The following is a 53,229-nucleotide window of genomic DNA, read 5'->3' as shown; positions in this document are numbered from 1 at the left end:
TATATGTTGTACTAAATGAAGGGAGAGTGAATTGACTTTACTCCCCAAGTGTCTTTCACATTCTGTAAAACTATTTCAAGTTACAGAATCAATACGGGTGTATAGACATGGCAGCAACACCTGGCTTTGTGTTGTAGTTTATTGCACTTTCCTCTCTCCAGTCCAACTGGACCAGGAGAGATGCGGGTGGGGCAGCCTGAACACAGCCAATGATCTATAATACCTGCTTGTTGATATGTTTTTGTACAACTAGGATCCCTCAAAAGTACCGGAATGAGAAGTGTGCTGGTGAGGGAGGCGCTCTGTACTGTAGACTGCCACAGAGGACAGCAGCCCAGTACATGGATGAATTTACAGCAACAATTGCCCACATCTTTGAAATGGAAAGATCGCTGGACCAACTGGTAACGTCGGACTGGGAAAATTCAATAAACCAAGAAGTCCTCTCAAGGAGCTGCTTAATCCTATGTGCTATGACACGGGATTAAAAAAAAACAAGATGATAAATTCCCACAACAGGTTCCTGTTACACTGGACACTTGTGCATGTGTCCAATTATTTATCCCGTGAAGGGATGAAGGCTTTAAAAAAAGACCCGACTGATTGGAGACACCTCACTGAATACTTCAACACAATAAATTGATCTAAAAAGAAACGCATGGCTGAAACACAGACAGTGTGGAGTAATGTCAGTAATAAAAAGTCCAAAGGGAAAATATTCAAATTGAAAGGCACATTCTGACTCAAAAATCGGATACATGGCAACTGTGTGGAGTTCACTTGTGGCAACAAAAACAAATTACAAAAATACAAAAATAAATGGAGAGAGTACAATAAATAAGACATTTCTACCCTGCTATGTACAATACTTACACCGGATTAATTTACATTATTATACACACTTCAGCTTGACCTGTAGCATCAAAGAGGATGGACGTCTTGTCACAGTAAGTATGAGGAGGAATGCCAAGGATGAATGGAACTAGATGCTGAGAAAAAAAAACACATGCAAACTACATTAACACTCAGTTAGTAACTCATTCCAGACTACAGTTCTGTAGTATGAAATACTTAATATTCAGTTATCATTTTTAAGCATATAAGTTACAGATGAATTCATGTACAGAACTTATAAGTGGGTTATTTTTGTAGACTGAAACTATATTCCTGGTTTATTCCTTTGTTTTACAAGCATTACTGGTGTAGATCACCCCTTATGAGCATTTAAAACAGTAATAACACATATGTATATACTGTAGTTGAACAGTTGTGTAAATCTGGCCTTATCTGTTTAGTAGACACAGCAGGCTACTCTCATGTGTTTTAAATTTTGGCGGTCTTGTCTTTATTTGAATTACAGATTGTGTCTCTTATAGTTGTATAAGTATTGTTGTCATATTCAAAAATGCACACCTGTTTGATGGATTTAGAACTACTCCAATGTGACAGGCAGACTGGAGCCAGAGGACGGTGTGCATTTACCGCAGTAGCCTCCGCACATTCCTGACACTCTGCTGCCATCCTGTGAACACAAGAGGAATGACATCAGCGCTGTGCGATTCTGCTGTGATAAAGAATATGAGAAACAGTTTTTTGTTGCAGAAGGACTGTTTTGGTGGCTTCAAATTTAGCTTTCCCTTTTCAAAAAGCATACAAGGACTGAGGCCCACCAGGCAGGTTGTCATTAGGATTGCATTGGGGTAATCACATGCAGCATAATGGACGGTTTCGTGCAATAATTTAGGAACAAAGAAGGAAATTGCATGAGATGAGTATGTCTAAAGCACGATCACGCGCCAAAGAGAGCCCCAGCGTGCACTGAGTGGTTTGACTGATCTCCTCTGGATTGCTCTCCACGTCCCGCTCTCACAACCTAGCTTTATTTAAGCTGCCTCTAGTGCACACAGCGGGCCGGCTGAGGATGGATCGATCAGAGTGTGAACACGTTTTTGCATCACGACTGCCTCCTGTTTTCACCTTAGCAAAATGCACTCTCCTTCTTGAGCTCCATTTCAAAAGAGAAATGTGGAGGGGTGGGGGGGGGCACTTGAAAGAGGAGCTGCCCAATAAGGGTCCTTTTTCAGCAAGTTCATGGGGAGAAGTGGAGCTGTGAATACAGAATTATCTTGGGACTATGCCCACTAAGAGTTCTGAAGCCAAGAGGACATACAGAGAGGACAAATAGTGGAGGGAGGCGCAGAGTACAAGAGGTAACTCAACAGGCTGAGGCAGACGAATACAGTTACAGAACAATGTATGTTACTATGAAACCTTTTCAACAAGTCAGGTGACTCTCGGATATATATTGGTATGTCATCATGACTGAATATCATAAGAGTTATTCTTCTTTTCACATTTTTAAAGAGTGTCCACAAATTCATTTGGACATTTGGTTGAACTTTTGCTGTAAATTCAGGAGTCACAGAATGTAGACGTGTACATATATATGTGATGTAATGCCAATACCTGAGATTTTCGTACATCAGCCTCTGCATAGTTGCCCTGAGAGATCCACGCAGAGTCCTCAGCCACCTTAAAACCGGTTCCTGAGAGGTTGATCCTGAACCGCCCCTGAAAGAAGAGACAGATAAAGAGGAGAAAATGTAAATGAGTTATTCCATAGAAATATATCACAACATTGTCAAATAATACACAAGAACGGAAAGGAAAACATGTATTGTTTATCAATTAATGACAATTTGGGACGTTTTCATGGAACATATTCCAAAATGAGATAACAATAATAATATGAAACAAAAACACCAATAACGACTGCAAAGCATTCTGTTCCAAGGGTGTGGTTTACTAGGATACTTAAAAAGACCGGAGCTATCACAAACGTTATTAGTCTTACTACCTCCTATGCCTAACTCTATAGTCTGCGGTGACAAAAGTTTAATTCCCACTCCCGTCATTTACTGGCCAGTTGCTGTTGTTCTCACCTGTGGACAGCGTGCGGCGCTGTAGCAGTCTCCCGCTGTAGCGAATGGAACACTGTTGCCCTCAAGTGTGACAGCAAACTTCCAATCTGTAGCTGAGGAACAAGATAAACAAGCTAATTTAGTAAGATGAGACAAATATTGCATCAGGCCTTTATGTGAACTTTTATAATGAGAGCTTACATCTGTCATAATGACTTGTGTCATTTAACTGGTCTAAATCTAGCCATAGTTTTGGGCTCAGCCTAATGGCAATATCAGTATAATTTCATCTACTTAGAGCAGTCTCATTTAATTCCCCCGAGCCTTGTAATTGTGACATCTTGAGCCCATTAACCCGTGTGAGCATAGACATAATTAAATGGCAAAGGAAGTTCTTATTTGAGAGTAATGTGGAGTTAACGCTGACACAGGATGCTGTTGTATGTGTGTGTGTGCGTGTGTGTATGTGTGTGTGAGAGCACCACTCACTGATGATGTCCATCTTATTGAGGTCCAGGCGGACTTTGGAGAAGGTGGTGATGCCAGCGGCGATGTAGTCTCTCCGACAGTCACAGTCCTCTCTTTTGGAGTCGTTGGCTGGACACTGGGTGGGGTCATTGAGTCTGGGAAACCCACACAAACCCACACAAACGCACACAAACACACACACAAAATACCTTAGCTCAACTTAACACTACCATGGTATTTCTTCATTTACAGACAAAAAAAGACATTGCCAGGAGTCAGCTGGATGTTGCAATGAAACAGGCTATTCCCATTGTTATTCTGTTAATTGTTTACCTGAAGCCAAAGATCTCCGAAAAATTCTCCCCTTCTCCCGTCGTCAGGGTGATGTACTCCTGGGGAGTCTCCGTCTGCATTCCTGCACAGTAGACCTGAGGAGGAAAAGGGCGGAGGAGGAAAAGGAGAGGTGGCATCCAGAGGGAGAAGTAGTAAACCGAGGGTGAAGGAAAGGGGTGGCGGTGGCAGGATGGTAAATAAACAATAGAAAAGAGGAGAAGAAGTGGAGATTAGTCGTGGAAAAACAATGTTGGAGAGGAAAAAGAGCAGAAGTAAAGATGTTAGGGTACTAAAAATCCCTACGAATTACATAATCCGTCAAATTATTTTTGAAAGCGGTCAGAGAATTCCCTCTTAACAGTGTGCTGTGAAATATGCTGCATCTCAACCTTGTACACCAAACACAAGCAAGTAGAGATTAATTTGAAGTACTTTGTACTCTAACGCAGGCACATAGCCTGCTATTTCTTCTTTGTGCCTGTGTCGATCATTAAGATCGTATAATCTTACCTTGAGGGCCTTTCCTTGAATATTGACTAAGTGTTCGCTGTCTGTCAGCGAGCTGGTCATTCTTTGGACGTCTTGACAGCTCGAAGGCAAATGGCCTTGGAGACACAAAAGAAGTAGAAATAAACAGATGTAACAGTGCATTGTGTCAGCAAATAATTAAAACAGAACAGGAATTCAGACTTTATGCACACATCCGTGTGTAAGCATGAACATGCACACTTCAGAAGTCAAATGAGGCAAATCAGAGCATCGAATCAATGAAAACTCCAAGGAACTCACTCTGCGGTGCCTCATCTCACCGAAGTCAATTAAATACAGTGAATCTCTTTAATGATTGCCTCGGACAATGAATATTTCACTGAATGCCAAATCTCTGAAATGGCTGGATGAAAGCAAGCTATATACCTTCAGGTCGCCTGCTAGCCTCACAGTACTCACAGCTCGGGTTTCTGCAGACTTCTCTGGCCTCCGGCATGGCGCCTCGAGAACAGCTGTTGCTTTGGCTACCATCTGTTGACACACACTGCACCGTCCTCTCCGTCACACCGTCACCACAGCTCGCTGAACACTGGCGAGGAGGAGGAGAACCAAGGCGAGGAAATAAAACTTACGGATGACAGTCATGTCAGCAATTATTATCTTTAAAGGGGACCCGTTAAAAGACAAGCAAACGTATGATCATGTATAACTTTGTCTTCTCAATAAAGATAGTGAACTTTTTGGTTATGATACAGGTTAAAGCGAAATGTCGGGCAAAAGTAATGAAATGTGAAAGAAATCTATGAAACCTCATGTATGGAAAAATTGAAATGCATAAATGGTCGTTTTAAGAAATGAAAGATTGTAATCAAGATTTAGTAACAATTTTGAGCAATATTATAATTTTAAATTTTAAATTTAAATATAACAAATAGTTACAATTAGTCAAAAATACTGAGTGAAGACATGTTTGATTATTGTGGCAATAAGTCTTTGATAAATCACAAATCACTTCATTCATTTCTTTAACGGTTATATTTTAGGAAATTAAGATTCATCAGCGTGTTTAACAACACATTGATGACTGGACAACATTAAGACTCATGGACTCGCTCACCGGTCCCCAGATTCCAACCCTCCACTCCTGTGGCGGCGGGCACGGGTCCAAATTACAAGGCATGTAGCTCTCAGGGGGGGTCCCAGGGCAGTTAGACAAAGACTGATGGCCATACTCATAGTTGTCATTCTCCACATGCACCTCGCTGCAGGAGATCAGACGCCGGCGGTAGCTCTGTCCACAGCTGGCTGAGCACTGGAGGAGAGAATAAATCACCGGCATGAAATAATCACAGTACTCCACACAGAAAACATGGCTGATTTCTGTCATTTCCGCATCACTGGATTTGAAGATGATGATTTTCCTGAATGGTCTTCTTGAAGAGTAAAGTATTTCCTAATCAGAGACAACTGACTTTGTATAATTAAGGTCTCAAAGCCTTTTTTGGGATGACATCATTACTCACCTCTGTCCATTCCCCTGTGATCCAGATCAATTCACAGGCATGGGTGTTACAGCTCTCCACGTCTGGAGGTCTGATCTGGTTCACACAGTACATCTCATGGACCTCCTGCTGGTTGTGGTCCACGCACTGCAAGGCCCGGCGCCGTTGGCCCGCTCCACACGACTCACTGCACTGTGTTGGACACAAGAAGACACTGGCCTTTTACGGAAATGACAAATCATGCTGAGTGGTATTAGGAGAAGCATCCATACATTTTATAAATAATGTAAATATAAATGTCATATTTCATTAAAGTGGACCTAATTACTGTATCTACGCAGCGGCAAACCAGAAGCTGCAAGGTATTAAAGTAGGGACTCTCAAAAACCATCAACGTATCGCTGCGAAGGAAGAGCAAGAAGGAACAGTTTGAGATCTGTGTCTTCTTGTGAGACAGGGCCTTCAGCACATGGGACGACTGAGTGAAGATGTCAAAACAGTATATAATAGCTGGGAGGCAAACGCAGGACTGATGAGCAGAAGAACCTGAGCTGAGGACACAACCAAATGCCAAGAAGATATAACTACTAACTCCTGAAACAGTTCACAGTCTAAGCTAACAATGTGCCGGATGAAAGGTTAGAGCCCCAATAGAAAAGAATATCACAATATGGTCAATGCTTCTGACAAATGAATGAGCTATTTTCTAAGAGTCAGACAAAAAAAGTTGTGCTGTACACCTGATTTTGACTGATTCATATCAGTCTCTCACATTACAGCTGAACCACAAATTAGACCAGGCCTTAATTAAACACTGCACATTTTCTAGCTGCTTATGGAAAGATATGCAAACCATCGTCCTGAGGCTAATTTGTCTATGACTAACAAGAGCAGAACACATGGCTGAAAGGAGTTGGAAACAGAAAAGATCTAATGTGAGGTTGCAATCATTTTTAAAAGCCAGGACGAGAGGAGCAGCAACGGGAACAACAAGCAGCCCGACGCAGCGCCGCGGCCGTCTTCCTGATGAGTTTTCCCTGGTGGTTGCCACTGCACATGTTTAATTGAGAATTACATTATACGAGCAAAGAGTCACACCCTGAGAGCGCTGATCTATCGACATCAACAAGAAGGCGATGACGCGTCTATTTTTATTTAACACTGTTGCTGTGACAGAGGTGTTCTAAAATGAAGTGTACTTGACTGCAAGTATAAAGCCACATAGAACCACCTGGAGACTGCGTGTCTTACTTCATCCAAGTCCATGGAGACACTCAACCAGTACAACATTCAATCTGCAACAGACGTAAGTTAAGAATTAAACATTTTAGAGAGGCTTCCACGTGCGTCAGAAACACTTTGATGCTGCCGACTTCAGCTGGTCCTCATCACTCTTAATATCTTCAACACTGTCAAACAACTGAAATACCTGGAACTGCTATAGTGAGCTGTGCTGCTGTACTATCCACGGATGAAACCTGCATGGCGGCTGCCTGAGTTTCAATATATTTTGGTAGACAAAGCGATAAGCAAAAATATTTTATTCTGAAAAGGGAAGCAAATGCTGAAATGCCTTAAACATGCTTTATTTCTAATGGCCACCAGGGGGCGACTCCCCTGGTTGTATAAAAGTCTATGATAAAATGACTTTACTCCTCACTCCTCACATCTTATTCAACGTTCAGTTGTACTAGGTCAAGGACCAAAATGCTTAACTCAGGGCTATAAAACAGCAGTCACTGAAAGTATGAATACATACAGTTCTTATAAAAAAGTCTAATGATTGACTCCACAGCGTATAAAGTGTATAAAACATATAAGCATGTTAACCTGTGCGAGGTGAACTGTTGTAATTACATCCAGGTGTTAATTGGAACACACAGGCAGAGAGCTCCACATTAATTAGACTCTGTTGACCCAGATTCAACATCACTTGAACACAAGAAGAAACTTCCGCTGCAGCGGCCTGTTTTTATAGTCCCAAGTCTCAAGAAAGATCTGTTGTCTCAAGTCTATAAATAACTGAGTGTTGATCAGCATGTATGTACTAGCACCCAATAATTATTGCTTAGACTGCAGTTTATATCAAGCAACAATAGTCTTTAGCTTTTAGTTGACAGCAGATAACAGATCCCTGTAAATCTCAATTTCTTAATGACATTAAATTGTCTTGACAAAATAATCGTGTATTCAAAAGTTGTCAGGAATGTTGTCAATAAGAGTTCAAAATGATGAGCAAATCCAGCTATTAGATTTCACCAGGACTGTTTGGGTGGGGTTTGAGTGGATTCAATTGAAAGTGGTCAAGAAACATAAGCAAACAACCCCAAAACTGTCAACACATCGCTAAATCCTGAGTCCTGCACAGATGTATGCCACATCACTTATTTTCAACTGAGAACCACCCACTTCAAACCAGTGTAAAGCTGGAATTTTATAAAAAGAATAAATGATAATACATTGAATTAGATATGTATATATTGTAAATTATAAAATAATCTGTTGCAACTGTGGCATAAAGTAGTGTGTGCATATGTATTTCCACATTACACACAATTAGATGCTGATTAAGCAGGTTCTCTTGAGGGGCCTCTGATCTAATCTTTAGGTGTCAGCATGCAGAAGCCTCGTTCATGTCTATAGGACTTCAATTCACTTTTCAGAATTTTGAACTTAATGTAAAAAAAAAAAAAAGCGAACTAGCCCATCAGCATTAAGTCAGGAATAAACAATTTTATGCCGAGCCTTCGGCGGTCTCGACCCCCCCTCCCTCCTGATCGTCTGATTTTCATAAGGCCTCTTCGCCTCCTCCCCTCCTCCCTTCTGGCCTCCTGACTGCAGCAGCGACTCGCTCCTGAGGCGTGACTGAGCAGATTAGCGTCGTGGCCCGGGAGGGGGACTCGCAGTGCTGAAGCCCGACTTTCTCCGGCGCACAGGTCGCCATGCTCTCAGGCGCGCGCAGCTCTTCTTACCGTCTTCCAGTCGCCTTCCCTCCACCGGTACCGGGAGGGGCAGCCAGCGGCCCGGCAGCTCCGGCTGGACGGCGGTCGCGAGCGCCGGGAGCAGGCGGTCTCCAGCGGGCAGAGCACCTCCCGTTGCTGGATGCCGTCGCCACACGATGCTGAGCACTGGAAGCAGGACATATGAGTACTTTGAACACGTTAATATCAACATTTACTACTCGGTGTGAGTTTGTGGTTTTATATCAAGTAATCGACGTATAGTCCTCTGATAGTTTGACTATCGCGATATCCATTGAGCCTCGCGAGCTGCCTTCATTCATGAAAGATTATTTCGAATTTGTTTGCTATGTGTGGTATATTTGTTTCGTGTTGCATAAAGATTGGTCATAGCATTTATGTATGAGGATATATTTGAATGTAATATGGCTATCGATTTGTGTTCATTGTCACTTTGTGTTCCTTGACCTTTGTTTTTGTTTTTTAGGACTCCTCAAGTCATTATGCACTTTCTGTTCTTGTTTGAAGATGTTAATGCTTCTGCGACTTATTTTCTTACCAAACAATGAGACCTTGCCATTCCAACTCTTATTTGAAAGACACAATGCATCACACACAGAGGAATAGTATGTCATCATTAAATAGCTGCAACATCACCTCCATGTTCATGTTTAAGTTCATGTTTATTTATTTTTATTTTTTTAACAGAAATGTAAAGAAATACAAGCTGGAACCTGGAGAGTTGATGTTTTTGTGAAAGAGCGAGTATGTATAGCTATTGTACATTTCTACAGAAAAAACACAAAGAATGGCAATCTTGTTTGTGTCCGCAAATCCCATTAACCTAGAAAACCATATGGCAAAAGCAATGCATGCATGTTACTTTTTCAGCTTAAAACTTTGTTTCCATCTGTTTGGAGTTAACATTAAACCGTAACTATCTTGTCTCTCTTTTCAACAGATGATTCTAAGTGACTTGCGCTGCACTGATGTTACTATGAAGCTGAAGAATGGCTTCATATATACTTACATAATAATTGATAACTTGTGTAGCTTTAATGAGAAGGTTCTTTTGGAGGGGCTACGACATCACAAAGAGTGCGACTGACACAATGTTTGAGTTTCTGTGCAGTTGAACAAGAGTTAGATGGAGAGCAGCATGAAAAGTAGTCATATTTTAGGAGGTTAAGGGAGCAGAAAGTAATTAACATTTGCTCGATGATTAAGCTGAGGTTCCGATCCAAATCTATACAAATACAGACATATTCACATGTCCATTCATATGTGCCACAACTATACATATTTCCCTGTGTGTTATTTGCCATGCCGTTGCAGCAGTTGAACCACTATACAGCCTGCTGCATCCTGGGTAACCATGCTTTACTTGGTGTCTGTGTAAAGTATTAATCTCTCCTTGCATGTGTCCGGCTCCACAGCTGTTTACAGCCGACACACATCCTCTCTGATGTGTGGAGCTCAGATGTGGCTCTGTGCTTGGACTCTTAGCCAGTGGCGTGCGTTCAGGAAAAGAGGACATGAGGAAAAAAGCACAAAAAAAACAAGAAAATAGCAGCAAGAAAATAGAGAGTGAAGGGAGGGAAAGCGAACAGGCATCAGACAGTCTCTCCAGCAGCCAAGGTGCACGATGTGAGCGTGTCTGGCATGTTTAGTAGGCCATTCAAAGGAAAGACTAACATGTGGTTCCCATTGGGGAGGAAGAAAATCAAGGAAAAAAGTGAAAGAGAGAAAGAGGCAATCTGAAAAGCGATTCGCCGGGGAAAGAGCAACAGTTAGAGTGACGATATGAAGGTTCGTAAGAAGATAAAATATAGAGATGAGAAGGGTAGATTGAATTGGCTTGACTTGACATCAGTTAAGCTTAGATCAAGGAGAGGAAATCACTGCTGCTGTCACACTTACGATACTGTGAAGTTGCAGCCCCAGCATACGCTACCGCAAAACCCCTGTTAGCAGCCTCCCCCCAGTAATGTGCTGCAACCCACCGTGTGATGTGTAAAAGCACCCTGCATTAGTTAGTAACCTGGCATGCTGCGTAAACAAGGTCAGGCTTGCTGCAGATGTTTTCACACATCCGCAGCAAGCTGGTGAGCATTAAAGTGGAAAGAGAGATTACATGTGTGGCGGCGTGAGAACAGAAGTGGTGGAGGAGTGTTTTATAGCGGGGTCGAGGAGTCCTAACCTCTCCCCAGTTGCCTGTCTTCCACTTTGGACATCGGCCACCTCTGCAGCGCCTCTGCTTGCTGGGTTTGGGAGACAGATGCTGGCAGTCTTCCTCTGGGACCAGTTGGCCTGACCCGGTCGCACAGCCCACCTTACGGGACTTGAATCCTTTTCCACAGGAGGCGGAGCACTGCAAGATGCCAAAGGAAAGAACAAGTGAAAATTGTAATCAAAAGGTTTTGTGTTAAAAGTTCAACTACAATAAAAAAAAAGGTGGGTGCGGGGTGTGTGTGGGGGGGGGGGACACCCAACAAAACGATGAAATTGAGATATTTTTTTGGGACGGTATTATCAAAGTAAAATAGAATTATTGGGATTCATAATGCACATAATTGTTTGGATGTCTGATAAATAGTAGATAACTGCACAGCTATAAAAACAAGCCAAGTATTTATTAATTGGAAAAATCCTTTTTTAGATGTTTTTGGACAAGTGATATGAGACCCAGTTCCACGTGGTTAACTAGTCCAATGGCAAAGCGTGCCCAATCACCCCGGCAGAAGTTTGTTTCACCTCCGGGTTCACGGAGTTACTGGGAGTTTAACTCGGTGTGACAGGCAGCCGCAGACACACACACACACACACACACACACACACACACTATTTACAAGAGCGAGAGGAGAAGGGCTGGACTGTGCTCGGATAATCACAGGGGGCGTTGCATGCGAGGATGGATGGGAAGCGACAGGCTCAGAGTTGAACGAGTATGCGGCACAGCGTGTGGTGCTGTCCTGACCAGTGAGGGACTGTCGGAGACAGAAACATGCTGCGACCTTTCACCTCATTCAGGGGGAGGAAGGCTCATGAAAGGAGGGGCTAATACAGTGCTTAGTTTTAAAACATGGGCAACCCTCGCATGCCAATTTTAGTTGGAATTTGCTCGATTATTGGAATGACTCATGTGATGTCAATCAAAATCATGATTCAGTTTGTTTTTTTATGCCGAGAAATAAAGAAAACGAGTCAAATAAATTGTGAGACTTTTATGTGGATATTGTTGTGACTCAATTTGACATAAAATTGCATGGATTGTGTTGGTTGTACATCTTTGGAATAGCACTTCCCATGATAAATCATAGCAAACGAGTAGAAGACTTCATGATTGCTCTAACAAGTTGCTGACTGGTTATCAGTACCGCCACAAAAGGGATCGTAGTTTTAATGTTTTCGCCTGACATGAACACAATATCAGGTCACGCATTTACGAGAGATAAACCATGGAGAGTAAGTGGGTCATCAGAGGAGAAACCAGGCTTCCCAGTAAAGTCATTCAAAGAAAACATTTACAATCTAAGCATGTAAGCAGTCTTTCAGACTGTTATGTTCTAACATCAAGTCCTTCCTACAAAGGTTTATATATATACACATTTACGAGGGCTTTTTTGATGTTGAAATGTGCTAAAAAGCCCTCAGAATTCCTTCAGAATCTGAACACAGGGGTCAAATTAAAACATCATGTGTATTAGTACATGATCTCCGCGCCCCCTCCCCATGCAGCGTCTATTAACTTTGCCCACAAACGCGCCGGATTCCTATAACTATCCAGAGCCGATTCCTCTCTGCTCACACATACATGAACATTTCCTGCTTCATCATACAATAAATACACTATATAAACAATTTTATTTGCATCAGTTTTATTTGCAGGTGGTAGAGCAGGTGGTCCATTAATCACAGGGCCGGTAGTCTGATCCCTGACTCCTCCTCTCCTCATGCCAAAGTGATGAATCAACTGAACCGAGCGCTTTGTCCGTGATATATAAGTGCATTCCCCATCATGCTACGACTATCACCTGTCAGATTAGTTTGACCTGCCTTCCAAACAGAGTTCAAAGGGTGATGATTACAATACACATACACAATGCATACTTTAAATCATGCCTATTTAGGTATAAGCATCCAGACTAGCAAAGCATCGGTAAGCGCAATGTGAAATGAAACGACCTCTCAATAAGCCACTTATTGATGTCAGCATAGTGTTTGGGAATCCTATTCAACTCTGTTTTGTTGGTTCCCTCCCCTGCCCCCCTGGGATCAAAGCGGTTTCCAAGAAGTCTGTGCTGATGGGATGAACCGGGAAGGGGCCCCTCCCCAGATCAAACATGACCCATGACCCACCAATTCACCACTGCATTGTCTTGCTGACGGACCCTCATTTGAGCCACTGTCCCTGGCCCCCATATTGGTACACTGTCATCAACTTGCATTAGGCCAGAGTAGAGGGGCCTGACAGAGGGGCGACTTCACAGCGAAGCACGCGTCACCAGGCGTCCCGGAAAAGGCCGGAGTCGGCATTAAGAGTACGAACACAGTGGATCAAATGGGAGGTAAACTAAGGCACTGTCACAAGATGGACGGAGATTTACCTTGATGGAAAGGGCTTTGAACTCCTGACACAGACGGTAAAAGAGGTCAGCACAGGCCCTGACCGCTTAGAATAACAAGGATATTGCTCAGTGATTTGTGCGTTTTCATTCAGGAAAAACATCACATCGAATAGACTGGCAGGGAGGGCTGCTTGATAGGCTGTTTGTCAGGCCTGTCTTTTTTTTTTATCTTCATGCTGAAGTCAAAGGTAAAACACTAAATGATATAGAACTCCTTATCCACAAACACACTGTAATTACCGTCGAACAGGAGTCGTTCATCTGGAGTTATATTCTCTACTCGGCTCGGCAGCAGGACTATGATGTTACGAGCATCTATCATTAGCATTGACGTAATGAACATTGTTAGTGGTTGGTATCTGATTCAGTTTTGTATTATCTGGACAACCAGTTTGTGTAAGTTGCCAGTGAGTCGCAAGCAGCATGGGAAACAAATGTTGATATCGCTTTAGATTACGGTTCACAACATGCAGCATAATTGTTCCAAATTTACAACGTAACTTACAAGTTAACAAGATGTAAAATTTAGGGAAATAAGAAGCTATTAAACTGGGAATAGCAAATGTGGTATTAGTCAGTTTAAAGTTAGTTTACTGTTAGAAATGTTTAAAAGACAGGTCTTAATCCTTTAATAATGTCATATCTCGTTCCCTTAAACCTACTGTAATGGTAACAAGTGCACTGTAAATTGTGAATAATCCCGCTGTATGTTGCGGTTGCCGTAATCTAAAGTGTTACCAAAATATATTGTTCAAATAAGAAAGAAAAAAGCCTTTGATAGTACCTCTATTTCACTTTAATCGTAACCTTTTCTGGAAATGAACAGAAATCCAACAAATCCATAAAAAAAATTAAATATTGACATAACATTATATGAAGTAACAATAAATACAAGTAATTACATAAATATACAGAAATATTCTTGAAACACAAACTAATACTGCCATTTGTGAATAAGAGACATACAATATGCTTATTTCAAGAGCCTGTTGATATGGTGTTTGGTCTGTACTGCGATTTGCACCAAGAGGTCGACCACGAGGAGAAACAAACTGCTGTGGCAGAAAAATAAAAGTGAAGAGCAATGACAGGATGTGTTTATACTGTGTTCTACTTTCACTGATTCAACCTCGATTTTGATGTTATGCCGCCTGACAATCACACACATGGGAGTCATTACAAGCGATAGTTCTCATTAGTAGATTATGTGTAGTAAAGGAAACAAAAAAAAGGTATTCACTGCTGTGTTAACAGGCCCTTAAAATAAGGTGTGATGTCAGTACAGACATTTCAGGCTGCAGGCAAAAGTTGCCCCTAACCACAGATTCTTGATCAGTTTTCACTGTCCTCAACAGGATGGTTAAGTGTTACAAGGTAGGAGATGACACACACCCTGGATCTGTGTTTAGGACCATCAACTGCACTGGATAGTCGCAACAACTCATGCTTAATCTTAGCCAGCCAAAAATCCCTCCAGTGCAAGGGAGAGAAAGATACGGCGGGGGGGCAATCATAACAGAGACTGAGGTAGACACATTAGGTTGGCTCCGAGTGGGAGCGCTGGATACAAAACACTATAAACTTCCCCTGTGGTCACAGGTATCACATGTTCAAAGTACAACATGTTAACAGCTCGCGTCCTTCAAAAGAGTTGAGCAGGTTGAGGTTTGAACCATTCAACATTATTTCATCAGATTTGTGACACACTTTAATCAATCCACTGACTGCTCATGGAAAGAAATAAAAAGTACAGAAAAAAAGGCAGCAGCATCAAAAAGCAATGTGCCACGATGAACACCTAACCGACCCCAAAAATATGATGATCGTTTTTTGATATTTATGTTTGATATCTCCCTTGTTTGGCCAAAGCACCACTGTAGTGTAGGTTAGTTTGATGGCTAGTTGTGTCGTGTTCTGTTCCAAATGAGGTATTGTTGAGCATAGCATATTTAGCAACTCCAAGTACTTACTGTACAAAGAAAACATGAACTAACACAATATAAATACACTCATATCAAGCACCTTTGGAGCAGAGAGCTTTAAACCTATTGTTTTGGCCACACTAAGGAAATCTGGGTCAAACCCTCTGCCAAACTGGAATACAATGGCTATTAGTACTAATTACCACAAACTCAGTGAGACATTTTATTTTACAGTGCTAGTACAGCTGCTGTTTGCTGGTGTTTACTACTGATTCTGGACGTTTCAGGAACTTTTGAGTCACCATATTCATGCGTTATAATGTTATTTTAGGGCAACACCACTGTTGGTTTCATAGCGTAGGGTAGATACATAAACTGTAAAATAAAGTGTCTAAATAAAATTAGTAAGTTCTCTAAAAAACACATGTGCCTTAAGACAAATTGAATTCTTGATACAATAGCCATTTCAAAGATGTATATAGTACAAAGATGTATATATAGTACACAGCCCAAATACAGTCCTATGTAAGGTGGTGCTTTTACAGTTCATAACAGAACACAGACTACATTGTGTAGCACCACATATTTGGATATTATGGGCCATTCTTTGGATAATAAAAGAACAAGGCATTGTACTGTATATTCCTGATATACAAAAACATTCATCAGTATTTGCATATGAACAAAGATTGGCTAAATGTGCGAATACAAAGAGCTAAGACACAAAATAAATCATCTTTAAAAGTTAATGCTATATACAAAAGATAAAAAGGAAAAAAAGATCTTAATAAATTATCTTTAAAAACAATATTTTACAAAACTATCTTTGATTGTGATACAAAGTGATCCTGAATTTTTCAAATACTAATACAAGGCTCAACAACAGTTTATGGTAACTAGGACTGACAAAAATGTTCTTGTGGTCACAGCTGTCACTGAAGTATTTTGACAGTCATTTTTTGGCATACTGCAAGTGAGCGAATCTTTGCCATTTAAGCGCAACCAAAATTAGCTTTCCGAATGTCTTGAGAAAACGTTGACCAATCGCAGGCACCAGAGAGGGAGCAGGAAGTGGAGGAGGTTAAAAGTAAAAAGTAAAGAAGCAGGAGGGTCATTTCTTCAGGGCAGTAGCACCAAAGTCAAAGCCCCTGTAAGACTACAGGTATTTGAAAAAAACACAAGAGGTTGAAAAACAAGGTATAGAGTATTTTTTATGAGCGTACCGAGCTCCATGGGTCTGTGCTCCAGTTGGGGCTAGACGGGCACGGCTGAGTATTGCACTGCTCGCGATCTGGTGGCTTGTCATGGATCTCGCAGCTCAGATCATTGAAGCGCTCGCCGTTTGGACGCTGACACACCACCAGCCTCGTCTTTATCCCGCCTCCACATGGCTTGGTGCACTGAAGACAGCAGCAGGAGAAGTTGTGTTCAAGGCCATTTTTTTTATGCGATAATAGATCTGTCTTGTGTGCGGCATGGGAAATGTGAGTTCTAATGCATTTTATAAAACCTAAGCAACTTCTGCATCAGTCAAAGTATTTATTCAAGCACAGATGAACATCCCTCAGTTTACAGTATTCTCTCTAAACTAGAGCAGTATCTGTCAAGGAGACTCAGTAAACTGTAAGCTGATGTACATATCAGTAAAGTGCTGTCTGGCTTACCTCTCCCCAGTTGCCATAGATCCATTGTGGACACGGCCCTGACTCACAAGACCGTTGCTCATTGGGCTGGCTGCGATCCTCACAGCTGTTGGCAGGGTAGCCGTTCTCATCCTGGCACACTACCACACGCCGCTGGAAACCTCCTGCACATGTGCTGGAGCACTGTTGTACAGAGTGTGGAGAAATAGGTGTGATTAAGTCCTATGGGTAAAATAACGCTTTTTTTTTTTTTTTTACATTTCTTTAAGACACGATGACATACAAACACACGCTAAAGTAAAATACCAAGCTGCAAAGTTTTACATCAATGTGTCTTTGACGACTACTACACGTCACAAATCATCGTGCACTTTAAAGGCATATACTGTGGGCAACCAAAGCCCTCACCCATTATCACTAAAATGAAGAAAAGGCCTTCGCAACATCTCATGTCAGATGACTGAACGTGTCTGCTGCTTTACACTCAGGACAGAGGCAGGAAGAAATAGCTCAGCAACAAGGTTTTGAAAAAAATGTACAAAGAATGAGATCCATTGGGGGGCTCTTTAGTGTGACGTCACTATGACGAAGGCCTTTGGTCAAAGTCTGCCTGAAATTGGCAATTGTAAACAAATGTATGCAGGTTTCTGTTACATGTAGGGAGTAAGGGAATCGAACCACCACTGTTGTGATTACAGGTTGACAGCCATAACCACTAGGTTACTTTGTATGATGATGAGTTCTGGATTTATTGATGAGCATTTTGGGATTTAGCCATCTCAACACAAGAAACACACAAGATATATGTCATTATGAGGACAAACGTAGTTATGATACCTTCGATCAACTACACGTAACCTTCTTTCTGTGAGGATTTTAAGTGAAGATCTATACAACTCTCATGTCGGTATAGAAGCAGGCTAGCTTAGCTTAGCAGAAAAACAGGAAACAAGCTTGGCTATGTCCATAGGTAAAACAATTATCTGACAAGGACCTCTAAAGCTCACTAATTAATGTTATTGTCAATGTTATCTCTTATTTGTTTGATCAGTTGTCTGCAGCATCACATCTACCGTACAGACTTCGGCTTAATTGTCCCTCTTGCTCAATTCTTCTCTGAACTTTCACTGTTTTAGCTGAGAGTTTGGTGGAACAAGATCAAGCACAACATGTTATACGTCAGCCTCCAGAGAATTGGTCTCTTGACCGCTTCGATGCAATGCTGCTGTGTATAAGGTTCCTCACCGCGCCCCAGGGTCCAGTCCGCCATTGGTGGGATTGGCTGCGGGGCAGGTTGTTCCTGGTGCTGCCATTCGGTGAGGACGGGAAAGGTCGAGATTCACTGGAGCGGGACGGGCATTGAGACATAGCACAGTCCTGCTCTGTGGAAGGACGATCGTCTAGGTCACATTCACTAGTAGTCACTTCTTGGTCACTGTAGTTGACGCACAGTATCTGCCGTGTTGTCTTTCCCTGGCCACAGGAAACTGAGCACTAAAAATACACACACACAGAGGGAATGAAGAGATCAGTCCATAGTTTGAATGCATTTGTATCTAGTTGCAAACAAATACAGACATACAAACACATTTGAAGCAACGGTCATTAAAACATGGAAACCTTCCTAAAAGCACTACAGATCTAATTAAAAAAGCACTACAGATCTAATTAAAAAATTTCCCCTTGGGGATTAATAAAGTACATATCTATCTATCTATCTATCTATCTATCTATCTATCTATCTATCTATCTATCTATCTATCTATCTATCTATCTATCTATCTATCTATCTATCTATCTATCTAACTGATAGTGAGAAAAGCAAGGCTCGTGACTGAGCAGCTCGAGGGGACATGAAATAGCACAAACCTAGAACTAAATTGAAGGTCAAAACCAGAAGCAGCAGAACTGCATTGTTAGCTCCTTATAGATGCCACCAAAGTTAAGTGGAAATGCTGCTTTCTTCAGCTGGGCCTTCAATAAAAAAAGGCTTATTCCTGAGATCCCACACTAACTGAAAGTTTGACTTGGGGTCTCACTCCAGTGATGATATGGCATGTAGTGAATGGACACGGCTCTGGCCCTGTCTGACAGTGCACTGTCTCCTTAAAAAACCCAAGTACACACACATGTTTCTTTTAAGGAAAATAAGCCGAAGCAGATCTTCAGTCAAGCACTAATGGCGTCTCACTCCGCTCCTCCCTTACACAGTCCACTTTTTGTCTTGCATAAAGTGATCTATTATACTTATGCAACAGCTGTCTACTTTAAAACCTCGCCTGGGATTACACTGTCCAGAGGTTTATACTGCTCTGACACAATGTTATGGATTTCACATGATTTTAGATACTGTAAGAAGGCTTTACATAGAGTAAGTCAATGCATATGATGTGATACTAAATAAAGATAATGAATAATATACTGTGAGCCCTAAGAACAATAACAAAAGTGGCATATTGGAGTGTTCCATCACTGCAGGACAAATAAGGCAATTTTGCTTCAGTGAGTAAATCTAGTGTGAATGTGTCTGGGAAAGGACTCTGAAATATGTTTTTGGCCAGGAGATGAACTAGGAGGAGGGGGGGGGGCAATGAGTGTCTTTGGCTTGGTGGTACATTTGTGGGTGTGGGTGTATGGTGACCAGACCTGCAGTCTGGCTCTACTGCATCACTCTCTGATGAGAAACATCTGTAAACAAGACAGGATCCCCTCATTGCAGCCCCTTGGATCTTGCAGCTCCAGAAACTTTTGCCTCAATCAAATCCTTTCACTCTCTCTCACCCACACTTCTTCTCAAGACTTATCATCCAGGCCTCGATGCACACTTGCCTTCCAGCTGCCGCCCTTTCTACAGACCTTTGTTCACACAAACACTATAAAGCGTGTTTGCAGACCCTGATTGTCAGTGTGGGTGATAAACAATGTAGATTGAAATTGAAAGACAAATGTGGATGGCAATGTTGACGGATTGAGGCTAATCAACAGTGCTGTCTGTCAGTGTAACAATATAAAGATCTGAAAGGAAATGCTTTCTCATTGAACAGAAAAAACACTTTCCACATATTTGTCTCCGTATTTGAGATATCCTCTACAACATTGGGTGAGCTTGTGTGAATTTAAGTGCAGATACTGTATAACTAGGGGGCAGGAGGTGGTACACGGTGGTGTAGTGCCTAGCACTGACGCCCTACAGCAAGAGGGTCTCAGGTCTCGGATCCTGGCCCTTCTGTGTGGAGTTTGTATGTTCTCCCCATGTCAGCGTGGGTTTCGTCCGTGTTCTCCGTCTTCCTCTGACGGTCCAAAGACATGGTAATTCATTGTAGAATTTAAAATTGCCCGTAGGTGTGGTTGTGAGCGTGAATGGTTGTCTATCTCTACATGTGCCCTGCAATAAACTGGCGACCAATGTCAGCTGGACTCCTAAATATGAATAGCGGTTTGGATAATGGATGGATGGATGTATAAGTGGGTCAGCTACAACTGAATAAATGATAGTGGTTTTCTTACCGCTGTCCATTCCAGCACTTTCCACTGTCCACAGGCCACAACTGAGCACACTTCTCTGGCAGGGGGTTTTGGTAGGTGGGCGCACGCAGACTCCTCCGCCACACCACCCTGGTTTTCCCGGCAACTCACATAGCGCATACGCGTCCCTTTGCCACAGCTGGCACTACACTGTGGAGAGGAAAACGGTTTAAGAAGCTGGAAACCAAGAAAAATAAAGTAATTGAAGATATGGTAGAACCACCAACCTGGGTCCAAGAGCCAAACCTCCACTGGGTTTTGTGGCCCTGGTGGGAAGGGACTTTAGTCCCTGGGGGAACAGGGTGGCTGCTGGGACACTGGGCCAGTTCACAGTCCTGTGGAAGGGAGGACACATACACCCATTCATGCAGTGATTAACAAAATGAATATACTGTAACAACATCTGTCCCCGACCACAAAATACCATGAATATCAGAGATAGCTCTTCTGACATGGGATGGAACAGTCACCAATAAATTAACAGTCTTCCTTCAGCTCTACGTTTGAGAGTAGTTGTGTTTCCCATCAACCCTTTCCTCTCACCTTACCAAAACAACATTAACAGGGTCCGCCCCGTCAGTTAAAACTATGGATTGTGGCAGTAAGCCACTCAGCATAAAGCCCTGATCCCTGTCATAACAGGTCATAGTGGAGTGGTATTCAGGGCTCCAATGCCCATGCTGGCGTGGTTGTAAACCCCACCCCTAATCCACCCCCTTGTCCCTCACCTTCCGCCCTTTACTCTGCCCCCTCCCCCCCGTGCCCTTTGGTGCCCTCTGACCCCAAGTCTCTAGGAATGAGGGCCTTAGTCAGGTTGCGTCGGCTCTGAGCAGACTCCACATTCCACACAGGGCCTCCTGACATAGACAAACAGTCCTCATGGCAGAGCTTTTAGTAGCTATACGCACACTTCCTGTCAGATTTACATTTATAAATTGATCAAATATGATTTTGAGTGATTAAGTGAGTTTGGGTGCATGTGTGAATATTACAGGGCTTTTATGAATGACATACTGGTATATACCAGCCTTTATCCAATACATGTGGAAGCATCGAGTAAAGCGTCACTTGCCTCCACCTCTCTCCTCCTTGTACTGAGACCTTCCTCCTTCTATCTGCACTTAGTTTATTAAGTCCTGCTTGGGGACTGGCAGCTGGTGGCTGACTTCATGGCTGGCTAGTTAGAATCACAACGAGTTTGGGCGACTGCTTCAGGGTCACTGGCTCTGTCGGCCCAGGGACCGGAATTTAGAGCCACTGCGACTACAGGGGGGGCCTCATACTGAGTCTGCATGCTCAGCCCTCTGAACTGGGTTTACGCCCCACGCTGACCAAACAAAACTCTAAATCAGCTCAAAATCAGTTTATTTGGTGTTTCTGTGTCTTTTTTTTGCATGTGAAGCACTTTAACAGATGCACAAGCAAGTGTCCACATGTAAACCTGAGCACGTTCTCTGTACAGACAAAGGAGCAAAACATTTAAAATGGTGGCAGCCTGCTTTAAATATTAGTCATATGAAAAACATTCATTAAATTACACATCCAATGTGTCTGTAAATTCTGACTTAATTAAGTCTGTTTTTAGATAAATGTTTAAACTTATTTTATTCAAATGTTTTACACAAGTATCTAAAATAGACAAAAAAAGGTCCTTTGCCAGACTTTAATGTCACTTAAATAATGAAGATAAGAGTATTCTGAACAATAACACTATCCAAAAACATTTGGGCTTTCTCTTGAGGATTTTGTCTGAGAGTTGTGTGTCTCTTTTTGGGGATTGTGAGGCCTGTATAACCTCCCCCTCTGACTTTGCCTCTAGACTAGATCAGACAACATAGCTTTATTGAGACCAGGTGGAAATGAAATGTGTGTGTTTGTCTGTGTGTGTTTTGAGTGTGCATGACTTTTCCTTTTCTCCTCTCCTCACAGCATGAATCAGTTTGACACTAGGCTGTGGAACAACTGTTGCTCGCACAACGTCTAGCGATAAAGAGATTTGTGTACAGTTGAGAGAAGTAAAAGAAAGACGTAAGAGAGGGAGAAATGATGCAAGGAAGGTAGGAAGATAATGGTCCCCTTACCTGTGTGTGAGTGGGTCGGGTGGCAGCATTACATTCAGTGTCATCCATGACAGCACCATAAGAGCCAACGACACACTTCACCGCTCGCATCTGGTAGCCTGGCCCACATGAGGTAGTGCACTGGGTTCAAAGAGGGAGGGGGGGGGGGGGCAAAGAGAAAATGGAGAAATAGACGAGGAAGGAAAGCAAAGATCTGACAGTTCAATTGAGGTAAAACACACCCACACACAAACAAATAAAAAAAGGACCGTAAACCAGGCTAAGCAAATAAAAATACTTCTTCACCCATCCACTTCCCTGATAGACATCCTGAGATCCAAGTTTCAACCAGATAAGAGTTTCAAAGCACAAGCAACCTTTGCTAACATACATTGTCCTTTTTCCACTGTATCTGAGTCCGATAGGGTACTGCCCCGCTCTCTCTTCTGCCTCACTGCCTCCAATGAAACAGGGTCAAACTTGTGTGGCGGCACCTTCAACTACAATTTGACAACGCTCCATTAAACAGCTTCAAATATACCTTAACGTGCGCACATCCTCTGATGGGGGCACAAAAATATCTCAAATATTTGGGTGTTCAGTTCCCTGTGCACACACACAAATGAGACTGAGCCTGCAAACACAGACATTATATACTGTATGCATAACCCTATACAATGCTTTTGTAGAAGTACGCGCCAACCCACATCAAGCGTAGCTTTTGTATATTTATATTGGCAGGATGTGCTCTGTGTCTAAACAGGCGAGAGAAAGGGCACAGAGCTATTTGATGGATTAGTTTATCCATGTCTTCCCATTGGTTTTCATCTGGGAAGAACTCACCAAAGAAGCAACAGTAAAAGTAAAAGTCTGCCTCTGTGTTGTTTTTCATCAACTATATATTACCTATATGTGAACTGTGAATCAGGATTTCTGGAATAGATACCTTGGAAAACACATATCGAGCACAGATGTACTACATTCAGATTATTTTGTTTCATGAGGTCAATGGGCCAATTTTTTAAAATAACACCTCAAATGTACGGTCCAAATTCCAATCATAAATCTATGGTATATAGGTAGGTATGCCCCTGTATTAGCAAATACCATCTTTCCTCACCAATATTCTTTTGGCTCACAAAATATACATTCTTTTGACAACCTCGAACAAACTACAGTAACACCACTGTTAACACTCACCTGTCCCCAAGGGCCAACCTGCCAAGAGGCACACTCCTGCTGCTGGCATGTCTGCACCGACTCAGGCTTAGACGAGCCACAGAAGCGGTCGTCTAAACGGTCCTCACCAAACTGACACCACGTCTGACGGTGCTTATAGCCTTTCCCGCATGTCACAAGACACTGAAAGAGAATTATTTTAAATTTAGGCACTTTATATAAGATGGACATTAGTTGTTTCAATTTTGCTGAGCCCGCTGGAACTCAGTTGCTGACAGAAGAAGATGAGTTGGTTGTGTGGAAAGCAGGATATGCAGACTACGAAACATTTGGTTGGAAGGGGACCAAAAGGCCAGAGAGTCTTTTTATGTGTGGGTACAGTGCATTTGTAAACGGCACATTGTAGGTGTTTGTATTTGTTAGCACCACATGGGAGATCTGAAATATTCCTGGAATGCAACCCAAAGCTTTGCAAGATCCTTGCTCTACAATGTGAAAACTGTACAGTAGATAAGTACAATCTCACCCTGCAATCAGTGATTTGCCAACACTCACTATGGTGGAAGGAGGGAAGTAACTCTCCCAGAGCTGAGACATGCACAATCCACACTGGGAATTTACATTTGACCCAGATCGCTGCTGGCTCAAAACTACAGTATTTACACTGTTTCTCTATTGACTAAACCCAGCTCCATAAAGCCAGCTTGAGTGTCTCAGTGGTGGGTCGTCAGGGCTTTCTAAGCCTTCTCTGAAGGCCTAAACAGAATCATAAAGTTATAAATATTTTATAATTGAAAAAAATAATACATATATATATATACATATATATATATGTATATATATATACATTTATATACATATATATACATTTATATATATATATATATTTAATGTTTTATTCATCACTATTTTATGATGTAATTGTTTTTCATAAATACACTACATTGCGTTCGGCCGTCTGCGCTGGTGGATGAAGTGGCTTCGTTGGTTGTACCAAGCCTCCCGCGCATTGTTCGAATGCAGAGTCTCCTCTTTTTTTTTCGCATCATGCTGTAGGAGCGGCTCCGCGAGTCGGGTACTCATTGAAGGCCCTGACGCCCTGGGTCTAAAATCACATATTTTTTTAATAATTAATAGTTATATCTATTTTAAAATGTAATTGTTTTTCACAAATACACTGCATGTATTATAATATTTTTCCCTATTAGCTTATTCTCTCATTGAGCAGCTCCTGTCTCCTGTCTGTTCCTCATGGCTTGCTGTCTGCTGGTTGTTCAGGCCAGCGAGCTGTCTCTGGCCGAGAACGCTGCTTTAACACTCTTGATCCAATCAGATATTTACTGCAGTTATTTGTATTCATTATGTATATGTAACAAAAATATATTGTTGTAGGCTGTAATACATATATATATATAACAAATATATATATATATATATATATATATATATATATATATATATATATATATATATATATATATATATGAATATGATCAATAAATATTGGACAGGTCTTCCTGTCAGGGAAAAAAGGGAATACAACAAGAGCTGAACTGACCTCAGACCAGTCGCCAGTCTTCCATTGTGGACAAAGGAATTCATTGCAGGGTTGGACGGTCATCTTGTCCCTTTGACTGCATTTGCTCTCGTCGCTGCCGGCCTCGGCTGCCTTTCGACACACTGCGCCTCGACGGCGGGTGCCTCCACCACAGCTCTTGGAGCACTGCAGTGCAAACATTTGAACTTCAACTTGCGAAAAACACAGACACACAACCCTGTGACAAACATCTGGATTATGTTCACACACAAACCCCACGCTTCCTCCAAACAATCTCACCTCGGACCAAGGAGAGTACTCCCAGCCACCCGGGTTACAGTCTCCGTGGCAGCCTTCCTTGTCATCGGGTTTGTGCTGACCGCTACAGTAGCGGTCGTCAACCTTCTGGGTTTTACCATCCACGCGGCTGATTTTGGCACAGTATATTTCCAGGGTGCGATATCCCAGACCGCACTGAGCAGTGCACTCACTCTTTCGAGCCACATGCCACCTGCATCAAGGGTGAGAGAGAAAAGCAGTATTTGTAAACGACCAAGTGATAGAAGAATGATCTAATGGTTGATAAAAGCCACTACAGCCTGGTTGGTAATACAGACCTGAGTTCACATTCAGTGTTACAGGGCTCAGTGATGACAGCAGGTCTGGCTGTACCGTGACACCTCTGGTCTGACACCACCACCCTGTCCGACTCTCTGCTACAGAGAATCTTCCGTTTGCGCTCTCCTATGAAGAAATGATGATGCATGTTTGGACATCGGTTAAAATCAAAATGTATGAAGTTTCTTTTCAGAAAAAAGCGTCTATGGTTTCTATGGATGTCCAATCAGTGTTGATGTAGTCGATTTAAGCAATACATGCCAGCATTGGGGCACCATGCACTAGATGTTGCTTTAAAAAAGTAACTTCTTCAACCTGTTGTAAGTTTCATTGTGTTAATAACATTTTATAAAAACAACATCTATCTTCTCTTTGTTTGTTTTGCAAATTACTTACGATTCAAACAGCAAAAATATTTTTTTTTGGCTGGGATGTTATGGACAATGATAGATGGTGGTGCCTTTGCTCAAGTTGCCCTCTAATGCCAGAGAGTGAATCATTCTGATGCAATTAATGTTAGTGTGGAGGGAGTTTTTGTTGGACAGCCAGTGTGCTAACTATGTATTTAAGTTTTACTCCTAATGTCAACTGAATTGAAGAACCAAGAACTGCTTTGCTCCGTTGGGCTTTTATTTTGAAAGTAAGAAATGGAAAGAACGAAGCTGTAATGCCATCCTGTTGACAATGTGTGAAAATATAGCAGTCACAGAGTAATGTATTGCTTCAATGGCCTACATTTACCATCAACCCTGATTGGACATCCACATATAAGGGGCTGCATTTTTCCATTACACACCAACAAATATTGAAATAATGCACTCATGACATTTTTGTTGACTATATTTAGGATTTTCAATAAACTTATTTAACTCCCTTTGCGTGTTGTACTTTGATGATAAAGACACACAGAGAATTATACAAAAATGAATTAGTGAGTAGAGTTGCAATCTAGGGGTTTTATAACTTCATCCTCAAAGGAAACTCCACTGCCTGACCTCAGCTTCTGTATGATTCTGCATGTGGTTGTCTAAGTCGACGCACCGGCTTGTTCAAGCACGATATAGATCATCATGTGATCGCAACGACTACCAGCAGCAATGTGCTTCACCTTTGCTCTTGTGTTGACATCGCTGCACCAAATCAAAGCGCACCAACTGTGCAGGGGAGAGAGATTTAAACCTCATGTGGCTGCAGGAAATAGATTCTCTATCAGTACCTCATGTTACCAAGTTTTGCAGTTCGGTGCTATGAGAGCTTTTGTGTGCCGCAGACTGCCAGGAAAGCCGTATAAATCGGAAAATTAAAAAAGGTGCTGACGGCATTACATGTTAGCCGTTTATCCAGCTGTGTGAACTCATTGGTTTCTCTTTGGAATTTACTGTTAGTTGTTCAAGCAAGGCAGTGTGAAAAAAAGTGGGGAAAGAAATTCTCAGACAAAGTCTTTGAGTCATAACACATAACAGGTTTTCGAGTTTACCTGCGATCCGCCTCTGCACGCCTACATACTCCGACATATCCAGGGTCATGTCAAAGAAGGTAATCTGACACAGCATACTATGAGGTTGAACTTTAATCACTCGCTCCAAACCTATATGTCTAGCATGAAGCTGTCAGGTTCAACCAGACAATGTCTACCTCTCCTATGCCTCTGGCTCGGTGGTTCCCACGTCTCCCTTCTTTGTTGCATCGCATCTTTACTCTCACCACATCATTTATCTTTGACCACTCCCATCATCTCAGTGTGCCAACCCTTTGTGCCTCCCCCTCACCTTGGCACAGGCGGCTGCACTCCTGCCAGGGCCCATAGGCATCCCAGAAGAACTGCTGAGGTTTGTCTTCTATGGGGATGTTAAAGGAGTACCTGACATCTGGGTTGTAAAGGTTCCCTACAGACAGCACCTAGGGAAAATACAGGCAATGTGATCTTCATTAAATACAGTAAGTATTATATATATATTTACAATTTTGACGGTCAAGTCTCCACATTTCAGCATAAAAAATATAAGCATACGTTTTACTGCTTCTGAATCAGTCTCGCTCTGCATCTCCTGCATGGCACACTAAGCAAACAGGATGAGGACAATTTACCTGGACAATAATCTCCTCCTCAATGCGGTCAGTGCAGTTGATCCTCTCAATGACATGGTCAGAGCCACTGTATTCAATGACTATATTTCCTACTTTGATTTCCCTTTTGAACATGCTAACCACGAACTCTCCATTTAGCAGGAACTCTCCACGGCTGTTTGATGTGGCTGCAAAGAGAGAAAAAAACACTGACTGTGCCTGATGCCACTGAGACAAAGAGAGACAGATTGAACAGTATTTGACACACAATCTAATTATCTTTGGATGATTGGCACAAAATTAACAAACGTGAAATGTTTTGTAAAAAAAGGTCGTTCTTAGGACATTATCGAGCTAATGTAAAGAAAACAATAGCAACACTGTGGCTGGCGTTTTCGTTCACAGTAAGGCACGTGTAGTAGGCAGCAGTAATATAATCCTGTGTTCCTGGAGAAGTCCCATCCAGGGGCATCCTGTTCTGTTCAAAAGCCAGTCTGCTGCACTCCTTCACCCTAATGCGATTATGGAGCTAATTTCCTGCCTTTACTTTCCTCGCCATTTCACACATTACACTAATATGACTGTGGAGAGCGGCCCTCATTCCGGCAAAATCATCTCCACTTTGGGCCCATTAATGACTATGCCAATACACAAATACATATAAATACACACACAGAGAATAAAAGAAAACTGCAATATGCACTGACATATACACACACACACACACACACCTTAATTGAGCTTGATGGAATGATGGCCAGAGGGCAATTGGAGATCAAGTACATGCACTTGCCAACAGGACATGCACTAATAGCTGACAAAGCAGCCTAATCCTGACATACAGACAATTGGTACAGAGACATACATTTACTGAACCAAAGAAACTATGCAACAGCAAACACACACACAGAGAAAATACACACAAAACCAACTGACTTTGCTAGATGGCTCATTAACGACGATGACTTTACAGAGCAAAAATGCCTTTCCAGTAAACGCTGAACATTCACATAGACAGGCAGGTTGAGACCAAATTGTAGGCTTTCAACAACAAATTGCTTTTGAAAGGGCAGGAGACAATATTGATGGAAATGTAGGAAATACAACGGAAGCACTTTCTCGTTATCAAAACGTTGGATGTCTTACCGAGGTAGTTGTCATCCTCTGGTTTCCCTGAGTAACTGTGTTGACGCACATCTATATTTGTAGCACCACTGGGTATTCGCACCACTTCATTATAGCCTGCAAATAGAAAGTATTATGTTAGATCATTACTGCACTCTAGATCTGTACATGTGCTAACAAGTGAGCCCCACTCCAAGTGATATTGCTTCTGAAAACTAAGCAATAAAGCATGTTCAAGCAATATAACAAGGTCTGTTAATTATTAAGGTGAAATGATGGTGTAATAAAATAAAAGGCTATAGCTCACCATAGTGGACGATGTTGAAGGTGCCTGCCACAGTTTTGCAGGAAGAGTTGTCACCTCCGCACACGCCGCACTTGTCCCTCCGGGCTTTAGAGTTCAATACATGGTCACAGCCCGCTTGCTGCTCAGTGAAAAGAAAGAAAGGAGGGATATATGAAAAATGAGAAAATGCCAGGAGTAATATAAATGGGACAAGTAGGAAAGGGACAAAATGCTGGGGAAAGTGGAAGAGAAAGTTGAAAAGCAAGGGGGAAGATGAGGTGGAGAATGTGAGGGAGAAAGAGGAGGTCTGCAAACTGTATTAGGTCACAATTTTCTCTTCAATTCCAGTTGGTTGGAAAATGTTCAACACTGCAATATGAACATGTCAGATAAATAGCCTTCTACTTGGCCAATGTTTCTATATTTCTTGATGAAACACTGATCATGAAAGAACAAATCAAACCCAGTGACCCTTAAATGAGTTCCATATGAACATATTGAGTTATAGCTAAATTTCTGACACCCATCTGTAATAAATTACCCTCCAAGCACCACACTAGAAATGGCATGAGGTCTGCTTGTCATGGTTTTAGAAAGATCTATAAAGGATGAAGAGCTTAGCTTAAGTTCCACAGCATCAAAATCCACTTGCCAAGGCCAGGAAGGCAACTTCCTGAACCACAATCTAACCAAACACTGTGTGTGGTTGAGAGTGCACACAGAACAACCCTTCTCCCCAAAAGCACTGTGATGCGTGTGGTTTGTTAGTAATCAAGCGTTCAAAGACAACTCTATCTGTCTCGGTGGCAATAAACACACTGGTCAGACTTCAGATGTTTTTTGAAAATATTTGCTGTAAAGACGTGGAAAGAATTCTATTGAATGTGCAAGAATGGTCAGCATCTGTTGTGTTAGCTGTTTGTGTGTATTTGAGCCATGCGGCTGATAGTTGTACAGTTACTGAGAGTTCGGGACCTCACCCTGCACAGGCCCTGGACACAGATGTCGTTGGTATCAGGTCCGCACGGTGTGCCATCAATGACCCGGTCCCTGAGCTGATAGTAGGCTGTGCTGCCTGCGACCCTGCAGAACAGCTTACACCTGTCCTTCATCAGAACTGAGCGAGGAAGCAAGACAGAGACAAACATTTAATATACCTCAACGTCAAGCACATGTTACGTTTATGATGCACGAGTGAAACAGAGTTGGCAACAGGAGCAGGCAGGATGCCGGTGACGGAAAAAAGATGTATTCTCACTTCCGCTGTACTTGGGCACCCAGCGGACATTGGGAGGTAGACCGTTGATGTTGAAGTGCCTGCCGTCGAAAGCCGCACATTGCTCCTCCCTGAAGTCTTTCTTCTGCTTGGAGCAGGGCTCAGAATTACAGGAACGAAACTTCATTCGGCGACCCACACAATACATTCCTCCATTCCTGGGCCTGGAAGAAAAAGTGAGGAAGTGAATGAACCAATCTTTGTTTTAATTTCGGAAACATTTTTAAGTTCATGTTTTCATAAGGAGATTTTTCCCCGCAGATTCGAAAATGTTTCTCTCGCCCTGTTCTTCTTTTCAACATGTTGCTCACCATCGCATACCTGGACTTTATTCTTGGCATTGTTGTCAGGTTCAAACTCATTCTCATCACGCCCAAATCCTAAACCACCCTGAAAGATCTGCAATCGAGGGCTTTCCTTGATGAACACAAGCTATGAAAAGAATGCCCTTGAGGAGGCTTGATCTAAGGAGCACTAGCTTTTGGCAGCTAAGATGGAGACATGGTCCAGTGGGCATGCGTGACTACAAAGAGAAGGACTGCTCACACGGGTCGGTTGCATTCGCGCACGGCAATCTTGATGCCCCCGCCGCATGTCCGCGAACAGGTACCAAAAGGGCTCCAAACTCCCCAAGCCCCCTCCACGGGTGTGGCTTCGTGCTCTTTTGCGATACACAGGCCGTGTTTGCAGTGCTGTAATGAGGGAGAAACAGAAAGGAAAGAAAAGTCAGATGAATGAAGCGAGCGAGAATAGAAACAGGGAGAGAGGAGGTCGACGGGCGAAAGGAAAGAATCGGAGCCCGAAAAAGAAAGAGTCATAAAGGGAAGAGGAACAGACTGAGTAAGCACATGAAATCTCATCCGTGGAACTGGCAATACATCTATCTTCTCTCCCGTGCTTTGATGCTAATCTGGGAGAAATTATACAGTGAAGTAAATGGAAAGAATAAGAACTGAAAAAGACATTTCATGGCAAGGTCTGGCTGGACAGAAGACTAGAAAATGTCACGCACATAGTCAATAAATACATCTCAGCTCATAGCTGCAGGGTAATCTTACAGTGTTTAACAAACAGACTCCAGTTTAAGTGTTTAGTCTGGTGAACAGCATGGCATGGGATGAGAGGTTAGTGTGTGTGTCTGTGTGTGTGTGTGTGTGTGTGTGTGTGTGTGTGTGTGTGTATGTACGTGTATCTGAACATCTTTGGACTTCATGTCGCTTTCATGTTCTCTCAGCCTTAGTGACAGGAAGCGGGGGGTTACTGAGAAAGTCCTAATTAAAAGCTGCATCATTTACAACTTCATGCCACCGACTTCATGCCAGCCATGTTCAATTACTAGCGTTAACATATGTGTCGATGGCAAGTAAAAGAATGTTTTCCAAGTGTTTGGAAACTTGTTTTCTTTTATCATTTTTGCACTCCGAAGTAAAAATACCTGTCAACCATTTGTCAGTGGAAAAGTTGTGAGGATTGTCACATCAGAACACAAAACCACATAAAAAATGTGGCAATGCCGTCATTCACATGCTTTACATGGGAATCATTCACATAGTAATGAGAGGTGCTACATTAGGACTATCTAACTTTCATACACGTAGTCCCAGCTAGAGGAGCAATTTTAGGGATGAATGTCTCGCTGAAGGACACATCGACACCGCCGACCTTCTAACTGAAGTACAACCCCTGTGCTCACCACTGCGCCACGGTCGCCCCAATAAGTAGCAGTTTAATTTCTTACGTCTATTTCCCCACGACACTTACCTTTCCAGGAGTGCAGTCAGTGCCGTCTGCCCACGGCATGTGCTGGGTCCTGCAGCCCCGCTGGGCGCCCTCTGGACTGGTGCACCACAACCTCCGACACTGAGTCTGACACACGCGCACACACACACACACACACACAATGTTATCTCTGAGAGTGGCTTACTAGAGTTTTCTGTCAGACCAGAAAACTTGAGCCTTTCTACGGCGTATAAGAACGTCACAAGTATTACGGAGACATTTCTGCGGACATCATTATAAATTCAAAAAGACAGATATACAGTATCTGAATCTGCAATGTTGGGATTCAAGTCTGATTTTACTTTCGGCATATGTGTGTTTTAAGGAATTATAACAGAATGTATATTTTTTATGTAAATAAAAAGTGGTTTTGGTTGCTTGTGTCTCAGAAAAGAACAATCAGCTGTTAAATACATCAAATGATTCCAGTTGAGCTGAGAACCTCACACGGTCACACAAGAAGCTTCCCTCAGAGACACAACATGTGCTACATGACAGTTTATACTTGCAAGCCAACTCAACTCACCATATAAGGGCACACCTGCGTTCCCTGCCCAAATATCAATTCACATTGTTTATTGACACTGTATATTCGTCCAGGCAGCTGCTGCGAGAGGCCGTACGGCCGAGACACGGGCTCGTCGAGCAAGCACTCACCATATCCTGTGCTATTAAGAAATAAAAATGAAATGACTTCAAAGAAAAAAGGGGAAAACAAGAGACACAAACAGACAGAAAACACACTCAGTACAGCCAGTCATTTTGTACATATAGAGTAACCTATCGTGTACACACAGCTTGGTCAGTATCTTGACAGATTTCTGTTCGTATTCGGGCAACTATATGTAGGAACTGGTTGGGGATGCAGAGAGAACTTTGAATAGCTGTTGGGATGGAAAGGGCGTTTTGATAGTTGCCAGATATAATCCAATTTACACATTTCAAGAGTTCCCTGGTCTTTCTCAGCAAGCTGAGGAACCTTTGGGAGAGAGGAGACTAAAGGCTGCATCAACCCTGAAATATTATGACAGTTTATTTGCATTTAAGTCTAAAAATGTGACTGTTATGGAAAAAAAAAACTCCACACAGCATGCATACATTGCACTCTGGGTTTGTTTGTTTGTTGAAGGAACACATTTTGTGAAATCTCTGTGATACCGTTGATAAATACAGAAGATTTAAAGGGTATTTGGTTAAGAGGCAGTTTGAGTAGGTCAGAATCTTTAGAAAAACAATATCATGATCTAATCCCTGTGCATGTTTGGAACAATCCTGAAGAAAAAAGTATGACATACTCAAGGAACTCTGTGATGTACTTCCTGCTACACTTGGACCACATCCAAGGGTTTGTGTTGTAGTTAAGTGTGGGAGCCATCACATGTTGCTGGATCTTAACGCCATCTTCCTTACATTTGTTACTGTCGTCGTGAGGCATGTTGAACCTAGCAGAGAGGAAACAGAAGCACATGTTCCGATATCATAAAATATTATACGTTAACAAGAAATGTTACAATTTACATCATGCAGATGCACAGCTGCCTCAAACCACAGTTTGGCTGAGAGGAATGCTGCGAAAGCCAGTTTGATGGTGATGCCTCTATAATACTCCTGACTTTATTACTGGGACTTTAAAGTCTTCATCTGTTAGTGTTTCACCAACCAAAATAGACAGGACAGACACAGGGAAGAATGTTATTTTTTTGTGTTTTTCATTTGTTCGCACTGTGTCATATTGACTTTGGGAAATCTATTCATGGTAGCAGCTGAAAATAATAAATGAAAATGATATTTTGTGCTTGTTGAAAGTTTGGATTTAAACCAGCACAATGTATAATTATATGAACACTGGGCGGTAGACATGAAGCTCGGTGAGCATTAAGAGAGGCATTGGAGCTCCAGCAGGGAGAACAAATGGCGGTGAACAGGTACAGCACCACACTGCCCACGGCCCTCCCTCCGAGCGACTCAGCTCCCCACCTGACAGGTACCAAATGACACTGAGCTCTGGGGCTAAGCAGTCGACAAGCATGTTGTCACCGCTTGATGCGGATAAATGTGGAATTGAACAATCCCACCTTTTGTTTAGTGGTTAGAAAGAGCATTTGTTTGAGATGATGAGGGCCGTTAAGGACCGTAACAGTCTCCACTCAAGAAGGCAAAGCCGCCCCACTCCCACCTCCCCTGATCTGGCTGACTCAGGACGTTGGACAACAGAGTTTGCTGAAGGGCAGGTTTGACTTAAAATCTGAAAATCCAATTTACAGACTCTTTTCTCTCTTCTTGTCTTCCTGTCAAAAATTAGGAGACATGATCAGAAACACACCCGAGCACCGGAAAATATCAGATGGTGTGCGGTGTCCACATATGCAGGTTTCCTTGATCCCCATCTGCTGGTGAGGAATGCATGTGGATTTCTAGAAGAACTTTTACATTTCCACACAATGCCTTCCTGAAGCCAAACATTTCACTAACTCGGATGGGTGACTGTACTTGAGGTAAACATGCTGCGCTTACACATGTCCAAGTTCATGGGCGATGGTGAACGCAGTGCTGAGTCCGTTGTCTTCGCTGATACTGCAGCTCCTGTATGGATCACACACAGTGCCCAACTCGGCAAGTCCTAGGAAACAAGACGCACTTCCGTTTTCAGTTCCCTAATTAACACCATGAAGTACAGTAGGAATGAATTCATGGCTGTGAGCCTATTAGCACATTTTACTTACCTAAGGTGTCACACTTATCCCTTGCTCTGCATATGTCTTGCCTGTGGTGAAGACACAATCAATGGGTCAAGGTCAAAGGCACAGTACAAAAGAAGAACAATTCCCCAACCTTGATGTAGGATCTTCCTTATCTCAGTGCATTGTCAAACAGCAGTTTTATTCATCAGGCATCTGGAGTCCATTTGATCTATGACTTTGATGCAGGTGTAAATAACCTTACTTTTTGGTTGTTTCAAAGTTCTAAAAACATGTTTTTTTTAAACGCGATAACTTGATGTTTTTCCTGCACCTGGTGATCAGGATGGCAGTGTCGTGATGGGAATGGTGGTTATCATCCAAGATGTTCTGGCTCTGCTGCCAAATGCAGAAGTTCTTTAAAGTGGTCTGTGCATTGAATGAAATGACTGGACCATCCTGAGAACATACAAAGACAAATAATCAGAGGAATAATTTATTTGAGAAGTAGTACACCACTTTTTTTTGCAAGTGTGGAAGTATGGAGATTCATAGTAATGCAGCATCCTTACCAGCTCATTGTTTATTATGACTAACTTTACAATCACAATGTTAATCAGATTGCCAATGCTGGGGTCCTTGTAGATGGAAGATACCTGCATGAAGGAAACAAAACATAAGCTCAATCCCGTCAATAAAAACATTTTCAAGTTACAACCCCTTTTAATATCTGGATTAATACTGTAACAATATTTTCATGAACTTAACCCAGGTGAAATGTGACAGAGTTAATTTACTGGTAACTCTATCATGGGCTGCCCTCCTGTAGTTTCAAGCAAGTACTGGGAAATTTGGTTGATTGGAAGATCAAGTTGATAATGGCCTGAGCCCCTGTGGAGAAGGCAAGCTTTGCCAAGAACAGAATATAGGTCAACTCAGCCTACCCCTGAGGACTGTCGGCCCCGAACGCCTGCGGAAGCTAGTATTTGAAGTGGTCCAGAGTATGCGGTCTATGTGACATACCTGAGCTTATTTTTAACATTCATCAAAGCTGTCAGGCAGGCTCTACCTCAAGCTAGCCTCTCTTCCCCCTGACTTTTTGAAAGTGGTGTTTACCCCTGCCCTAGGCTGCCCTTTTCCCTCCCATGGCCCTCCTCCAAAGGCCGATTGACTGACTTGCCGCACAGCAGAACAGGTACGTACATTTAGTGCACAAATATGCACACGTTATGCATTGTGTAAAGACACACAAACAACTCCTGTGTCCCTACCGACCACCTCCACCATACACATGTTCTCCCCTCACAGCAAAGAAGACATAGCAGAACTTACTATGGACATTAATGTGAGTATGTAGTGCTGTAGGTTGCTGCCGTGATGCTCCACCATTTTGCTGTCGGCCACCAGCATGACTTCAACAAAGCGCGGGTAGGAGAGGAAACGCTTTGATCTCCTGTGAGGTCCCGAGTCACCGCTGCTATCGTTCGACGGTCTGGTGCTGCCACTGTCCGATCTGAGCAAAGCGCCGCTGGCCAGGCCAGCGCTCAGTGACTCCAGGTCATTGATTATACCAGCGCTGACTCCAGGGGCTGCATTGGAGACGGTGGTCAGCCCAGCCACTGGCCTTTTCTTAAGCTTGTGTCTCTTATATCTGTGTTTGTGTCCTAGAGAGAGAAGTCAAGAGGAATGGAGCATGTGTAAGTATAGAAAGATGGAGGGATAATGGGAACAACATTCAGACATTCATCAGAAACACAGACAAGGTATGAATCCACATGTTTACGGTGAGGCTAGTGGTGGTTTATGTCGTTAAAAGGTGGAGATAAACAAGGTAAGTTTGCTGTCTGGAAGTGGGTATTGTTAAAATATGTTGCTGCCCCTTCTCTCTTTTGTTTATTGTTGCTCAAAGAGTGGGTTGACAAACGAACACTGCCTGGAATGCCTTTTTTTCCCTTCTCTCCCTCCTCTTTTCAGAAGAGGGGAGAGAAGAGGGCACAGAGTTCAGACTAGGTAAACCTGGCGCCCAGCCATAAAAAAATGGAGCACATACTGCAGCGTAAACACCAAAAGAAGGCAGTTCAACGACTGGGCAGCGAAATCTCTGAATACTTAGGTGAATTAATTCAGATTTTAATCTTGGCATGGCAACTCAACTGCTCTCATGCAGACCACCCTTTCTGAACCACCAGCATCTAAATAACAGCGGGCTGGACCACATCATATCAGTGGATCTGCTTCCAGCGTACATGATTTATGAATAAAACAAAAATGTGATCTTCTAAACTTCCACGGCAACAATGAGACTTTGTACAAGAATGAATCCTCCTCGGTCGAAACTGCTCTTTGTTAAATTTATATTCCTTCAGGATAAATCATCACACAAATATTGCATTACAGACCAAAATACAAAACACAAGAAGACAGATATATTTACATAAACAGTTAAACCAAACATCTGCAGAAAGAGTAAATCCCTCCCGATTTATTTTAGTTTGACAGTTTTAAGTGGCATGACTTTTCTACGATACAACTTATACCGCATGTTTAAATGTTTAAGGCAGTGGGTCGACCCAACTTTCTTATCAAAGAGGAAGAGGAAGTACAAGAGTCAACAGGAAGTGCAGCCAGTAAACTGAGATGGAATGATACAAGGGTGAACTTCCAAATGATTTTTCCTGTGTGAAAGTTGGAGAGCTTGCTCACAACTCTGATGCAACTGTAGGCAGGCTAAGACACAGCCGGCACAGATTTACATCATACGATCACTTCAGATTCAGAATCAGCTTTAATGGCCGTGTACATTTTCACATACATGGAATTTGACACCCGATTCTGCGCTTCGTACTTCTTTTCAAATTAAATTCATCATGCACTTCTATTTGTAGCCGACTCATGAAAAAATTTCCAAATGGCAGAGTGACATTTCATTGTCATATCACAATAGATAGCGTTGTTGTTGTTTTTCAACGATTTTACAGTTAAGTCTCCAGCTCTGCAAAGCCATGTGCATCTTTTTAATCTTTGCTTTTGAAAATCTACCTCAATAACCAGACACACTCAAAGTTTTTCCTCGTTTTCACCAGACCTGCCAAATGTGTTTCTATCGTATAATGCTGAAACTGCAGGAGCTCAACAATCTCAGTCACTATTAGCTAATCTGTTCCTGTTACAACTGATAGAGACTTTGGGGGCAATGTAATAATTATGTCTGCTTACATCTGTGGGAACAAATTTAAAAGGTCACACAATGCATGCACATGCAGACATAATAAATGGCAAATTCTACTTGCAATCGAATTGTATCCCGTGAAAAACACACGCAAGCACGTGAACTAGCCACATACACACTGTTTTACATATAGCCCTTGGGAGGACCATGCTCAAAAGCAGTCGCGGGTTGGTTAACTAAAGAGGGGATACTGCATGAAGGTTGCCTGGAGTAGATATTTAAGTCATCTGAATAGCCACCTCAGAGGCATACAATAGGTTGTGTAGGAAAACTAATGCGTAGAGGCATTAAAGTTGAGTTGTTGGTGTTGTTCATAATGTGCAGGTTTGTGACGCCCTTGTGTGTGTAAATTGTATGCATGGATACTCATCATGTAATAAACCATACCTGAAGTGTCACAAGCAGAGTTCTCCTCAGATGTCTGTTTCGTGGATGCTTGCTTCCTGTATACAATATGAGGTTTTGTGTGTTCCTCTTCATAGAGTTCTCCTTGATAACTGTGGAGGGGCTCCACAAAATACTCCCCTTCTGGAGACCTGAAAGTGCCAAGCTGGATGGCAGGAAGAAATGCAACTGGTTAGTCTCAATCCATCCATTTTTCTGTAAATGTTTGTTCCTCCACAGCAACAACATATGCAAACATGGGGGTGGACATCGCATATAGGGGGTAGACATTGCTGAATATACAGACAAGACCGAGGGGAATACATAGTTAAATGATATGTTTGCACATTAGTGAGCCCCGATTTAAATTTCATGCAATGATATGTTTTTCTTTCCAAACTTTAGTGGCAAGCAACAGTGGAATGTGGCTCATTTACTATCCATTAGAGAAAGTAAGCAATGCATAGACTAATAAGTCAATTTGCACGCATGTAAGAAAGGTCTCAAAGCTGGAGAAATGCATTATAGTGAGACCTGTGATGCCTATCAGGAAAGCAGTGAGATTATATGTTCTTGGCAAGCTTGCTCAACGCCTTGTTACATGTATTTCACATGGACAATTAGTGTGACTGTCTTACTTGGAGGTCTATGATGTTCCAGATAAGTTACATGCCGACCCAAGCACATTTTGCGTTTTGGTCACTGGTTCTGAAGAAGCAGTAAGCCAGCTGATGCAAGTTTTACACAATTAAATTTGACAGCGTCATATTTGTAACCTCGCATAATAAAGTATGACACAAATTATCTTTGGAAAATCATTAAATTATCATGCTTGTGTAATACATATGTACGTTCTCTTTACTACACTAGGAAGTGCACTTTGAGTGACCCAGCGAGGTGGGAACGAAAGAGAGAATCTTCCTACAAGTTTCCCTACAAGAAAACAACTGACACATTATTGTAGGAAAATGTTGGCCATCAGCAGTATTGTCTGTCTTAAAACAAATGTCTTCTATGGGATCTTACGTAAATATAAAAAATGTGCCCCATAAATATCAACACAACTCCCTGAAGCTCAAAGTATTCAGAGCATTGTTCATTTGATTTGTCATTTGGGAGGAAATTGACCCCTTCTTCATTCATATCCGTTACTTCACTGTGGCTTGTATGTTTTAATTCGGGGTGCACTTTTGCTCCACTCCAAAACGCATGCCTGGGAGAGGGACCAATTTATGATGACGTCGGTACCACCCGTACTCCCGCTCTACTAGCGTGCGTAAAGACGTCACCGACACCCGGGAGACCAGAGAGACAGACATGGAAGATTAGAGTCGTGTTCATAAACGTGACTATAGGCAATGGACTTGGGAGTCCTGCCAGTCAGCACAGTTGTTCGCTATGTTGAGATGTATTTAGTGTCTGGAAGTGCCCACACATAAATAACTACCATACATATAAGCATGCTGAACGTGTTCCTCATTCTGAATGAGTTATCAGCTTCAACCTCATTTCATTGTGAGAAAAACATTCACACAACGTTTTAGTCGTTCCTGAGACATGAACAATTTTGAATATAGGCATGTATAAATCGCAATAACACACATGCCAGCTTAAGTTTGATATCTGCACGATCGCAGTTTGTAGTTTTTTGAGGCAATGGCGAGGCAGCTGCACAAGTCTCGTACAGGCAATACTTGCCTCGACATACTCGTAGTGGAAAAGTTAAACACCCGGTCGTAAAGGCATCATCGCATGCACGACGAATCTAACCGTGCGTAAAAACTCACCAGTCCGGAGCACAAACTGATGACCGCGGCGTGTTCTGCTTCAGCATTTACAAGTCCTTGATAGAAGCAGTGCCTTAACTCCGTGTCTTCCTCCTCCCCATCTGTTGCAAAATCCGTCCCGTTATCTCCTCGGGGCACTCCAAGTACTGTCACAGTGTAGAGAGGTGCGATAAATCCCGAATCCAGCGTGAGGTTGAGGTGATAGTGTTGTCCGAAAGCAGATATCCTATAGTGGATATTCGGCGAGGCCCAGTTATCCGTAGTATTCCCGGTGCTCTCGTCCAAACTTCGTCTTTTCCTCTTAAAGTGCACACTGGTTGGCAACTTGTCACCGGCGTCATTCACTCGCACCGGTGTTACAATCTCATAAGCGCCGATCTCCTGTTTTACTGTGGTGGGGGTGGAGGGGAGGCAAAGCAATTAGGGATACGCATCAGTACAAATCAGAGAAGCCAGATGTGTTAATAAATGGATCATGGTTAACATATCACTTGTATTCTTTTTTTTTTCTGGGTGGAACAATCTGGTTCTAGCAAAGCGAGCAAATGACAGGCACTCGGTGAACTTCAGTTCTCCAGAAAGCGCTGCAAGTCATGTGCTTGGCTGAGTTCAACACTCATTCATTCTCTTGCACTCAGTGTTAGAAAATAACCCCAAGAGGGGGGACATGCGGGGGTTGTCAGAGCGGCATACTTTACCTGTGCTTGAATTCAAAAGCAATTTCCCCGTAGATGCGACTACGTTCAAGAAATCAGGGAATAGTAGGAACCCCAAGCCCCAGAAGAGCACATGCATGATTGTCCACGTTCAGATGAGAGCGGCAGCCTGTATTCCTGTAGTAATACTGTATTCCTCCAGTCACTCCGGGCTTTCCGCCTCCGGTCCGCCTGCCACATCCAATTGTATTATCCTCGACTCTTTAGTACATGGTCTCCGGCCGGTGAAGTACACTGCTGGGACGTGAGCGCTTCGCGCATTCCCTGGCGAACATGCATACTGCAGAGGGGTGGGCTGCTCCAACAGTCGACTGCGATGGGCTCTGCTGCAAGCCTGTGTCCACCAGCTTTCTCCCCAGCGAGGGGCGGGATCAGCCAGGAAAGGTACACCGCTGCTACAGTGAAACCACTCCCGTCATATACTGTAGTGACCCGGCTGGTCACGTCGAGGATGCGATGTGAACAGTGACTGGGTTGTCCACGAGTCTTTGGGGCTGTTGTAGGCATTTATAGGTTAACAGCACAGCAGCCTATAGAGCAGCCTGGCAGTGGGCCCCCAGTGACCGTAAAGAGCCTCAATTAACTGGCTTAATGAAGTACATAATTATATGGGGTGATTCAATTGCAAATGTGCTGTCATACAACATGCTCAAGTATGTCTAATAGCTTTGGGTTAATCGGGTGGGCATGTTGCACAGTGTGCAAATCCGATCGGTGACCATGACAGTAAGGTGGGCCCCACATAGGAAATGCCTGCCCTGGGGCCACAAGCGAGATAGGCATGGCTGTATACTTAGAAGTCCATGGGATCACAAAGTGACAAAATGCAACCTGGCAAGCAGAGTAACCATATACAGTAGTGATTTAAGGTCTTAAGTAGATGCTGGAAAGAGTATTGTGTAGAGATAATGGTAATGGTTTTATGAGCTATAGTCTCCTCAACAGAACAATGCTACAGGCTGTATTGAAGCCTTTGTAGGTGCCTTTGTTATGTGGAGGATCAAAGACTGGAGCATCCAGTCTGCCTCCTGCGCCATCCATGCGACCTCCCTCCCTATGCATACACACAGAGCTAAATGGCAGAACACACAACATGTTCTGCTAACTTTTTATAATATTTAAAAAAAAAAAAAAAAAAACATAAACATATTATCTCATCGCAGACTACAGACAAATTGGTATCATTGCATATGTCATCCGTAATGTAAACAGTCAGAAATGCCAGAAATACCTGTTTAGGTAGTTTAGGACCAGAGTCATCATTACATAGTTTGTCCACCAGAGACCACTGAGAAGTTTATTTTTTCAACTGCAAAAGGTCCCGCTCAATTCACATAATAGTATCAGCTATATAAAAAAAGAATTTATATGAAAATGCATACTATTATGTGTTTATGTTAAAGAAAATGTTTATTGGCCCATATATAAAATAACATTGATATCAATTAGGCAAAGTGGGAATATGACTTGCCTAATTGAGTTATGACTGAGAATAATAGGCCTTTATAGAATTGTCACAGGGAAAGGATGTGTGATGACTGTTAATGACAGCGATGTCCCAATTCCCCCTGTAAGCCAGGCAATGAGGGAGCATAAACAATACCTGCACACTAGAAATGAAAAAGCCTACATTCAATGCAGCCACCAATGAACGTTAAATTGCACCTGACATATTACATAAAATGACCCTGATTATATAGTATGAGGCCTTCTTTTGCTACACCTGATTTGTTTACTCTTTGGAAATAAAAATTTCATAACATCTCAAGAATGGAGGTCTTTATATCACACTTGATATCCTGTAAATATATTTTAAAAAGTACAATAAAACCAAGTCAATTGATTATATATATATATGTATATATATATATATATATATATATATATATATATATATATATATGTATATATATATATATATATATATATATATATATATATATATATATATATATATATATATATGTGTGTGTGTGTGTGTGTGTGTGTGTGTGTGTATTTTTGTGTGAATTCAACTCACATATTCAGTGAATTCCAAAGAACAGCTCAGTAAGTAAAGTCTAGTGAAGTCTAGTCTAGTTAACAACCACTTAAAGCTAACGTAACTGTGGTAAGTTAAGTCCCATATTTAAAGTCTAACAATATGGTTTAACTCGTTAAAGTCAGATCCTCTCTTTTTAGGTTTGCCCTGTAGGATAAACTGGGCTAAATGACCCATTTTAGGATTGACTTAACGTTAGACAGACACACTGGAGACACGCGCTAACGTTAGCTTAGCAACATTGAAGTTACAGAAAATGTAATGTTAGCCGACGTAAATTAAATCTTATCAAGGATAATCATAACGTGAAATACAAACATTTCGGTCTCTCAGTTGTTACAGTATGAACAAAATGACAACTCACCAGAAGGTTGCCAGTCTCCTTAGTGACTTAAAATTGACGTTTCATAGTCATACAGATGTACAAAAATACATGGAAATGTCTCGCTCGCTGGGTGTCATTAAGCAGTATTGCGGTCAGTAGTGCCACCAGTGTCCAGTAGCTATATTGCAACACTCTTCAGCTCCTTTATCAATACAACATAAGTAGACATACGACTTATTTTACAATTTCAAGTCTTCACAGTCCCTTAGTTATATAATTTTGGCTGGATTTTGTAAGCTACTACCTGGTTGAATGACAGGAGTCTACAGACATGAAAGGCAGCAGGTTGCTAAGTGGTTTATGGTACCCAAACTGGAACAAAAGGGTTCAAATATGTTGCCCACTGCAGTGATATCAGTCTGCTATAAGTGTGTCTGAAAATATGAATGAATGTAACATTAACATTAACACATGAAGAAGACATTGCTAACCAACTATAGCCTTGTTCCTTATGATAGAAGTAGCACATAACCAAAACATCATCTAAGACTTGTGACCGACAGGAAGAAAAATCGCCTTGAAATATCTCTCAGACATTTCTACTAGGCATCTCTTTTGGCCTCCATGCCATCACTCCACTCAGAGCCACATCACTTCAGCGGATGTTTCCCCACAAGACCACATATGGTGATAAAAGCTAACAGATGGCACTTTATGGCTCATTTGTTGTGCGCAATCAACAAACACCGCCGTTTGGGAGGCTGACTTGGATTTGCAGGTGCATACCCAAAACCAAGGCATCAATTGAATTGTTTTCGTTATCCAAAAATTTAAAGCGAGGATTATGTTTGCCCTCAGGATCCTTTGCAAAAACAGGCCTAAAAGCTCTTTTGCCTCTGTCATTACATGTGCAGACATGTGGCGTCGCAATGAGTCCTAATCACTTTTTTACGAGAGAACATTATTTCTATACATTTCACACCAAGTCTTATGATCATGACTTTTGCCGTTCACAAAAGCAACATCAGCAGCTTAACATCCATGGTGCACCTTGCAATTTGCTCTCTCTTTCCCAGTATAATAGAACTAGATATAATCTTATGGTTACTAAAAATGTTAGCATTTCAGATCAGCTGTTATAATGAACAACACTCTCCCCAGAATAACCTATTGTATATATGATCACTTATATGAACTCCTCATAGAACTATGAAGTGCTTACCTTTGCACAGGAGCTGGTTTCCCCTAAAATTTCTTTGGTTATTTAGAATTTCTTCTTCTGGGTTCAACAAAAACTTCAACATGGACAGCTATAGGTCACAAATCCCTTTAAACACAACCTCTCATTCACAATTAGTCCCCTTTCCCAGAATTTTCCATAAACCTTTTTACAGCACAGAGGCCATCAGTAAGTAAAAAAAGTTGGAAGAAATTTCCCTTTGGCTGTGTTTTGATGTGCAGCAAATACAAAGTGGACTGTTAACTTAAATGTTAACGTGTAGTGTGTCGTAGTCACTGTATCGCTGTTACGACCTTCATTTCAAACTAAGAATAACTATTCTAAGCTTCCTCAATGAATGGCCATTTGACTTCACAAGGCCAATACAGACATATGGCAATGAGTGTGCGTTAAAAAGGGACTACTCCGCTCCGCCTTTCACTGCAGCATGTGGCCGCCATCTTCAGTGAACTGACCTTTTCCTGTGTTTCTCAATGGAGTAGTCACTACAAATCTCCGATCACGCTACAATATGTGTGAGTGTTCTCAATGGATGGTCATCGAGGTCATCAGAGTCACCCTTCCTGAGTTGTGCACAGGCAGCATCATTCAGAGCAGCTATCAGCAGTGTAAACTCCACTTCCCCTCCAGATCAGATAAAAGGCCGTTAGGGAGCGGAAAACCTTGAATGGAGTAGCAAAGCCTGGCCTGGGATTTCAAAGTGATGCACTTTAATTGTGGAGCTTTACAAATCTCGTTTTACTCTGTCCCCTGTTCGCTGTCTTAGCCTGGTGAACTTGTCTTCATTAGGCAGCAACATTAATGTGTGGTAAATTGGAGAGGAAGTGACTAAGACGTTAAGTGAAGTCTAGTCTAGTTAACAACCCCTTAAAGCTAATGTAACTGTGGTAAGTTAAGTCCCATATTTAAAGTCTAACAATATGATTTAACTGGTTAAAGTCAGGTCCTATTTTTTAAGTTAGCCCTGTAGGTTAAACTTAGTGACTAAGACGTTGAACATGGTCAAATCTAAACAGCTTAAATGCTTAACATTAAATGCTAGCATGCTAACATGTTTGACTAAGATTTAGTCAAACATGTTAGCACGCTAGTGTTTATCTAATTCACACTAAACACAAAGTATAGCTGAAGATGTCAATATCTGTGGAAAATTGCATTGGATCCATTAAAAAGATGTCAAGCTGTTGACAATGCCATCACCCATCATACATACAAAAGACAGAGAAATGGATGGATTATGTACAACCCTATGACTCAATGTGGTTGTGATTTCTTCGCAGCATTGTTGTGTGTGTGTTTGTGTGTGTGTTATTGTAACAAGTGACTCCTGCAGCAAAGTATGATTTGTGTGACTGCAGACTTATTAAGTCTTTCAGCTGGCACCACTTGGAAAAAGGCGTTAATTGGGAAAACATCCAGAGACACAGAGACATTCTTCCTGAGGCCTGCAAGCGAACACATACAACCATAGAGACACACATACAGATGGGCACGCATGTTCAAACGTCAAGCCATGTCACATGCCCGCACTCTTTTAATTGCCGACAGCGAACAGAAGGTGATGAGCGCTTCAACAGAGTGGGGAGTCAAGCTGTAAATGGACTTTTAGGATGGTCCAGTTCAAGTTTACGTTGGGTGAGAGCTGAGTGAAAACAACGGTCAACATCTGAAGTGCAATTAGGGCATTGGAGGAGCTTTCACAGACCACAAGATAGGGGTCTGGACTCTGCCCAAGTAGTGCAGCAGCTGTCAGCGGGTCCCTCCAAAATCAAAATGCTTCCCAGATTCTCTGGCTCTCTGTGGAATGGCAACAATAGACTTCATGCCAGAGACCAAATTAATCAGACCCCAGGTTAAAGAGAGAGGAGGAGGAAGAAGTCAGAAGTTTAGTGAAGCGTAGCCTGGATACCAGTGTGACATAATACATGCCATATACAGACAGACAGAAACACACACGCACACACATACACGCACATACACGCACACACGCACACACACGCACACACACGCACACGCACGCACACGCACGCACACACACACTCAACCTCAATGGCCAGTTCCAAAAAGCTGAGGGATTTCACGAACTCCTTTGTTTACAAAAGACGAGGCTAAGTGAGTCAATCTCCCTCTATTAACGCTTTGAGAAATGGCATGTATTCTTTCTTTGATGACATGATTATGTTGAGTGCACTTCGTGAAGGGCAGGGGTTGCAATGGGTGGGGTTGGAGGGGAAAGGTCACTGTTGGGATGTAACTGTGGTGTGAAGTGTGCAATCCACCTCTTCCAGTCTGACTTACCGTGATGATGATCCCTGTGCACTGTGTCAGCATCCCGATGTCGTCACTCTGCAGTCTTACCCCGGCCGCAGCACGTCCCCTTGTCCGCTCACTTGGCACACTGTTCTCACCGAAAGGACAGCACGATGACCTAATTCCTCCCAGCTGCAAGAGAAAGTGGGGGAAAATAGGTTGTGACACCCTTTAATCACCTGACTTTGTGTATAGATACAGCACAGCTGGGAAGGGGAACAAGTGGCTGCAAGGGGAGTCAGATTATCCCTTTGCTGAAAACACACATTTATCTAAGAATTCCTCAGTGAATACGACAGGCCGTATCCTTGAGTTTTTTCACTCCAGCTGTTTCATGCAGTACCAAAGAGACATGTTCAATAAGGGAACGGGAAATATAGGCTTACTTACATATGAAGACTCACATATTAATCCAGAGCATGTGGGCTTGTGTGTGAACAATTTTCCATGCATTTGGAAGTGACATTGACTCTTTATAAATCAAATGAAAAAGTCACATGATATAAAAAAATAAATAAATGCAAAAATATTTTTGGGGAACCATTTTGCCGGTTTCCCATATGACCTGTTGTGGTCTATTGATTGACACTTCATCTAACAACTGTGTGCACGGAGCCGGGATCTTTACATCTTCAGCTCACACATCACTGTTTCTCCTCTGCTCCATCTACCCCTTTGTCCTATTAGATATAGTTTAGTGTTCTGGGTCAAGGACTCAATTTAATGGCTGTCAAGGCTTGTAGAATAAGCTGGCCCGGGTCCTGCTGGCAGGGCCGCTGTGTAAATGGGTCGTCTGGGGCCGAGAGGAGCCAGGGAGCTCACTATAGTTGACAGGCGCACAGCAGTTTGCACCAGGACCCCAGCTGGATGTGAGTTGGGAAAGCTTCACCACAAGGAAGGCCTGAAATAACAAAAAGGTGGTTTGAAGGATAAAAGGCAAACTATTTAAAGTACATTGAGACTATTGCTAAGTCTTCAGCTGCAGTCACACATACTGAATCATCAGGTGGGCTGGGATATAATTGAGATGTGAAACAGAACACATATTTAAACTAAAGTTGTTACCCTCCTGTGCAATTCTAACAACAAGAAAAAAGAGACTTAAAGTGTCACCTAGAATATTTACATCGCTGTAGTCAAACAGAGGGTCTGTTTCACTGGTTAGAGTGCATTGTCTGTCCCGATCTAATCTTTCAGAAGCCACTTAAGATTTTCACTCAACAAAGAAATTATTTTTCACCAAATCTGGTTTAATGAATCAATAATCGTCTTATGGTTTTAACACAGCAGGGTGAATGGCACCAAGTAATGACTGTGACGGCTTTGACTGACAGCAGAAATATGTGCACACAGGAATAAGTCTCTGCATAAGTCTGCAATACAGCATATAATGCAACAGAAAGTAGATTTTAAATCCTGGTGAGAAATACAGTTAGGTGTACTTCTTCCAGCCAAAAGAACTGAAACCAAATGATAGCTGTTCAACCACATGAACTGTTTTCTCATCTAAAACAATACAATGTGCAGAAAGCATTTAAAGTATACAACAATCAAGCACAAGATCTGTACAGACTGTTTACGCATGAAGGGGAATAAGACGTGTGAGTCACTTCCACAATCGTCTCTTCTCAAACCGAATGTTTCATGATTAATTTTTCCATGCAGCTGCACTAACTAAAAGAACCTGTCACAGCAGCTGATGTTCAAAGGTAACTGCCATACATTACATTACATTTAGCTGACTCGTTTATCCAAAGCAACATACAATAAGTGCATTCAACCATGAGTAGTACTAGGAAGGCAAAACACGGGAGTACAAACTCAAAACAAGAATCAAGAAAGTACAATCTCTTTTTTACCATGTCCTGGATGCCATACCGCCTGCATTTAATGTAATACTGCCAGATAGATGCCGCAAACGTGACTTTTAATATGACTAAGCTGTCAATTTTAGTCTTACATTAATAATTGCTGTGGTTGCACAATTTGATAGCTGAGACTTCCTTGGGATGTGGTCTGTCTGGGGAAGAAACTATTAGTGTCGATCTATTTAGTGGGTTACAGGTTTTTAATCATTTTAACTTGTAACAGCTTCACATCCTTCAAAGTCAAAACTTTTAATGACAATATATCTGTTGATTTTGAAAGTATTATATTACATATCAGATGAAATAGGGGTAATCAATACAACACATTCATTGCCATGTCTCAACAGCAGGGATAGATCACTCTATCGGGTTGGTCAGCCACGTCACGTCCAACAATATTGGAAGCAGCTCACGATATGTCAGTTTGTTTGTTCAGCAAAGGATCTGGAAGAGAAAGAGGGTTATGTGCACTCTTGTGCTTGTTAGAAAGTCCAACACTGAAAGCCAGCAGTGAATTCACTTAATATTCTGCTAGAGCATTAATGTGGACTATTGGCTTTATCAAGGCTCCACTTGTTGGTTCCTGTTTTTTTTTTTGTAGAAAGATTTGCCATAAAAAGAAAACACTGAATGTGTTACACGCACACGGGCATTTGGTCGTTCTGTGCACGTCTCTGTTTAGGCATGGACGGCTTCAGAGGTACAGGAAATATCCCATGTCAGATGGCTAGGATTCCTTTAGATTACATCTCCAGGAAACAGTCATTCCTCAGTCAGATACAAACGTGAGGGCACGAGTCTATGAAGGAAATTGGTTACAGTAGAAAGGATTGTTCTGCTGGGAAATATTAGTTATTGATACACAGCTATACTGTATATATATATATATATATATATATATATATATATATATATATATATATATATATATATATATATATATAAGACGTTTAGAATGGGATCAGACTTCCAAAAAATGTTGAGGAGCAGAAACGTTACTCTGCCTCTGGGTCATTTCAGATATTCCACCATGGCCTGTTTCGCTTAGCTGCCCGTGCGATTTAAGACAAATGTCCTGTCTCTGTTATCAATATCTCTCTCTCTCTCTCTCTCTCTCTCTCTCTCTCTCTCTCTCTCACACACACACACACACACACACATACACACACACACACACACACACACACACACACACACACACACACACACACACACACACACACACACTACTCTGTTCTGCTGTGCTGTTTTTCACATTTACTCCCACTCTGGTCCCCCTGAGGTTCGGTTTCATTCCAGTTTAAACGCTGGCGTCCCCACGACTGAGGTCACATCTTCACACGTTAGTTTGGAGTTCATTCTCATCACATTTGAGTTGCCCATGGGACTTAATTCTCTGCCACACCTCTGGTTAAATATTGGGATGGTAACTTATCCTAAGTCACATTACTGTTACAGTAATAGCTCTTGTTTTTGTAGTTGAGTCAGAGGGGTCAACGATTTACTGGAGTTAAATCCAATCCAGACATTTTGAAATAGTGTGATTTGGCCTTTAACTCATAAATAGACATGATACCTGTAAGTAATAATAGCTGATCTCTGCTTTTGAGCATTCTTATCTAACTTAATGTCCATCAAAGTAAAATATTTAAAGTTTTAAAAGAATCAGATAAATATATTAATGTATAATATCCTCCTAAAACTCTATTATGTGTAGAAATGCCTCAAACAAACATAACAAAGCATCTGGTATTTTGGAGACACAGAGGAATCAAAGTAGCCAAAACGGTGGACAAATTCATCTGTCTCTTGTGGCACTTCATTGTTAATCACATCCTTTGAGGTTAGGGCTGCAACATAGCTGGAAAAGAATGTTTTAATATTACAGGAATGCCAACTTTGACACAAAACAATGCAAAAAGTTAAAAACAGCACGTGATTCTACAGAGTTATGAGGCGCAGAAGGCTGCATTGCTGCTTGTGTAGGAGGAGCAGGGCTCTGTTTTTGACATTAGTCAGTGAAAGAGTAACTGTTTTCACACGTAATGCGCATACCTCATCTGAGAATATCACTATAGTACAATAATCAAAGTTTTGAGCCCCTCTGAAAGAGACATACCACAATCCACTAACGGTGGTCAAACATGGGCGGGCTTCCAATCAGTGAGGAATGGCAAGATACATTTCTGCACAGCTGGACTTTCGCAAAGTTGAGCTCAGACAGCAACAACTGGACGGAGTTGTTGGCAAAACACGAGTGATGAATTTGAGCTTTAGCAGAGTAACAGATCTCATGAGCAGCGCTTCTGACACAAACCAATTTACACACAAATCAATGTGAAACCCTCGCAGAGAGTTGATGTATTTTGGACCATAAGACTTCCATAAATACACAAGTTGTTCACAACTAACATCAAATACCTTTGGTAAGAAACACCAGCAGCCACCTGTCACTTAAATTGTCCCAATTATGTCTAACTTTAAGCGTTATTGTGTTTTAAACAGTTGAGTTGTATAACAATTCCCTCCGTTTAAAGTTATTGGAATGGTGTTTGTCAATAAGAGGAAATATATATATATTAATTCCTGTACATTAGAAGAAGTACATGAGGAGTTGTTTCCCTCCGATTCACATGTCGGTTTGGGTTCTGCCGTCTCCTCTGCTCGCCTGCAGTCTGTTGGACATCCTGCTGACACTATTTTAGCCCTTTTCACAAGGGTGTGCTGACCGCAGCCTGCCTTTGTAGTTTGTATACTAAATGCACAGCAGAGAGGGATCCCTTTTGGGCCCGTGGTTTCCTGAAGTAAGCCATCTGCAACTGCTCTGCTCTCGACATGGCCCGAGGAAAGAGCACAGGCACAAATAAAGTGGATTCATATAGTGGATGGACCTCAACAAAGAATTCATTCACTTTGTCGTCCTGCCGTGGACAGAATCACTTTGACCAATAAAACCTTTTTATGGGTTCCACTCACTTCCTTTTGATGTTTGAGAAGGTCCATAATTTTCTTTTTTAAAGCTGCTAAGCTAAGGTTTCTCTTTTCTGCTTATTACTTTCTAACCTTCCATCTATCTTACCTAAAACCCGTCCTCCCTACTATCTCCATGATGCCGAGACATAATTGATAAGGATGTGGGGGTTGTGTTGTGGAAATTGAATGAGTGTTTAACTTCAACAGACTCTTCAGGATTATTGAATGATTATGATCGGCTGCAGGACAATAGCCAACAAGAGTGCTCCTAATCTTCCCTTTAGATAGTGAGCATGCTCTGGGAAATTTCAGTTTGTAGATGAAAGGAGAAGAGGAAAGACTGAAAGTGGGAGGTGGAGAGAGAAAAGAGGAGAACAAAAATGGGGAAAAACAGCAGCAATCCTATTTAACAGCTTTTCCTAATCTCTTTCCTCAGCCATTTCCCCAAGTTGCATGGAGAAATCTTTCATTTGCTTTCACCTATAATGGTGGAAAGTAGATACTGTTTGCACTAAATAAACAGCTTCACTCTGCGATTGTATAAGAATGTATTAGTTTTATCCAGCTGTGTGACTGGTTTGAGTCGAAGCTTCAAGCAAAGGCACCAGCATATTTATCAATTTTCCTGAACCATGATTTACCGCCATTACTTTTGAATCGTGACCCTAAACTTTAAAACATTTTTAGCTTGAGATGAATCGCGTAAAATCAAAAGAGAATGTAAAAGTACAGCGTGTTCATCTCACAGGATGGATCATGTGTGTATTGTGTCAAACATGATGAGGCCCACAAAGATTGGTACAAAATATACCCTCAGACCATCTGTGGATTATTTACTAACATACACATTAACCTATTAAACACAAGCCGTGTTTTCGCGAAAATTGCGAATGTTTTCATACCCATTTATCTGCTAAACCACAAGTGCTATTTGAATAATTTAAAGTACTTTAATAAAGAAACCCTTGTGAGAGTATGTAATCTGTGCAGTATATGTGTTACTGGTTTAAGTTTAATGAAGACGGAACACAGAACAAATGAAGAAAAAAAACATTAAAAGGAGAATAGTGCACATTATGACTGACAGATGATCTCAAAACAAGCAGTTGACTGGTCTGCAGACTTCATGCCACCCTTTATACATTTTAAAGGTAACAATCACAATCATTCTCAAATGCCTCTTGAATGCAGCTGCCTCACTATTTATTCATTTAAAAAACCACAATACATAAATTTGGACCCGCTGTCCAAAACTCCAAACCCTGTCATTTCAGCGTACTCAAATTGAGAATTACTCACAAACCACAACAGAAACCATTCAATCCCACCAAATGACTAAATGCAGTATAATTACATGATG

General features: G+C 42.0%; 1 protein-coding gene across 1 annotated transcript; it reads right to left on the bottom strand.

Annotated features, from left to right (window-relative positions):
- Positions 1-784: 784 nt before the first annotated feature.
- adamts9 (ADAM metallopeptidase with thrombospondin type 1 motif, 9) lies at positions 785-41,191 on the bottom strand. Its single transcript, XM_068594581.1, has 40 exons — positions 41,095-41,191; positions 40,397-40,785; positions 38,613-38,775; positions 36,329-36,660; positions 35,569-35,652; positions 35,331-35,455; positions 35,042-35,082; positions 34,833-34,938; positions 33,614-33,760; positions 32,845-32,986; positions 32,301-32,405; positions 31,086-31,231; positions 30,522-30,703; positions 30,244-30,380; positions 29,285-29,402; positions 28,999-29,094; positions 27,874-28,040; positions 27,555-27,684; positions 25,785-25,911; positions 25,468-25,678; positions 25,189-25,353; positions 23,652-23,813; positions 22,473-22,592; positions 20,619-20,726; positions 20,374-20,541; positions 18,112-18,360; positions 16,888-17,049; positions 16,447-16,623; positions 10,874-11,044; positions 8,686-8,841; positions 5,735-5,905; positions 5,329-5,523; positions 4,671-4,800; positions 4,233-4,327; positions 3,723-3,817; positions 3,411-3,544; positions 2,943-3,034; positions 2,467-2,571; positions 1,414-1,522; positions 785-989 (listed from the first exon to the last, which is right to left on the bottom strand). The coding sequence occupies exons 1-39, from the start codon at positions 41,189-41,191 to the stop codon at positions 1,433-1,435; spliced, it is 5,790 nt and encodes a 1,929-aa protein (XP_068450682.1). The 3' UTR covers positions 785-989; positions 1,414-1,432.
- Positions 41,192-53,229: the final 12,038 nt, after the last annotated feature.

This window comes from Clinocottus analis, unplaced genomic scaffold, assembly GCF_023055335.1.
Source record: "Clinocottus analis isolate CAN_PGR_092001 unplaced genomic scaffold, fCliAna1.0.p SCAF_3, whole genome shotgun sequence".
Lineage (NCBI taxonomy): Eukaryota > Metazoa > Chordata > Actinopteri > Perciformes > Cottidae > Clinocottus > Clinocottus analis.
Note: the sequence above shows the minus strand (reverse complement) of the source record. Positions and strands in the feature narration are given on the sequence as shown.

Excerpts from the sequence above, each read along its gene's own strand:
- adamts9 (XM_068594581.1), bottom strand. The coding sequence starts at position 41,191 with ATGCATGTGCTCTTCTGGGGCTTGGGGTTCCTACTATTCCCTGATTTC. Across the intron at positions 32,987-33,613 it reads TACATCACAGAGTTCCTTGA|CACAGGATATGGTGAGTGCT; the intron begins GTATGTCATACT and ends ATTTCTTAATAG. Across the intron at positions 8,842-10,873 it reads AGACAGGCAACTGGGGAGAG|TGCTCAGCATCGTGTGGCGA; the intron begins GTTAGGACTCCT and ends TCCTGCTTCCAG.